The sequence below is a fragment of the Rhipicephalus sanguineus genome, chromosome 11 (assembly GCF_013339695.2).
Source record: "Rhipicephalus sanguineus isolate Rsan-2018 chromosome 11, BIME_Rsan_1.4, whole genome shotgun sequence".
In the NCBI taxonomy this organism is placed as follows: Eukaryota; Metazoa; Arthropoda; class Arachnida; order Ixodida; family Ixodidae; genus Rhipicephalus; species Rhipicephalus sanguineus.
In genome coordinates, this window is record NC_051186.1 from 82,447,768 (window position 1) to 82,519,856 (window position 72,089).

At 46.1% G+C, this 72,089-nt stretch overlaps 2 protein-coding genes, 1 long non-coding RNA gene and 3 pseudogenes across 3 annotated transcripts; 4 read left to right on the top strand and 2 right to left on the bottom strand.

Moving 5' to 3' along the window:
- Positions 1 to 12,506: 12,506 nt before the first annotated feature.
- On the top strand, positions 12,507 to 13,844 carry LOC119373407 (leukocyte elastase inhibitor A-like; annotated as a pseudogene).
- LOC125756283 (uncharacterized) lies at positions 12,672 to 31,305 on the bottom strand. The gene is made up of 3 exons (XR_007414324.1): positions 31,188 to 31,305; positions 21,737 to 21,938; positions 12,672 to 12,767 (listed from the first exon to the last, which is right to left on the bottom strand). It is a non-coding gene; the product is annotated as an uncharacterized LOC125756283 (long non-coding RNA).
- LOC119374474 (leukocyte elastase inhibitor B) lies at positions 19,387 to 24,010 on the top strand. Its single transcript, XM_037644582.2, has 2 exons — positions 19,387 to 19,588; positions 21,464 to 24,010. The coding sequence occupies exon 2, from the start codon at positions 21,474 to 21,476 to the stop codon at positions 22,620 to 22,622; it is 1,149 nt and encodes a 382-aa protein (XP_037500510.1). The 5' UTR covers positions 19,387 to 19,588; positions 21,464 to 21,473; the 3' UTR covers positions 22,623 to 24,010.
- LOC119374111 (leukocyte elastase inhibitor A-like) lies at positions 29,477 to 33,558 on the top strand. The gene is given in 4 exon segments (XM_049410752.1): positions 29,477 to 29,607; positions 30,711 to 30,844; positions 30,846 to 31,534; positions 31,536 to 33,558. Coding segments are annotated over 4 exon segments (1,170 nt in total). The 5' UTR covers positions 29,477 to 29,600; the 3' UTR covers positions 31,876 to 33,558.
- A 2,733-nt stretch (positions 33,559 to 36,291) lies between these two features.
- Positions 36,292 to 40,043, bottom strand: LOC119374109 (leukocyte elastase inhibitor A-like; annotated as a pseudogene).
- A 7,365-nt stretch (positions 40,044 to 47,408) lies between these two features.
- On the top strand, positions 47,409 to 50,655 carry LOC119374110 (leukocyte elastase inhibitor-like; annotated as a pseudogene).
- Positions 50,656 to 72,089: the final 21,434 nt, after the last annotated feature.

The following is a 72,089-nucleotide window of genomic DNA, read 5'->3' on the forward strand; positions in this document are numbered from 1 at the left end:
ATAAGCCGACGATGAAACGCTTGGCAATTTGGAATTTCCAAAAGTGTCGTGAAAAGCCTAAGCGCACCACTGCTGTCAGTCAAAAAAAATTTAGACTCGTACAAACTCCTCTCACTTACGAAGTAGAGCCATCTACGTGGCATCTTGCAACATAGAAGTGGTTTGGCAGTTATCTGGAGTAAAAAATTGCCAGCGATTAAGATACTCCCTAATGCGCGGCTCCCCTCGACAATGATGGCAATGAGCTGCGGCCTCGACAGACAGTGAAAATGCTATTGCACCTTGTCCCATGAGGCACTTGCTATCTGTGCCGTTTCACCATCCTCCCCGCGTTCAATTCTTGTATGTATTGTAGTCTCATGACCGACAGACTCGGAACACCGACATTCGACACAACAGCTTAGAGCTGTATTTTAAAACACTAAGGAGGCCTTTCTGGTTAGGAACAGCAGTATTTCTCTGTACTAGCTGCCGGCCAGGAAGAGGCACTCTTAAGACCAAACTCGTGCCCAACTAAGCTGATAAAATGAATGCATTTACCGAGACAGGAACAAGCAGTGCTAGACTCTAGACTGTGATAGAACTGCAGACTGTCAGCGCGCTGTGTCGTTCTATCACTGTCATTTGTCCAATACTGTTTGTACCCGTTTTAACGATTAAACAAACAGCCCATGTAGGTGCACTCATGCATTTGCTGACTACTTTTTGAATGTTTTCGAGGAGCTAGATTTTCTTAATGTGCTGCGTAAATCTAAACATACGGGCGTTTCTCTCGTAACAAACTATACGCACCTACCATTGCTGGCAATCATAAGTGTAGTGCCCTTGTTCAAGCTTACATCAGCACAACTCGTAGTCACTATGGTGGGTGCCATTAGGTATACCAGCACACTAACACACCGTAGTAATAACCCTCTCGGAGAACAATGGCTGCGATTAAATCAGCTAGAAGCACGATTGTTTAATCTACTCGTGGACATGAGAAAGTGCTTACTTGAGGCAGTGCCAGGAGGATACCCGCCAGGAAGATCTGCCGTTGTGGCACAGGGGATGCGTGAAGACTTGGCGTTCCTGGGATGAGGTTAAAACTTATTAATTCGTCGAGGCACAACGTATACAAGTGGACGCAACTTGTTCTTTGCCAGTTCATGGGACTAGTGGCCAAGAAGGAGCAAGATACAGTAACAGAGCTGAGCTAGTTGGTACGTATTCATGTTAAGAGACTGGGCATGCAAATGAAAACACAGTCAAGACACCACAAACACCAATTACAATACTCCCTAATGAAAAACTGAGTTTGTGGTGTCTTGACTTCTCATGTGTGAGTAATTGCACGCCCAGTCTTAACATGAGCAAGATATATCATGCATTGGGTCAATGGAACCTTCTGCATAATCGCTGTCTTCTCCGTTTCCTTATTTGCTGCTCATGACTGCAGCCAACCACTTCAGTGGAAGCACTACTTTGTTCGATGGCTTGGTCCGTGAGCCACGTTCGAAGGCTAATGACAAAAGTATAGGTTTTGTCTGCTCTAAATGAATACAACTCAATACAAAGCGCAGTTGCATTTTGAATTTAAGATTATGTTTATTTAAATAAGGAAAGATGAGTGACTGCCGAGTAGTTAAATTTAATTACAAACTAATTAGGATTAATTACCAACTCTCGAAAGCCTAAGATCGAAGTAAAAGTCAAATGGTGCAGCGAATTGTCTTCTTGCACTAAGTAAGGCTTACTACAAGCAATTACCATAGTGAATGCACATATGGCATATGTTCAGGTAACAATTTACAGTTTAGCAGAATAAGAGTTCAACTTGTCCATGGTCAAAATGTGAACAAAAAGGCATGGCAGTGCCAACAGAATGAGGCAAATGAACTATATTACTGTAATTTTATAAAACAATACAACATTTTATGGTGTCGCTGCATTCTTGGAGCCCTTTGAAGCAAGACTACCATATATTGCAACTCTAGCATGACTGCAGTCGGCATCAAAACCACAAGGTCCGGAAGCACTACTTTTCAGGAATTTGACTATTTCACTGCACTGCACAGTACACGTCGGCGCGTTTCAGAACAGGCCGGAAATTTCAAAGGCTCCTTGTCTAAGCAGTGGGAATATTCGGCTTTTTAGTTATGTGTCGTGGTCCTTACGCTTTTGACCCTCACTGTACATATGTTGAGGCATGAGCGTACCACGAGCAAGAAAACAAAATGTCAAGGCTTTTACGCAACATCTGTACATTTACACTAGCAGCAACTTTAAGGGCAACACGTATCTGAAGTGCCGTAACTTTAGAGGAAGAAATGACGTTTCAGACCCTGATTCCGACACATTACTGTTAGCATATGTGTGACCAGGCCGTAGACAAGGGGGGGGGGGGAGGAGGAGGCTAGTGGCCCCAGCCCGCCTCGAAGTCTTGATGGATGGGGGAGTTTTGCCGAAAATTGTCAAGGCCAATTAAAGTGCCCCGCCCCCTCCCTCACCGAAAAAAATTGCTGGCTACGGGCCTGTGTGTGACACGTAGCATGAAACTCGCTCTAACGTAATTGAGAAAACCCTGGTTTGTGTAAATGTTGCGTAATTAAGAGTCCTAATTGCAGCGTATTTTACTACAGTCACCAGTAGCGTTTGATAACTTGCCTCCTCGATGTGTGTGTGTGTGTTTAAACAGGTTGTAAATGTTTATAAAGGTCAGTTATATTGGAGGGGCGGTATAAGACTAGCACAAAGAAATAAAGTAGACAAACGAACAAACTTACAAACTATCGCGCGCGCAACGCGCCTTAATTGCAAACTCTACCGCGCCAAAATTGCAAACTACCTCGAGCAACTCCCCCAAATTTAAAGCTGACGCAAGCACATGCTGAAATGCTATCAACCAAATAAATGCGCCTGCCATGGCCGGCCACGGTAGCTTAACGCAGTAAGGCGCGCCAAGTCACTAAAGTTGCTGTCACCATTTAGGCACCCCTAAACGCTTCGACACGATCGTATTAACCCTTGCGAGAACGATGGCTGCGATTAACAAAGCTTGAAGAAGTAATTGGTGGCCCTTCGCGTTTAATGTACTGCTCAAATACGAGAGAGATGCTTACTCGATCCAATGCCGGGAGCACGTCCGCCATCAGGACTCCCGTCGGCGATATACAGTGCGCAAGATACGCCGGTGTGGCACGGGGCGTGTCAGTACGTCAGCGCTCCTGGAACGAAAGCAACACTTGTTAGACGATGAAAGCATGCGTAAAAAAAATAAACGCAGTCTCACGAATAACGCTTGAGCGCGAAGCCACGGCTGGTCCATGTGCACTCTGGTCTAGCAGCCAAGTTGAAGCTACAGAAGAAAAAAAAAAAAGAGTGCAAGGGTTAACACGGCAAACGAAACACAAATCGTAAAAAGATGCCAGCTAGAACGGGCAGTACCAACTAGCACGTGAACGCGTTAAAAAGGGTTAACCCACCTGCGCTCCTCCCGTAGCAGGTCCCCGACGCGACGCGTTGTGCAGACTTGAAGTTCAAACGTTGCCAGTTTCTTGAAGTGTGGGGACAAGCCGACGAGGCAATTACACCGGGACGCTGCTTTGCGGCCCGCGAAAACCCCCATTACGCACCAGAAGTCTGGCACGAAATGGCGGCCGCGGGAGCGCCACGAGCATCCCGGCGTCGAGTCCGCCCGTGAACACAACCCCTGACAAACTACCTACCTGCCTAACCGTAAGCTAAGCCTGAGCTGTAGTACGCGCGCCTGTGTCACGGGGAGTTGGACCCGAAGTGGCAGCAGTTTTCAAGGAACCCACTCGCTAAAGTTCCACGCAACCTTTAACTTCGGTTGAGCTAGGAAACTATAGCGAGTGACGTTCGGTGAACACGCCCCACACCTCGCCGGCCTGCCATATATTGGGGCTCACCAATTACGATGCCGACGACGAAGCTCGCAGTGGTCCTCGATGAATTCCAGGCGACGCAGTTCCTGGTACACAGCTCCACAAGTCCAAGTAAAGTCCACACACGCACACACAGAAAAAAAGTTAAAAAGCGACTCGTACGTACTGCAACTACACGCCCCGTGCCTGAACATCGTGGCAAGCCAATCCATGGCGCCAAAGAACTGCCCTCGGTCCGCAACAGGCGCAGCGCGACCGGCTGGCAAGAGCAAAATGGAGGTCGGCGGCCCGCGTGTAACCCTTTTCGTCGACGCTCCGATATTCGCGCATGCGTTGTTGCAGTCAGATCTAGTGGCACCATTACGTCACGGCATCGTTCGTCGCCGTGTTATCAGCGCGATCTGCGCGCGGCGCGCACTGCGCTGGAAAGAAATCGAAGAAAAGATGTACGAAAACAAAATCGAAGGATGGCCCATGCGGCGCATGATAGTAGCTCTCGGAGGTTCCGGAAGCCCCTAAACTGCAGAGCTGAAGCGGTCGGATCGCTTTCGTGATGTCGTCCTTCTCGCGTATACCTTGTGCTCTTGAATTGCGAACCAATTACCGGCATGACTTGCAATTAAGTGACGAACGTGAGCGCATATGGCGCGCACTGGCCCCACCCCTTAGTCACCTACGAGGGGGGGGGGGGGGGGAGGGCGCGAAGTCTGCCCCATACCTTGACTGAGGCCCGTAGCCAGGAATTTTTTTCGGGGGGGGGGGGCACTTGCTGAGGGTCTTTACTATTTGAGAAAAACACCTATTTTCATTATTTATGTTCGGGAAAAAAAGCATGTCTCACCACGATTCCGGGGGGGGGGGGGGGGGGGGCAGGCCCCTAGGGCGTTTTTCCTGGCTACGGGCCTGCCTTGACTTAATAGGAAGGGGGGGGGGGCGCTGCGACGAACCTTCGCCCCCCATGAAGGGTAACCCTGTGCACGCCTATGCGTGAGCAAATAATGAAGCTAATTATATTTCTAGTCGCTGCTTCAACTCTTGCCACGCCGTCAGTCCGTTTCAGTAAGAAACCACGCTCCGGCACCTTTATTTGTTACTTAAGCGTCCCAGAAAGATATTATAGGCAGAAAAAGAAATGGCAGCGGTTCACAGTTCACATGATATGTAATATGGCTCTTAACGGCTGCTTTGAAGGGGGTGTAATTCCTTTACATGACCACGGCCGCTGGATACAAAGCGGCCGTGACGATGCGGGCGAGGTGGTCTTCAGTCTTGCGCTGTATTAAAGAAGACTTCTGGAAGGTCTTAATTGGTACGGGTGGGCACAAGATATACGGATCTTAGTTTACAACGGCGCGATGTCCGAAGGGATGGTCTGATGAATTACGCTATCTTTCTAGAATACGGGAACGAATCCTTCCCAAAACGCCATCCCCCTGGAACAGAAGCTGTAATGAGCCATTTCTGCATTGCGAGAACGAGTGGCCAGTTACGTCGAGCCGTAGCTGTCGTGCCGCTAAGCCCATTAGCGATACCGATATTCGACAGGCGCTTTCACCAGTCGCTCTTCTATCACGTACACGAGGAGCATCCTTTATCAACCAGACTTAACGCTGCGCCACAGATTAGCAAGTTCAATTGCACCCTTCCTACCAGACAAAAAGAAAATTCTTAGGTTTTACGGCATAGCGGGGGACTCCAGGCTGATTTAGACCACCTATCAGCGATGCGCTGCGCCTATAGGGGCGCCACTGAAAGCCGCGTAGCGGCGGCCGTTGGAACCACTCGCGGGTCGCGTAGCAGACGCCTCATTTGCGCGCGTCCCAGATAATTACTTTTGCGGCAACAGTGTGCGCAAAGGAGCCGCACTTTATAATAGTGGACATGTGTCCGATGTCACAGCTGTGTGGGACGACAATGTCCCCATATGCGACAAGTGTTTGTCACAGACAATCGACAACAAGCTTCTCCTACGAAGTGGAGCTCATCGTAAGTACACCGCTTTCTTTATAACGTCCCGATCACTAACGCCTGCATGCGTTGACGCGTGAACCAATGTTTTTTCTCGACACAGTAGCTTCGTTTACGTGCCATGTGCTGATATAGTAGATTTTGAGGGAGCGCTGTCGCACCGGCGTATACATTTCACAGGGTCGGCCACGTGAAGGGTCAGCGTTGGTAAAACTTTGAAACCAGCACGATAAACTTGTGAAAAAATAAACGATAAGCTTGTCATCATCGGTGCAGAAGCGCACAGCGAACATTCTGCACTGATGATCGCATTCCAGTGCCATCAATAGGTAGAATGCAGCCGATTTCGTACAGCACACGTGTGATTCCACGGCGTTTTTTTAAAGGAGCCGTCACCTGCCCTACATTCTCTCGCATTGCGCTTCGCGCCATTCGTTTTTCAAGTGAGCCAAGGCATCGCGTCTTATCAGTAATAACAACCTCATGTGAATTGTAATGTCTACAATGCAGGCGAGGCGACCAAGTGTAAACGTAGTAGCGTTCGCTGAAAACGTAGCGACAAAAAAGAAGAAATAAAAACACGGTAATCGTCTAACAATGCCGTAAACAAAGCGCCATTGCTTAGCTTCTACGTCGTACAGCCGCAATCCACCGCCGCCGTCGCTTTCGCTCATGAAATAGCACCGGAAACCTGTAGATGTGCGTTCCTGGCGATTTTTTGTGTGTGTTTGAGCAGCCGACAACGCAGCAGGCATTTTTCGACATCGCTGAGGCCCGCCAGAATCGTTAAATCACGATTAAAAACACATCCATCCGTGCACTCGCGTATAGACGCTCGCGGGAACACTGCTCCCGGGCCCCGCGAGCGCTTCCGAGCCATGGCGGCAGATGGCGTCGTCGGCGCTTTGCGCATCGCCTTATAGGCGATGCGCAAAGCACCGACGACGCCATCATGTCAGTACTCCTACAAGGAGTACTGACATGAATTTTAAAATTTTTCGGGTTGTTGCTCTAAATGAAAGCACGGGTGTCGAGAACCCTAAAAAGAGTGTCGTGGTGCCTGGGGATGCATTGCATATATTTTTAATACCGCTTCTTTCAACCAGCAGTTTCGGTTTCGGTTTCGAGAGGGCGGCTTCATAGTGACGTGTCAAGTCTGCCCGTGACGTCACGGGCAGACTGCAACCCACGAAATATGCACCTGCTGTCCTTTGCTGTCAGTCGAACGTGGTTCATGATGAGTGAACTGTCGTCCAGTGCCTCCGACAGCGATTTCTGTGATTTAGGCTGCATGCAGAACCCAGATTTCGCAAACCAGGTGAGCTGACTTGAAACGTCATAGGGCTCTCCATGCGGTGAAGCTGCCTTGCAGATTCTGGGAGATGAAAACTTTAAAATCAAACTTAAATATTTATACGTGTTTCCCGGATGCGGTGTGGGGAGAGCGTTAACACTACATGCCAAGGAAACCAAAAACGTCCGTTTTGCTGCACTTCAAAATCGTGTCAGTACTCCTTTAACGCGCACCTAAATCTAAGTGCGCTAGTGTGCAAACAAAAATCGGAACGAAATCGTGTCCATCACGTAACTCCTTGTAAGCGGAAAAAGAACTCGAAAATGGCAAAAATGGTGACATTGGAACGCTAAAAAATTGGAAATATTGATGTCTGGTAGCTTAGTTGTAGGCAGTCATCAGAAAATACAAAACACCCCTGGCCACGGCACCACAGGAATTACATAGGAGACATGTGTATGCAGTGTTACGTATAACGACTTGAGCCCGCGACTTACCAAGTATGTTGGGGCTCGAACTATCAACCATGCAAGCACGCAGGGCATCGAACACTCTACCGCCGACGCGTGAGCCGCCGTGGTGGCGCAGTGGTTACGGGGCTCGGGCGCTCCGAAAGCCGCGGATTCGATCACGGGCGCCGCGGTCGCATTTCCATGGAGACTAGATAGTAGAGGCCGGTGTACTGTGCGATTTCAGCGGACCTTAAAGGGGTCATGAACCACTTTTCCAAGTAATGATCTAATGACCTCAGTATCGGAGTTTACTGCCTCCCGAATCGATTGCCGCAAAAATTTCTCGAATCCGTTAAGAATGAGCGGGGTTACGAGGGTTTGGCGCACGCTTTCAGCGCTTTCTCTCTTTTCTCGTGCCGACGAGCGCACTGGAAGCTACATAGGGAGGGATGGCACGGGGGAAAGAAGTTACGTCAGCGCGCGTCATGAAACGCGATCGCTGCCCCGCTGTGATTCGTGTGCGCGAGTGCGGCTACCGTCTACTGAGGAGTGCGGCGCCGGCAAGTGGCGGCACCCCGTGGCAAGAAGCGCATCTGATCCGAATGCTGCTCTCGATTTACGTCGGCTATCGGCCAATAAGCATGCTATGTCTCTTGCGACGTAAACAGGCAGATCCGCGACGTGGACGGGTAGACGCCCCGCCCACCGACGAGAGTGAGAATCGGCCTTTGTTTGAAAAGAGGGCGCCTGAGGAAACGGCAACTTCGCGCTCCGCTTGTGGCCTTTACGCGGCGCGCAGGACTGTAATATTTGGCAGAGCAGTTCATAGCCATATCAGCTTTCCACAGGATGTGTTTTTTCAACAAGCCCAAGGGGTGCTTCATGACCCCTTTAAAGAACCCCAGGTGGTCTAAATTATTCGAAGCGGTCCACTGCGGCGTCTTTCATAGCCTGAGTGCTTTGGGACGTTAAACCCGATAAACACGCCGGCCAAACCAGCGTCCGAAGTATTCAGGGGCCTGAATACCGAACATTCCATGCATGCACGGTATCCAAACCTAGATTTTTGAATTTGGCAACTTCATTTTTAGTCATTAAAAAAAATCGGAACCCTTGAACTACTGTGAAGATGGAAGCCAGTGAAGCCAGTAACTGCGACAGCGGCGCTTCACGGTGTTTTCGCGCTTCTGCGCGCGTTGGCGCTCCTTCAATTCTCACTCTTCTTCCTCGTAGCGAACGGCACGTGTCCGCCCGATAGCGAGTCCAAGAGGCACAGCGACTACTGGTGGGAAGCGCCGCCGCCGAGTATCGCGACACTTCTGAAAGAAGTATCGGCGGTGGCGACAGGGCGGGTCACCTGCTGCGGTGAGAGGGCGAGGGTCGCCGAAAATTGTATTACGCGTCATTTTGTCCGCGGACGCGATCCATCAGAACTAAGTCATCAGTGCCGTAACCAGGGTGTGGGGAGGGATGGCGGTTCAACTCCACCCACCCCCCGAAAATTTTCAATTATGCATGTGTATTATATTCACGCACTCATACAAGCGCACGCACAAACATTCATAAAGTATGGTTGAAATCCTCCCTCCCCTCCCCTAAAAATATGTCTGGCTACACCACTGCCAGCCATACAGAGCTTCGCTGAGTAAAAAAAAACGAAAATGTACCAAAGTCAACGAAGTGACGTCATTTCACGTCACGCTGACTGACCAGGGAGCAACACGTGCTCAGATAGCGGGCAGAAAGAACGCTTAGTCATCGTCAGACGTTTCTTAGAAATTATCTAGAAGTTTACGCTTCTAGAGAAATGGTGCAAAAGAATTTTTTAACATTACGTTTAGTTGTCTCTTTATCGTGTACACCAATGCACGCCAGTATAGTTATGTACCATTCAGTTCTAGTCGAATGTTAATGTTATAATATTTTTTTACCTTTCTTTATCTTAGGTATGGTGAACATCCGTCACGCGACCCGCGGTACTATTCGCATTGAGGGCTATATTGCTAAAGTCCAGCGTGCAATTTCGGTGCAGGACATATATAAAAAGAAACGTACAGACACAGGCCGGTACCAGGGCTTAAAGTCAGGGGGGCCGGGGGGGCCCGGCCCCCTCTCCATTTTTCAAGGAGGGGCCCGGCCCCCCCTCGGCCGTCCGACGGAGGCACTGCGGCACCCATTTGACAAATGTTGGAGTTGAATATTTTGGCAGTAGTGCTTTGTGCGGGGAGATTATACTCTGCAATTTTCCGAATAATGATTTAATCGCGAATGTTTCGTTGACGGGATGTCAGCAAAACAGAAGAAAACAGGTATCGTCGTACTGCTGAATGCAATTCACTAATACACTGAACACCATGGGCAACGCCTCTTGAAACCATTGGTCACCACCCTGTTCGACAGAGCGTCTTGGCACAGCATACTGTTTCATGAGGCACCTGAGTGTGAAGCTACCTGCTCGTGAATCATGTAATCGTGTAATGGTTCACCTTGGTCTGTTTACTTTGCCACTCAGTTTTCCTTCTTTTATTGTACATGACAAGTCTGCTGTAATTGCAAAGACGCATGTATTTTGCCTACTTTATTAGGCAAGTGGTAGTGAAAATAAAATGTAGCATTGACGTGCCTGTGGTTCTCAGCCTAATACGTTTTTGTTTTTATTCCCGGTCAACATACATTGGAAATAATGCATTTTCATAGGTTTACTACCATCGCATTTTTGCCCAAAATTTGATAATACTACCGCGAAAGTGCATCTTGACCGATATATCTAGAAATCCTGCGTTTCTTCTTCGGTACCAGCGATATTTTCTTCGAGAACACACACACACACACACACACACATATATATATATATATATATATATATATATATATATATATATATATATATATATATATATATATATATATATATATATATATATATATATATATATATATATATATATATATATATATATATATGTTACAAGCTGCCACCAACGTCGCCGGCGCGAAGTCGGCGACGGGAATGACAGCAGGTTAGTTCGTTCCGTACGTAAGCAGAGACAGTGAAGAGATCAAAGACCTGGGAAACAAAACAAAACAACTTTACTCTAGTGATATTGCAGCACAAGGAACGGTAGCAGAACACTTATTAGAACTAACAAAATACATCAACACTCAATACCTACGATTAACAAAATACATATGAAATCAATAAATCAGCTTACAAGAGAGAAGGATTACGAACTACTCAAGAACTAACAAACACTAAAACTATAAATGCGAAAGTTCGAAGATATAAGCAGGTGAGGGCATACGTGTGATGACCGGCAGCGTTGAGTCCACGACGATCGGAAGCGAGAAGTCGAAGAGAGTTCTGGCACGACTGCGATGTCGGTGGTGTTGCAACGCTGGTGTTTCCGGGAGGCTAGTGCTTGAAGGCGATCTCGAGCAGGTTGAGCTAACCCGAGAGGAAGCTCCGATGTCTACGATGCAGACGTTACTTTCTCGTCACAACTAGACGAGCGGCTAAGTTTAGGTGGCCAGCCGATACAGAGCCACACTAAAACTTCCAGAAGAGATACTTGTTGATCTGCTTCTACACCATGTTGGTAAGCGACTAGACTGCTTAGCAGGGCCAAATCCTGCGCTTAAATCATCCTCGTGTCCCCTCATCCTTTACCTGGGGGAACAAGGGACCTCTACCTGGGTCCAATCATGCGCGTTTCATCGTTCGAAACTCCGCCCTAAAATTACACTGACCACACCCCCTTTTAATTAGGAGAGGGTCCTCAACTGAGCGAGGGTGACAATCTGTTGGGGTGCTGCCATACGGCTTGTCCACCAGAAGTTTTTCCCGTGGGAACGGTCAGTCTTGAAGTCAAAAGCTTGTTCGGAGTACCTCGCGGCCTTTGCAAGATCCTGCCGCCGCCGCCGTAGGTACAAAGGATCAATCGTCCGCGGCGACGTTCGAAGAAGGACACCCCATTCAGCACTTCCCGGCTCTTTTCAAGAGTACGCGGCTCCCGCCGGTCAGCGGGGAAGAGTGGCGCCCGTCAATTAGCCGTGACGCCGGGTCGCAAAAATCGCAGTCCGTGACAATATATATATATATATATATATATATATATATACATATATATATATATATATATATATATATATATATATATATATATATATATATATATATATATATATATATATATTGCCGCTTTACGGCCCCCCCCCCCTCCAATGAAGGGAGACTTTAAGCCTTGCGCTCTGAAGTACAGCATTATGAACCAACTGGCCCAGCAAAAAATTTTCTTGAGGGCTACATTCTCCCGCGCGTCGTGCAAGAGATGTGAAATATCTTCAAAAATGTCCCTTATTTTCACTCTTTATTATCATTATTCTTCGGCAGCACCTTGAGACTTGCGTTACGCTGCATCTGCCCGCCCTGTTTGAGTACGCGTTAGCTGCAAGCCCTACGAGCTTCCAAAAAAAAAAATTACACCATCTCCCACTCAAGGGAACCGTGAGGGGATGCGAAGCAACATTGGGGGCGCACACCAAGTTTCTGTTACGTTCACTCGGCGTTTTCGTTAGGTTTGCAAGTGGTGGCGACGTTGACGTTACAACTCATCTGAACGGGGCGCTTATATACACATGAAATGGGGGATGGAGAGGAGAGAGCGGGTTACAGGCTGCATTTGGCATAGTTATAACATAATGCTGATTCTTTCTTTCTTTCTTTTTTAAATCGTGGTGCTCAGTAGCCGGGACACTGTATACACAAACACGCGCATATTACATGTGTGTGCGCGTGCCCACGTAAACCATTTTTATCCGAACTAACTTGTACCACTATGCGATTTTCACATATGGGCATTCCTAATCTAAGCATGCATGGTTTTCACTTTCCAGGACAGTTACCGTGGCCACATGAACATCAGCCATGCCGGCAGACCTGACCACTGCAATCAGCACCTTTACCATAGACCTGTACAGGCAGCTCCTTTCCGAGAGTTGTGGTGAGACAGATGACATTGTCATCTCTCCATTCAGCATTACAGCTGCTCTGTCAATTACCCTCGCTGGTGACAAAGGGAACACTGCTGCCGAAATCGCCAAAGTCTTGCACACAAGTGGTGTCCTGAATCATGGACAGTTCTCTGAATTCTTTGCCAGAGTCTCAACCTACGCACCGGATGTGATGTTGGACATTGCCAATTGCATGTACGCGGGAAAGACGTTCGTAGTCCTAGAAGACTGCCTTGCCACATTGAAGAAATATAGCAACAGCACAGTGGTACCCGTCAACTTCAAGACCGAAGCCGAAGCAGCCAGACTTGCCATCGATGCCTGGGTTGAAGAAACCACGACGTCAAAGATCAAAGACCTTCTTACCAACGGCGTTGTGGATTCCGACACTGCGCTCGTGTTGGTCAATGCCATTTACTTCAAGGGTTTGTGGAAAGATCAGGTCAACTCCAAGGCGATTTCCCTGCAGGAGTTTCACACGTCCAAAGAATCGTCTAAAGAGGTTGACATGATGTACAAGCAGTCGCGCTTTGGGATCAACACCGAGTGCACCGACTTGAACGCTAACGCGATCGAAATCCCGTGCAGAAGTGGCGAGACGTCCATGGTGATTCTGCTGCCCTACGACATCGACGGCCTCGCCGAGCTGGAGGCAGCATTCACACCGTCGAAGCTGTTGGACATCCTGAACAGTCTCCACTCGAGAATGGTCGCTCTCAGTCTCCCACGATTCAAAATTGACTACAGCGTGAACCTTAAGCAAACACTTTTCGCAGTGGGAGTAAAACACTTGTTCAGTAACAATGCAGGCCTGTCGGGATAGACGGGAAAAGAGACCTCACCGTTTCAGCCGCAGTTCACAAATCCTTCTTAGAGGTGAACGAGGAAGGCACAGAGACAGCTGCTGCTACGGCAATGGTGATAATGGTCATAGGCGTGGGCACGGGGGGGGGGGGGGAATCTGCCTTATACATTGACCCCCCTAGTCACCTAATAGGAGGGGGGCGCAATATCTGCCTTGTGCATTGACTTAATTACTAAGGGGGGGGGGGGTACTGCGATGAACCTTCGCCCCCCCCACCCCCCCGCTGTGGAACCCTACGCACGCCTATGATTATGGTGAAGTGTGCTGTGGTTCCCATTCCATTCAGTGTTCACCACCCGTTAATGTTCTTCATTCGAAGCCACGACCCAGACGTCATTCTATTCGCTGGGTCAGTACGTGATGTGTAGCAGTTTATGGCAGCTGGACAATGCAATTCGCTGGTGATTGCCAACAATTGCTTATCATAGGAGTTGGTACTACATGTAGGCTGTTTTTCCCCGCCATGGTGGTCTAGTTAATATGGCGCTCGACTGCGGGCCCGAAGGTCGCGGGATCGAATCCCGGCCGCGGCGGCTGCATTTTCGATGGAGGCGAAAATGTTTGAGGCCTGTGTGCCTAGATTTAGACGTTAAAGAACCCCGGGTGGTCAGAATTTCCGGAGCCCTCCACTACGGCGTCCCTTTTAATCATATCGTGGTTTCGGGACGTTAAACCCCAGTTATTATTATTATTATTATTATTATTATTATTATTGTTGTTGTTGTTGTTGTTGTTGTTGTTGTTGTTGTTGTTGTTGTTGTTGTTGTTGTTGTTGTTGTTGTTGTTGTTGTTGTTGTTGTTGTTGTTGTTATTATTATTATTATTATTATTATTATTATTATTATTATTATTATTATTATTATTATTATTATGTAGACTGTTTAATGTTTAGCAGTCATGGGCATTGTCGTAGGCGTGAAGGGTTCTGCAGTGGCTCAACAGCTGTAGCATTTTGCTGCTGAAATGCGGGGTTGTGGGTTCGATTCCTGTTCACAAAGGCCGCATACTGGTTTAATAATAATAATAATAATAATAATAATAATAATAATAATAATAATAATAATAATAATAATAATAATAATAATAATAATAATAATAATAATAATAATAATAATAACAATAATATCTGGGGTTTAACGTCCCAAAACGACGATATGATTATGAGAGACGCCGTAGTGGAGGACTCCGGAAATTTCGACCACCTACATACTGGTTTAGGCTGAATGCAAAAAAGAAAAAACCTATACTACAGTTGGCGACAATGCAAGGATTACAAATAGGCTCTTCTTGTAGTAAAAGACAATCGAAGAGTATGTACGTTCAACGTAATGGATAGCACTGTTCAATCCAAATAGAATTGGTCAGAAGACATGCCAACCTTTTATGACTGTTCACTTCCCTCCATGGCTTCACGTGCTTTGGTGTGTTTAATGGTTTATTCAATGGTTAATCCTACGTAAGATATCCTTATGTCCCTGACATTAGGAAGAAACTCGAACATCCTGGCAAATTTCGTGGCAGATTATGATACCACTTTTCAGCCGAGAGTATTTTAGCTAAAAGCATTGAGCGTTTATTTTGGAAACTTTGGGTGACAGAACTAGAGTTACCTTTGCTCTTTTGCAGTGGGTAGGCACACATGCCGTAATACCGTATGCCTGGCTTATACTGAATTCTGAGGTCGTCACAGTGCTGATTTCTGAGGTAGACTTTATGGGCAGGAAATGTCGCATTGACAGGAAAACATATTTGTGAGGCTGGTGCAAGAAAACACTGCCACAAGAGAAGAGATGATGCTAAGCTCATAGTTGCCACTTTGTAACAGATTCTTGTTCTAAGCAGGCAAAAACACGCATCACAATATTTGCTATGCACCCAGAAGCGACAATTCTTAATTCTTAATGTACTACTCTAAATCATGAAAAATCCTTGAACGTGGAGTATCACAGGAGCCAACATTTTCGACGAGTGGTCTTGTCTTCTTCATTGCAGCGACTGTAGATCAGCCGCGATTAACTTTAAAGGTATCGAGCAAAGAAAGAATGCAGAGTCCTATGCTATATCTGCTCTGTGCACTTCAGATGACAAAAGTATGCGCATTTGTTGCAATGTCAGCTCCATTACAGGTATGCCTATTATTATTGTAAGTATGGCTGGGGAACGCGGCAAGTCTTCGCGAAACTTGAGGCGCTGCCATCTCGGAGGCAACGTTTCACGAGACTGCGAACACGGCCGCGTTTACTCTTATATTTTCGCACTCCCATATAACGGGTAGAATTGAATACGTCGTCTATGACCTACTTCGCACGCTCCTAAGGGCGCGATTGCTTCCCGTCGTTATTATAATATCTTGGCGTAGACATGTACGCTAACCCACATTAGCCGGTAAACAGACGCTAGATATTTTCCGACATGTAACCTTATTCTACGAAATATACTAGCTTTTTAGAATTTACGAGGACAATCTTTACTTTCAAACCATTCACAGTTCTCGTCGTACCTTAAGCTCCACGATCATTTTATGAAGGACAGTAGAAGACTTTTAAGGGCTCGTTTTTCTTTGTTAGACACAACATTAATGAGATCAAAGGGACAATAATGCCAAGGAAAGTGTAGGGGACGTTATCTGTAGTAACTAGAATATAAATGTGAAGAAAGTAAAGTGGACGAAAAGATAACTTGCCGCCAGCAGGGACCGAACCTGCAACCTTCGAATAACGCGTCCGATGCTCTACCACTGAGCTACGGCGGCTGGGGAATGCGGCAGACCTACCACGCATTTTATGCAACATCACATTCGTGGTAGGTCTAATGCACCCAGCTTGGCTACATAGTCTCCACTAACAATAACAAAGAACGCGCGTGCTTGCTTTCCTGTCGCTAAGCTGTCTCCACAGTTTCTCAGAACGTTACGACTGAGGAATCTTACAATACACGCCTTTGGCGCCGCGTGTCTTCCTGTAAAGCTAGCTTTCCCGCACAAAAGCTATTGAAAGGAGGAGCCCGTTTTCAGGCGTTTCTTCGCATTGATGGCAAACAGTGCTGAAAATAAACGTCCAGTGCACACCTTAAAAGGTGTAACGCACGAGTTACGGTAAGGTGTGGTTTTCACTACGCGCTACCTACACCACTGGCGTAGCCAGAGAGGGGAGGTGGGGGGGGGGGTGTTGAACCGCCAACCCCTTCTCAAAAATTTTCAATTTTACAAGTGCATATATACACGTACACAGAGAAACGCGCACACGAGCATGCATAAAGTGTGGTTGAACCCCACCCCCCTCCCCCCGAAAAAAATTTCTGGCTACGCTACTGATCTGCACCTTAGTGGTCGTACTAAGGTGCATGTCCGCCCAGAGCGCTAGGAATACGATATTCCTGAGACCACAGAACACGTATTGTGCTCTGTCCAAGATCTGTTGTGCAAAGACAATCGTTTTACAGATCATCTGTCGAAGTTGATCCATCAACCATTGTCTGAAAATGTTCTATTGGAAATGGTTCTGTTGCTTCTCGCCACCAGAGAGATATCCTCAAGGCTCTTGCCAATTTTTTGCACGAGAGCTGCCCGGTTACGAAACCCTGTAAAATCTTCAGCTGCTCAGGTTTATTCGCCACCATTTTCATACTGATAATAACATTTACATATTTACATAATAAGTACTTACACACACGCCACGGTGGTCTAGTCGTTATGGTGCTCGAGTGCTGACCCGAAGGTGACGGGATCGAATCCCGGCCGCGGCGGCCGCATTTTCGATGGAGGCGAAAATGCTTGAGGCCCGTACACCTAGATTTAGGTGCATGTTGAAGAACCGCAGGTGGTCTAAATTGGTGATAAAATTGAGCCATTGTATTTTACCACGCATTGTCATTGTATGATAAGATAGATGGTAAATAAACTGAAACTGAAAGCTGCAGCATGTGATATGACAAAGGTTCTTTCATCCAGTGAAGACAAAAAAAAAAAAAAACGAATGTAGGAAAAAAAAATATATCGACGGCTCAACATTCGCGTCGATTGATCAGATCTCAGAAGGCAGTTTTAGAAAGGGGTATTCCACTGACAGGACATTTGCGATTTACCAATTTCTTACTGTGAAATAACGTCTAAACCTTCGATCTTGTTTAGAGGAGAAAAATACTTGAGAACTGGTTAAGAGAGCGCTTGAAATAATTGTACCAAGAATGGGACGCGGTAATTCCGACGTCATGATGCACTGACGTGCACTCAGGAAAAACCTATTCTCCCCATCTCCTCCTCCCAATCCCCACATTCCCGCTTTCCCCCTGGCCTTCCTCAAGCAGGTTTCGCCCTGTCATAATGCTAGCGAACATTTCGAACTCTCAGAGTCTGACATTCGTGAGCAAATAGTATGTGTACTAGTGTGTACTATTCGCTCACGAATGTCAAACTCTACGAACACAGCAGTGTTCCTAATGCTTCCAAAGTAGGTTTCAGCTGTAATTCTTGATAATAGTACACTGAGTTTTCAAGTTATTTTCCAAAGCAAAATATTTGATAGTTGCAATTAGCCGATCAGCTATATAGGTGCGAAAGTACCAAACTGTTTTATTTTTCCAACATGAATTGCGAACCGCGGAAACTTGCGTTATAATTAAGTTTTCTTTTAAAGTAGCAGTATACATATCCGCAGACAAACATTTGTACGGGATTTATTTATTACAATGGTATTTTTTTTATTGAAATGAAAAATAAATGAAGGAGTTGTTGTCACCATGCATTGCTTGGTGACGGCTACCCTTTTCACTTAGCTGTTAGGATATAAATTTAAGAAACAAAAATATTATATATATTATATATTATTGCTTTTGCTTATTGTATATATATAATCCTACATTTGGTAAGTTCAAAAACACTCGTTTGAACAGAGCACACACACAGTCGCGGTGCACACTTTCAGTATAGTCCGTTCAATATTCATCACAAATATTTGTGTCATAAAAAAAAACAAAAAAAAAAACAAAAAAAAAAAACGCTGGAGCACTTTCATTGCTTTGTGGTTTATCCTAGACGGCCATGGGCCTAGTATTTTCGCCAACGAAAACGTTCGCTCCGAGACCAGCGTATGGAGTTCCTGTTCGAGTGGCTGTCAATGTGTCGTGCTTGGGACAGTCAAGATGATGCACATCCTCATAGCCGTGGCCTCACGAACATGTTGGTTCCGAGTCGTATGCCATGAATACCATGAATGAGTGTGTCGATACGTCTTGGGATTTGGGGGTCTAATTGGCACTCAGTTAGGATCAACAGCGTAATACAGTATGTCGCGCCCATACCATTAATAGGCTACGATCAGAAAATTGGTTTCAAGCGCAAACGTACGCCGCAGTTTGACTACGACGACTGGATGACTCCGCGCTGTGCACCTATATAAATCAGAGAAAGCGAAAACGTTCTCGCATTGCACACCAATCAAGGTACGTCCGCCGTCGACGAAATTGAGCCCGTGATCTCGAACTCGTCAGATTAGGCTACGGCGGCAGAATTATATATGATCGGACGTATCTCGTAGCCGCGGTTCTCTTCATCTAATTCCAGATATCTTTGTTCGTCGGCGTAGCTTGTTTCGCTGTCCAAGCAGCGTTGTACTAAGCATATTATAGGCACTACGGACATACAGTCTCATTCAGTATGACATGCAACACAGGAGCGCGTGGCCTCACGAGCTCAGATCAACCATGGCTTCCAAAGGCCCTTATTTCCACAGCTAATGGGCATGCTCCCAGACAAGAATGAGGCGCGCAAATTAGGGTTATTTGAAGCCACGCGCAATCTTCGTGCTCGTGGGGCCACGCGCTCTGTGACGTAAGTAACATTCACCGCGACAGTACGTCCAGTACGTTGGAAACGAAGGAGAATCAGCGGGCGCCAGCGCGTCTACTTTGAGCGCATTCAGACCCGTGATTTCCCTAGTGTCCCTAGCGCGGGGCGTGGCCACAAACTTAATCGAAACAACGTCGCGACGCCAGTCGCGCCCGATTCGCGGCCCGGCAACGCCTTTTATTTTACACTTGCTTCGCACTGCTTTGTGCACCTTCGTTTTATTCCGGGACCTGTCATCTAGAACGAGCAGCACCAGCTCATTCACAAGTAAGCGCAGCACGAAATATACGCTAGTTTTGTTGATGTTGATCGACATGATGTCGCGCGTGCGCACTGCGAATAGTATGCGATCGAGTGACGTAAACTGTCCCACTTCGGGCACCATATACGCGCTCGCTTTCAATACGAACGCGATAACAAAATAATAGAGCCTTTAGCAGAGTACTGTGGTGGTCGCCAGACGACCATCTGCCGCGGTCGACCAGGCGCGCGCGATTCTCGATCGACAAGTATGGCAATACGCAAGCATGCAATAAATATTAAACGAATTGAACAATATATATTTATTTATATAACTTAAACACCAAATGAAATGATCACTTAATCGTTGGACGAACATACTATACCTGTGGAGGTAATAATAAATTAATAATAATATCTGGGGTTCAACATCTCAAAACCACGATATGGTTATGAGGGACGCCGTAGTGGAGGGCTCCGGAAATTTCGACCACCTGGGGTTCTTTAACGTGCACCTAAATCTAAGTACACGGGCCTCAAACATTTTCGCCTCCATCGAAAATGCAGCCGCCGCGGCCGGGATTCGATCCCGCGACCTTCGGGTCAGCAGCCGAGCGCCATAACCACTAGACCACCGTGGCAGGGCTATACCCATGGAGGTCGTGCAGTCCATATGTGTTGACATATACACCGCAATTAATTGACTAATGCGTGAACTATAAGTACGTATATATGTAATGCCTCCTATCAAATGTGCGTTCGAGCACACACACACCACACACACCACACACACACACACACACACACACACACACACACCACACACACACACACACACACACACACACACACACACAGAGTTTTTCACTATTAGGTGAGTAATTTTTGTTGATTACAAAATTTATTATTATTATAATCTGCTAAACAAATTTCATTAGTGAAAAATTACCAGCAGCTTCTCTGTTGAGGGAACAAATGTGCACTAAGTTTATTTATTTATTTATTTATTTATTTATTCAATACTGCCAGCAACCTTTTGGTCGCCAAGGCAGGAGTGATTACAGTGCAGAAGGTTACACTTGTTACCAGTAAATGTCGTGTACAACGACAAAATAACACTGAAATACATAAACACCAAGAGTAATACAATGAACAATCAATCTTTAGTGACTAATGACAAGTAGCAAAAGGCCACCTTCCGCAAAGCAAAGCACACAAGAACGATACAATGAACAATCAATAACAAGTAAATCGTAAATCGCTTTCAAGTATCAAAGTACCCAGTAATCACAAGTAGGAAACAATAGCCGATAAAAAAAAATCAGTCGTTCACATATTCACCCCACCTCCTTTGGCAGCCCGTTCCACTCAACTATGGTCCTCGGAAAAAAGGAACCCTTGTACGCATTAGTTCTGCATTGAGGTATCAAGATTGTTTTGTTGTGTTTCGTCCGGGTAGGTCGTGACGTGTTAAATTGCATGTATGCCTGGAAGTCTAGCTTATTCTGACTGTTAATGATGTTGAACATCACCTTGAGACGGTGCAATTTCCACCGAGATTCAAGTGTGCAAAGACCAGACTGCATATAAAGTCCTGATACTGACACGTGCCTACTATATTTATTGTAAATAAAACGAAGCGCTTTTCTCTGAATACGTTCTATGCGATTAATCTCTGATTAAGTTTACATCACATAACGCCACTTCTTTCTTTTTTTGAAAATTGTGGTGCTCAAAGGCTGGGACACTCTGTATACACAAACACACGCACATATATATATGTGTGTGTGTATGCCCACTTAAACCGTCTTTATGTGAACTAACCTGTAATGCATACCACTATGGCATTTTCACATATGTGTATTCTTAATCTAAGCATGCACGGTTTTCACTTATTTCTAGGATAGTCACCATGGCCACATCAACACCAGCCATGTCAACGGACCTGACATCTGCAATTAGCACATTTACCATAGACCTGTACAGGCAGCTCCTTTCTGACAGCTGTGGTGAGACAGCGAACATCGTCGTCTCTCCATTCAGCATCGCAGCTGCTCTGTCAATGACCCTCGCTGGTGCCAAAGGGAATACTGCTACCGAAATCACCAAAGTCTTGCACACAAGTGGTGACCTGATCCACGGACAGTTCTCCGAATTCTTTGCCAGAGTATCGACCTACGCACCAGACGTGATGTTGGACGTTGCGAATCGCTTGTACTCGGAAAAGACGTTTGTAGTCCTAGAAGACTACCTCGCCACATTGAAAAAATTTTACGATAGCACCGTGGTACCAGTCAACTTCAAGACCGAAGCTGAAGCAGCCAGAGTTGCCATCAATGCATGGGTTGAAGAAGCCACAAAATCAAAGATCAAAGACCTTCTTCCAAATGGTGTTGTGGACTCCGACACTGCGCTCGTGTTGGTCAATGCCATTTACTTCAAGGGTCTGTGGAAAGATCAATTCAACCCCAAGGTGACTTGCCTGCAGGAGTTTCACACATCCAAAGAATCATCTAAAGAGGTTGATATGATGTACAAGCAGTCGCGCTTTGGGATCAACACCACTTGCACCGACTTGAATGCTAACGCCATCGAAATCCCATACAGAGGTGGCAAGACGTCCATGGTGATTGTGCTGCCCCACGAAGTTGATGGCCTGGCCAAGCTGGAGGTAGCACTCACGCCCTCAAAGCTGTCAGACATCCTGAATGGTTTTCATTACAAAACGGTCGCTCTCAGTCTCCCACGATTCAGAATCGAGTACAGTGTAAACCTTAAGCAAACACTTCGCTCGATGGGAGTGAAAGACTTGTTCTCTAACAATGCCAACCTGTCGGGGATAAACGGGAAAAGAGACCTCACAGTTTCAGCTGCAGTTCACAAAGCCTTCGTAGAGGTGAACGAGGAAGGCACAGAGGCAGCGGCTGCTACGGCAATGGTGATTATGAAGAAGTGTGCTGTGATGGCCATTCCATTCTGTGTTGACCACCCGTTCATGTTCTTCATTCGAAGCCACGACCCAGACGTCATTCTTTTTGCTGGGTCAGTACGTGATGTGTAGCAGTTTATGGCAGCTGGACAATGTAATTCACTCGTGATTGCCAATTGCTTATCATAGGAGTCACTGTAGATTGTTTAACAGATAGCAGTCATGGGCATTGTTGTAGTCGTGAAGGGTTCTACAGTGGCTCAACAGCTGTAGCATTTTGCTGCTGAAATGTAGGGCTGTGGGTTCGATTACTGTTCACGAAGTTTACATACTGGTGTAGGCTGAATGCAAGTGAGCATATAATACAGTTGGTGACAATGCAAGGATTACAAATAGGCTCTTCTTATAGTCGGAGACGAATGAAGACTATGTACGTACAACGTAATGGATACCACTGTTCAACTGAAACAGAATTGTTCAAAAGACATGCCCACCTATTATGATTGTTCACTTCCACGGCTGCATTTGCTTTGGTGTGGTTAATGGTTAATTCAATAGTTAATCAAGATAATCTTGGTGTCACTGGGTTTAAGGGAGAAACCCGAACATCCTGGCAAAGTTTCTGAGAGATTATGATCCCACCTTTCGGCCGAGAGTATTTTAGTTAAAACCATTGAACTTTTATTTTGGAAATAAGCCTAACGCTTGTTTAGCAGAGCAGAGAACACAAACTCTGAGTGACAGAACTCGAACGTTGCCTTTGCTCTTTTGCAGAGGGTAGGCACACATACCGTGACATTGTATGCGGAGCTTGTGCCGAATTCTGAGGTCATCACAGTGCTGAATTCCGAAGTAGACTTTATGGGCAGGAAATGTCGCAGTGTAAGGAAAACATATTTGTGAGGCTGGTGCAGGAAAACACTGCCACAAGAGAAGAGATGATGCTAAGCTTATAGTTGCCACTTTGTAACACATTATTATTCTGAGCAGGCAAAAACAAGTATCATAATATTTGTTATGCAGCCAGAAGAGACAATTGTTAATTCTTAATGTACTAAGCTAGATAATCAAAAATCCTTGAACACGGGGTGTCGCTGGAGCCAACATTTCAACAAGAGGTCTTGTCTTCTTCAAGGCAGCTATTGTAGATCAGCCATGATGAATCTTAAAGGTATCAAGTAAAGAAAGAATGCGAACGTACGCTATATCTGCTTTGTGCACTTCAGATGACCAGAGTATGCACATTGTTGCAATGTCAGCTCCATTATAGGTATATGCCTACTGTGTCATGTTTTTCATCTGTGAGAGAAGAGGAGTTTAATGGATGCTGCACATGTCAGCCCTGCTGTTTGCAGCTGTTGCTGCTTAAGATTACATCCTTAAAGGACTACGTAGAAGATGAGAAAAAGAAAACTCATGCTAGAGCAAAATTAGGGATACAATTGAACAAATCAGGCACAGGTTAAGAATCATCAAATAATCTCTATTTGTTCTGAGTGGAATAAAAAGTGGGGTCCTTATGACTTAAACATATTGAACAGTGCAAAAAAAAAAAGAGAACAAAACAGACACAGAAGAGGGTAAGAACACTTCGCTTCAACTTGATAATTCGAGAAAAATACTCACCAACTCGTCCTGTTGTCAATGTGTGTTAACGGGTCTTCTTGAACTGTATTATGTCCCCATCTGTCGTTGGGTCATAGGAGTCAATATTAGGCGAGGTCTGTTATACCGAGTGAAGTCTGTGCTGTTAACATTTTCTACATTTCCAAGACCTCTAGTGACTCTTTGCTGTTATAGTCATAGCCAAGTCAGAAGCGGCTGTTTGTCTAGCTGCGTGGTGTCTGGGTTTTTTCTGTGCTACTTTGAGCAGTTCTGAAATTAAGTAATTTCTTTTGTGCAAACTGTCATAGACTCATAGATGAAAATAAGCAGGTGGCTCATTCTGTTACTTAAAGCAGGTTCAGTAATGGCAATATGCATGGTGAGGATGTTCCAAGCATTTGATAGCATCAGACATATGATGCATATTTCACGTGTACAAGTTGTGTGCAATATTTTCAAACCTCATAAAAGTAAGAAATTCACAAGAAAATGTGGACCAGTAACATTTTGAATGTGGGTGTGCACTTGTCACTTTAGAGTACTTTTACGTGTCTTTTGTCAAATGTGAACTGCAATATATGCCAGCATCGTGTTTTGAAAGTGCATGTAAGGCTGGATATTTGTTGTATGGTTACCACATATATGTTGGTTATGGCAAACTGTTGTTGTTATTGTTGTTGGTGTACCTTCTTGTTAGTGAATTACTGACATAATCTGAGACAATTTATGTTATTTTTGTACTGTTGGGCTATGCTTAAAGAGCTTTTATAGTTGACTGCATTGCAGCTCATATTGTTAATGATTTCAAAATAAAAGCTTATGTTGGCTGATTGCATTGTGGCACTGACTTGAACCGTACTAACGAAGAAATAAGTTATGTGAAATCGTTATGCCGGTAGTGTTCAGTCTCCAGAAATGCTTTTTCTTCGCAGTCCATATCCGTTTGCATTTAAAAGTTTCAAAAAGAAATGCCAGGCCTGTGCGGAACACGCAGCACAGTCACAGCGAAAGCTGGAACTCAGAATAACAGAGAGCTGAGCTAGTTGGTAGGTATTCATGTTAAAGAGACAGGGCATGCAAACACGAACACAAGAGAGAAGTCAAGACGCCACGAACATCACAAAAGCTGGAAGAGTGGCCTTTCTAGAGCCCATTATAACCTCTCTTGGGGCAACGAGAAGTACACTTGAAAGGTACCCAATGCATCATAAATCATAAATCTTGCAAAGTAGGGAAGCACCCACTATGCCATTATTCGTCATTCTGTGGAGAAGCATTGTACCTGCTACACATCTGTAAGGCATTATGTGCACTTTGTTAATGCTGTGGCTGACGACGATGAAGAATTATGGCTGAGCTCATTGTAATGGTTTGGAAGATTTAAACGACCCTCTCGTTGCACAATTTGCATTGTGTGATGCCTGGTTGTTATTTTACTTTATACCACGCTATATTACATCTGTTAATGCAATTCCTTGCCCGACATGGCGCCTGTATAGGTTCTTTTTGCAAATGAGGTTCAAGCACCGGCATAAAGGGAAAAAGCGTGCTCCTCTGCTAGCAGATGCGCATGCTCCTTGCGTTTTCTCCTCGGACGCTGAGGAAGGGCATTCGGAGAGGCAGACAAACAAGCCGACAAACACTTTCGCTGTAGGCTCATGCACAACTGCAACGCCACAACTAAATTTCACATGGCTTGTCATGGGGTATTCGTTCTTCGCTTCAAGCTAGGCCACACAGAGATACACAGCGAAACCCACTCGACTTAAAGCTTTTGCTTTAAAGATGTTTGATGCACTTCTGTACATAGGCACGTGCAGGGTTATCCAGTAGGGGAGGGCGAAGTTTGACTGCAGTGCCCCTTTGTACCGCTCGCTCTTCCCGACCCCCTCCCGCCGAGGGGCCTTGTGATCAGAACACATTGAGGTACTAGGGGGGTGGTCGCCCCCCCCCCCCTTGCCATGCACACCTATTCCTCTGTATTTTTGATGGTTGCCTTCAAGAGAAAGGATGGCGACCCCAAGTCTGCACTCAAACACCTTTTGGTTAAAAAAATTATCGATACATTTTATCCTTTTAACCTAGGGCGTCGCAGTGTAGTGTTAAAGATGTTTGGAGAAAAAGGAAGAGCAGTCTAGATCTTCAAGAAGAGAGCAAAATGGGGGTGATGAACTCTGCACATGCCTTCACTGAGTCATACCCCTCTGAGGTAGTTGTCAGCGATAACACATGAAGAATAGATACAAGACTGCTGATATCGGTCTGTTGAAAGGGAATGCTTCAAAAGGCAGTGTTATCAGCTGTACATTAGATGCCAAGATGTGAATATGAAGAGGAGCTTGAGGAGTGTGTATTTTGTTTCATTCCATTGTACTCGTTATCTTTCGAAACCATTGTATTTTGCTCGATTCATGGCTGATCCCCCAGTGTGGGCGTGCTGGATCACCAAGAAACCATCGAGCCAACTGCATCGAGCTCGCTATTGAAGATCGGGTGGAGGAACAGGCACGCCAGCCAATTGGCTGGCGTGCCTGTTTTAATTTTCTGGAGGAACGTACTGTACGTCCCTGAGATGGAGCCTGGATCATTTCAACAATGCTTTCATTTTTATATGTTCTGTAGTTGAAAACTTCTTGAGAGCTAGCTGTCTAAGCCTTGTATCTAACTTGGCCCGGCAGTGCTACCCTCTGCCTAGTGGCGATCTATGCAGAGCTCAAGCCTATAGAGGCATCTGAAAACTAACACTTATCCTAACCCACTGCTATATACCATTGAATACACTCTGAGATCTATCACACCAGCATCTGTATCTGCCAGGCAGACGCACGTATGCTTATGTATATGTTCTAGGGAATGCGAGGCTAAAGCCATTGATCCCGATGTTCTCTCGGCGAGGTGGGAAGCCGCTCTGCTCCGCTCCAAGCTTGCTGACCCACTCTGAGCAGTCCGGCAGGCCCATGAAGTGGTGAACAGGCAAGGGCTTGACCTCCCGACTTGACCTTGGCCCGGGTCGTTGGTCTGCAGAACGATCAATAAAGTTTTTCCGTCCATCGTGGTGGGGCAGATACAAAATCGGGCGGACGTGAATTATGAAATGAAGAATTATGACTTGACAATGCGAACCCAATACATGAATATATAGACGTCAGACTCTGGAGTTTCCAAGATGTGTGGCGCCACCTGTCGGAGAAGTATTGAGTAGTGCATAGACCGACTCTCTCGCACAGTTTGCTATGGGACCAGGTGCAACTAGCGAGTGCGAAACAACGATTGAGCTTAATATCGCGCGTGTTTGCGCATTTAGCACTCAGAACGAGAGCTGTGAATTGATCTCCGCTAGTCGGACGCGCCACCGAACCGTCGTGAAGTGCTTGCTGGATCACTCGCCTGAACGACGGCGAAAACAGCAGCAGACGAGAGCCCTCCGCACGCTACGAAGAAACTCCGCAAAAGACGCACTGTTGCGTTGTGAATTGCCACGGACGTAAAAGACTGAATAACAAAGTTCAGTTTTACCGATTTCCATAGTTGTCGTACAAAGAAGAAAGGCGAGAGCGCTGGATACGGGCCGTTGCGAGCGTGTTGGGTAAGCGAAGTGCCCGCGTTCTCCACAGCCGGTGGCATGAATGTGTGGCTCTGCTGTTGTTTTGCGTAGCCCTGATGCAAAACCGTGGTAACCTTGACTATGAAGCTCAGCAGAGGTGCTTGTCGTGTAACACGAAGTGAGCAGCTAGAGGCAGACTGGAGACGCGTGATACGCACACCGCGACGAGTTGGTCGTCACAACACAGCATTGTGGACATATGTACGTTTTGAAGGCTCAGAGTTCTGGTTCTAACTAGCTAACACCACGTGCGTCATACAAGTAAATCGCAGAATGTTGGTCGTGACCCCCTTCAGGTTTGTTTCGCCCGTGTCCTCCGCGGTTGCCGTAGCTATCTCGGAGGCCACGGTTTTGCCTTTTGTTGTACCCCGCGAAAGTGGACACGCACGTATCCCCATTTGCAGTACATACAAACGGAAGACGACCATCAAGAGACCATTTGAGGATGCATAATAAAACACTCCAATGCACAGGAAGCGAGAGATTAAGGGAGAATGCAACTGAAAAAGCGAAAATCGCCGGAGCCATTCGCCCCTGATGAACCGCGTTTTGTAGCACTGATCGTAAGATGCATAGCTAAGTAAATTGATCGTGTATGTAGGTACTTTATCACTGTGGCATACGTATATACCCGATTTTAACGCATTTAGGCTCTAGAGAACGGATGTCGGAGGGCTTGCCTCGAACTCGGTGTCGTGTGATGCTCGCTTGTACTTGCGAGTTGCAGCGCGCGGGAATAACTAAAACTTATTTTGCATTGTACCCGCAGTTCGCTTTGATCAGCTTCCTTTGTTTCTGAAGCGTGGATTGGCGGAAGAAGCTTTCCAGGTCCTTGATTTTCAGGAAACCGCGCCTCGACACCAACGAAAGAGCAGAGTTATATTGCGGCCTATGCACATTCGCTTCCGGGCGGCTCTCCTTGCACTACCCAGTTAGTGCCAGGGCTACGATGAGGGCGCTGGTGGCGGTGTTTTTCGCAGCGCCGCCTGGGCAGAGTCTGACGTCTATACCACAAGAAGCTGAAAACGTTTGGCCATTCCAATCATATAGCTGACAGGACCAAAAAAGGCATGCAGGCGCACTATGTGTCTCTCTCTCTAGCTGTCTCTCACTTTATGTATATATATAAAGAGAGAGAAAGAGAGAGGGAAATGCAGAAAAAGTGTGGGCTGGCCAGTACAATAACCAAAATGAGGGCCAGGATTAAGATGAAAGAATGGACGAACTGCAGAATATGGGTCTCCGAAAATGCTGCTGCGACTTGTGATACATCCTTACGAAAAAACAAATTCTTGGTGAGAGTGTTCTTGAAAAAATGTAGAATTCATGGAGGTCCTACACACACAGTAATCACATACTAAAAATTATTAATTTTTAAATTGGCGGTAACCGAAACCGAAAGTGGAGTGTTTTTTTGCAATTATCCCTTCGTCGCATTCATCGCACGTATGCAGAGGAGGCACTGGCATGCATCATGCGAATTTAAGAATAATAATAATTCGTTAAGATAAAACGAATATGAAGTACTCGTTGTGGCATACAGTTTATCGCTTATATAAAAAAAAAAAATGTTATCACTGTAGCGATGGACAAATGAATCTGAGAAAATTCAAATTTAACAGTTTCACCAAAGTCTACGAATGCTACAACTGCTAATACAGTTTACTGTGCCAAACGCGCTGACTGTAACTCGAGGCGCACAATTTTTCACAGTTTCCCCCAATGTCCCTAGTTCCCTAGCACAGCTAGCACAGCATAAGTATTCTGTGGCACAGCGCCGACGTAAACAACGCGTTGGCGCCAGCCGGTCACGCCGGCAACGCCTACTATTGCATTTTCGTTTATTTACCTTGCGCATTCCCGTTTCAGTTTGGGAGAGGACTACCTGAAAGCGTAAGTGTATGAAAAGTATGTGCCTCTTTATTGACACCGACGATCGAGATCGCTTTTTAGTTGACTCACATCCCACGTAAGGTATTCTGCACAGTGCTCCGCTGACAAAACGAGTAACAATTAACACCGCCCAACATCGGTTATGCTGTGGATTTACTGCTCGTGACGTCAAGACAACGGCACTGATAAAAATTAATCACCTCGTGGAGACTGAACGTCGCTCTTTTTGCGTGGTGAGATATGAAACTGATCATGATAGCGTGCTCTTAGATTCTCTTGACGCGTCGCATCGCCGGATGTCTAGCACAACCTTATCACGTTACTGGATACAAGAAGTATGTAACAACTTCTTACCTCTTGGAAGAAGAACCAGTCGAGTGAACAAAACTTGCAGCAATGTTTCGAGGTTATTCACATCGTGTTTGCTCTTGTATGAGCACGATGTGCGTACTGTGCTACGTGCGCGGTACCGAGAGTGAGATAAATAACTGAAGGAATGAGCATACGCACTCTGCCCGTACATCTAGTTGCGGCTGATAGTAATTTCCTACCTCCAGCGCGGTGCACCGTTGCGAGCTCACGATTTCTCATGGCCGGCTACAGCGTGAACGAGTTTGACATGTTAATTGCGCCGGTCGATCGAGATCGAGTGCAGCAAGCGTATATGCCAGTAACAACACGTGCTGCCAAATCAAACACTAGAAATCTGACAGTCTGTGTGTGTATGTGTATATGTATTGCTAAGCCAGCAGTTCGAAACTCAGCACATAAATAACTACATGGGATTCCCTCTGATATAGCGTCTCATTTCTATTCTCCTTCATTTCCCCAGCGAAGGGAGCCATCTGGTCTAAGGACTGGCTAACCTCACTGTCTTTCTACCTGTTTATTCCTTCCTTCCATAAGTACACTCATCTCTGCAGATATACAGCTGCAAATAGTGCTCACATGAAGTCAAGTGCAAACCTCATTACAGCCTTTGAGCTACTGTCATAAATACTTTACTTATATGAGTGGTATAATGTACTGTAAAGTTAGCCATGATTACTTGCTACATTGCTATGCGTTGCTTTCGCTTGTGACTAATCCGAGCTAAATTCATTTTTTTATTATTCAAGGACACCTCTCCGCGGGCACGCCAACTGCAGCCATGTCGGCCGACCTGACCACAGCAATCGTCGCCTTTACCTTAGACCTGTACAAGCAACTTCTTTCCGAGAGTCCCAGTGAGACGAAGAACATTGTCGTCTCTCCCGTTCAGCATCGCAGCTGCTCTGTCAATGACTCTCGCTGGTGCCAAAGGGAACACAGCCGCTGAAATCACCACTGTCCTCCATACGAAAGGTGACATGATCCATGCCCACTTCGCGGACTTCTTTGCAAAAGTCGCAACCTATGCACCGGACGTGACGTTGGACATTGCTAATCGCATGTACACTGAACAAACATTCGAAGTTCTGGAAAGCTATCTCTCTGCACTGAAGAAATTTTACAACAGTACTGTCGTGCCTGTCGATTTCAAGAACAACGCTGAAGCGGCCAGAGTTGCAATCAACGCATGGGTAGAAGAAACGACTAAGACCAAGATAAAAGACCTTCTTCCCAACGGCGTTGTGGATTCCGACACTGCGCTCGTGTTGGTCAATGCCATTTACTTCAAGGGCCTGTGGAACAAGCAGTTCAATCCCGAGGTGACCAGCCTGCAGGAGTTTCGCACGTCCAAGGAATCGTCTAAACAGGTCCACATGATGTACAAGCAGTCGCACTTTAAGATCAACACCGAATGCTCCGACCTGAACGCCAACGCCATCGAAATCCCATACAAAGGCGGCAAGACGTCCATGGTGATTCTTCTGCCCCACGAAATTGACGGACTTTCGAAGCTGGAGGCAGCACTCACACCGTCCAAACTGTCGGATGTCTTGAAGGGGCTCGACAGCGACGATCGTCGACCTCAGTCTCCCGCGTTTCAGGATCGAGTACAGCATGGATCTAAAGAAAACGCTTCGCACTATGGGCGTGAAAGATTTGTTCGCTGACAATGCAGCTGATCTCTCGGGAATAGACGGGAAAAGGGACCTCGTGATTTCGGCAGCAGTTCACAAAGCCTTCGTAGAAGTCAATGAAGAAGGAACGGAGGCGGCAGCAGCTACGGGAATGGTGGCAATGGCAAGGTGTGCCATTATCGGCATTCCTTTCTCAGTCGACCACCCGTTCATGTACTTCATTCGAAGTCATGACCCGGACGTTATTCTTTTTGCGGGGTCAGTACGCGATGTGTAAGCAGCTGCTGACATGATTCACTTAGCGCTTGTTTAGACGAGTGGTCAGAGTGCAATATTTCTCCGGTGAGTGGCTCATTTTCTCTGTGATGTTGTAACGCTGAGCAAAAATTCGAGGGTTCACTTGCTGCTGGTGGAGGCCGCTTTCCGAAGAGAGATGTGAGCATAGCTTTGGGCGCCTTTTCGAGAAGGGCTCTCTACAAAACAAACATAAGTGTACACAAAAACACTTTTGATGGACTTGCGAGAGAATTTAAGGTGATACCTTTCTAATTTTGTGTTTTTGCACTTTGCTTCAGTATCATAATGCAGTAATTCGCTATCATCAAGCGTTACCACAGTACTACTTCCTAAGCCAAACTGCAGGATAATCTCTTTAATTTAAACCTGAAGAGATTCGGAAAGTATGTTCCATTTAGCAGGAGTTGCATTTACTGAGAAATATGTACAGAGGTGTAGCTCCCAAATAGAAAAACAAATTGGACGCAGTTCTTTTTAAGCAGCAATTTATTTTAACTGATTTTCATTTTCTAGAATCCTACTGTATTTCGATGAAGTGTGCATAAATGCTATATTGTGTAGGATCCTTGTGTGATGGTTACTGTAAACCCGTCCACTTGCGTCAGTCAACTCAAGAATCGCGTTTCACTGCCTGATGGTTGTTACTGCTTTATATAATACATCTGTGGCCTTCGTTGTTATATTGCTTGTGTATTTGGGTGATATTGAGCAGCTGTGAACCAGCACAATTCTTGGTGGTGGTTGATATTTGCTGTGCTTTCGTGGGCAATTTGCCCATGCCCACCTTCATTTCTTAGAGTGTCGATTTTAAATAAACTCTGAATGGATGTGGACAGTTTTTTTATATTCTACTTATAGATAACAAAAAAAGGAGTACGCATTCTAATGTCAACAACGCATAGGCAGCTATTATATGTTGGGTCTATTGACAACACTCATTGCGAAGACTTTTCTTTTTTTGAAGCCCTTCTTTACTACAGTCGAAGTTAGAAGCTGTTGTCTTTGTGTGCTGTTGCACTGCTTCGAGAAGCTTAATACTACTGTCTTTGCGTAATATGTGTGCCAGAAAACTGGGATGCTTAACAGAATGGCTGTTTCTCTCCTCACCTTGATGCAGGTTTTGAGTGCTGAACTGTGGTGATAATTACGTTCCTAAACCAGATGTTGTACCAGACATAGTGTAGATTATCGGGCATGGTAGGTGTGAGCAATCTTTATGGCTTTTGTTGAAATTGGTGATGGTGCTCAAATGCCTTTCGGAAGTGGGCTTGTATGTGCTTCTAGCACCGTAGTATAGTGTGCTCAGCAACTTTATATGTATGAGTGCTGCGTCACCCCACAATATATACTGCCATGTCTTGAAGGTGCTGGTGCGAGTTTCTTTTGTTTACCTGTCATCTGTATGGATTGGGTTATTGTTCATGTTCTCCTAACTTGACAGTGTTTATGTGCTTTGTCACATGTTTCTGGCACTCTCGATTCACGTAAAAATGTCTTTTTGCTTTGGATTTGACAGATTGTGGCTCATGTTTGATGTTGTGACTCAAAAACGTGTATGCTTTTGCTGTTTTTAATCGACACTGGCACCTGTTGTATGAACAAAAAAAAAAGTGCTGCAAAGTAAAAATAAATGCACATTTCTTCGGCTTCTCTCTTCACTGAATCGATGTATTTGTAGTCTTTCTCGTTTTCTTGGGGAGTCCCCCAGAAAGTATGGGCAGACAATCAGCTTGCTTTTTTCAGGACATCAGTTCTGGGAAGCAATTGTGCGCTAAGATTACTAGCTGTTTATGAATGGTACTTGGTGATTAGAAAGTTTGCTAGTATTAGTTCTGTTGCACTAATATATAACCCTTTGCAACTAGCATTATGATCAACTGTCTATAAATGCGTGAAATTGACATAATTTGATGCCAAGGATCTCAATACCAAATTTAAAGCAGGTGGAAATGTAAGAATAAATTATGGTGAATTTGACAGCAATTAATTGTAATTATATCAAATAATTATCCAAGTATTGTACAGTCAGTTATGATATATTTTTTTATAAATGAAATCTAATGACCCGCTCAAACTACATGTGATAGCTGCTGGCAGCAAGCATTCCTAAAAAGGTAAGAAAATATATTGAGATTCATGCTGAAATGCTCCACATGCAATGTCTCGTTAAAGGGGCCCTCTAACACTCTTCAACCCCCCATTTTTTACTCGTGGATTGCGTAGACTGAAGTACGGACGAACTAGTGAAGCAAGAACGGCAGCGATAGCGGCACGCAGTACGAAGTTATTCAATTTAGAAAATTCAAAATACAAGAAAAAAAATGCCTGCCCTCAACTCGATTTTCGCGGGGTCACGTGACCACATTTCACTCTCTGCTGTGACGTCGGATGGCGCTCCAATGAAATGGGCTGAAAGCTCTTACGTAGGGGAAGCTCGCACACCATTGTTGCTTCTCCTTTCCAACGTATTGTTGACGTCGTTGCCATAGTAACAAACGTGGTTCCTCCTGACTTGTCAGAACTTGAGCGGGCTACTGCTTCGTAGCGAGGCTGGGGAGGCTTTGTCTGCTGTTCCTTACAACGACATTCCATGTCATTCCCTCTTCTCATTCTGAGAAGGGAATTTGTGGAGCGGCATGGGCGGTCAAACACGGTCGCCCCTACGCGGGTTGTTCGGTGAGCAGCCCGACGAGTTACAAGTGTGCAGCGACAACAATTCAACGAAGAGGATTACTTGCACCGTTTCAACAACAATCATGAGCCTACCGCACATGCGGAAAGAGGCAGCTCGCAAACGTACAGACGCAAATAGAAGGAAGAGGACATCCGACCGGCGCAGGCAAAAAAAAAAAAAAAAGAAAGCCAGAGCAACCAGAGGCGAAATGGCAACCGGCGCCTCTGTCGTACTTTGTGGTTGTAGTGATATTTTTTGTTGCGACGGCGGCTATTTGGAGTTCATTGAAAAAGCACAGAAAAGAAAAACGAAACACAATAGTAATCTCAACTTTGATGCAACGCCGTTATTACTTCTAGCGTTACATTTATCCAATCATAGGCCAGCGCCCATCTTCGTCATTTCCGCCCGCAATAGTTCTGGCAAGCGCCACTACGTGCTGATGCGGTCAGCAGCGATGTAGCGACTTCAACGCGTGATTAAAATACTAAATAATTTGATATCGGTGCTTAAACTTATGCTAAAATTATCCCCAGCCATCAGTCTACGCAACCCGCAAGTGAAAAATGGGGGGTTGAATAGTGTTGGAGGGCCCCTTTAATCACGGTACTACTGACTTCACCAAAGTGATCGTGTGTAGCAAAATATTTCAACAAGAAGTGATATAAAGAAACTTTAGGCAACAAGAATGTTTAAATTACCATTAGCTCAGTGTTTGTGGTCTTCCTTGCCAATAGTGCACAGAAACGGCAAAAGTAAATCATGCCTCCAAATGGGGACGCCGTGTTGCCGAGGGTTAAAACTGAATGAAGTAGAAAACTATGTGCAGTCCAATTACTCACTTCGTCTAGTCTCTGTTCACTGGTTTGCTCATTGTCAATCTCTTGAGAAGTCGTAAAGGTGAACAAATACTGTTCATGACTTGTGTTATCAACACTGATGTCGGTCACTCGTCGACTAGGCCGTGCACTCAAACACCACGCATGTGCTGGCACATGCGTGGTCATGACCACAACAAGACCTTTGACTTATAAGAGTTGATTACCAACAGTTTAATAGAACAGCCAGTAGAAGTATGCATATTTTTATAATCGCCGAAGGCAGTAGTGAAAACCTGAACAGTTGGTGTAATCTAAATTTTTGGGACACGCAGTGCAAATTTAGGACAACGAATCTGCCGAAAACCAACTTCAAGGTACAACTCTCAAAATCAGGATATGCCCAATGCCATTTCTGTATTCGACACATGAAAGATTTGTTGTTGGGGGGGTTTCATTAGCTGCACGCTTGCTGTCATCACGATAATGCATGAATGTGTGAGTTTTGTGGCATGCATACTTCACTACTGCGCATAAGTTTTTCTACAAGGTTCACAGCTTTCCATCCAATTCATCTTTCTATTTCTCCATCACATCTTTGTACTTTTTGTTTAGTAACTGTGTTTTAGTAACTGGCCTCAACGATTTACTTCTAAAGGGTCACAGATTCTCTCATTAAGGCCCTTCCAAATGTTGCAACTGATTCTATGTGTTGACTTTGAAGAAACAAAGCAACATTTTCGATTACATTGGAAAACTATGTATTTTAACATTTCGTAGGCGTATTCTTGCACGTCCACTTGATACAAAACTTTAGCCTGTAACACATGCACCCACCATGACAGCTATGTTCGTTAAAAGTGAGAGACATCCGCATTGCAGGACAGCCATTTCTCTGGTTTAATTACATTTAATTAGTAAGTACTCTATTACATGGAGCAGCACAGCTCTGACAACATTACTCTAGAGCACACTGGACTGGGCGAGCGAAAGAGAGATAGAAAGAGGCGGGATCAGGGATGATAGGAGGACTCAAAGAAGACACCAAAACACATAACAGGCAAGTCTGCATGAAGCATAAGGTACAGAGCCATACCTAAAAATAAAAAAAGTAAAGTACAGCCTCAATGGCGTGAACATCAAATTGTAGTAGTCAAGCCAATGGGATATTACTAGGCTTGTGCGAATATTCGAACGAATATTACAGTATTCGAATTCGCTTCAAAACAAGTTTAAGTTTTCTAAATTTCGAAGTATTCGAAATGAATGAATAGACATGAATATATAAACCACATGTAACCTCCTGTAAAGGTGGCTTCACTGCAGTGAAGGGGTGCTGTGCCGTGAAGACGCCTTTCCAAAAAAACCCGCACTGCCTCGAAGCCCACTTTAAGGTTAAATGAACATAGTACCCTCACATGGATTCATCTTTTTAAGTTTAAAAGCTTGTTATACCAGCTTATATGCTCTAAGCAAAGTATTTTAAAACGCAACGTATTTTACAGGTTACGAGTGGCATTCTACCGAAAGTCAAATCCTGCTATTATTCAAAGTTGCTTCCACTTCCCTTTGAACCAAAAAGAATAACATTTGCACATGCCTTGTTTCAACTTTAAAAAAATATTGTGCAGGTTAGTTGAGTCATGACAAATATGCTCATTTTTCTTTATAATATGTCATATATACTATTCGAACTCAATACGAAAGTATTCGACCTAATCACTATTCGCTTCGAGCCTAAAATTTACTATTCGCACAAGCCTAGATATTACTGTAGTGCCACGGTTCCGCTCTTTGCTCCCTGTTTATACTTGCAGCACAATTTTCACTCGCACTGGCTTGACCATCTGAATAAGGTTAAAACTACTGCAGGCTCACAATAATTTGTTCCCAGAACAGTAAAGGACTGGAATCATTAGCCTACATTCATAACATACAGACATAGTTAATCCCAGTGCTTTAAGAATGCTGTATCTAACCTGCTCTAAGAATACTACCCTATTATTAGTTGTCTGCACTCTACTTGGAATGCATAATCACTGTATTTTACTTGAATGTATAACTTTTCCATATATGCTCCTTTTCTTTTTGTTCTCTTCTGCAATGTATGCCCCTCCCCTCTACAATGTGTTTTTATACCCCGAGGGTACAAAAAACAAGTCATGCAATATCTGGCTTTGTGGTAAGTAGGTTGCAGTTGTCGATTGTTTAGGACCTCTTTATTGAATCAAGAAAGTGGTACGTTTAGCTGGCTGTACTTGTAAAAACTATACAAATACAGCAAAGGTATTGAAGGACACTGGCCATGTACAGACAAAGTTCAGTATTCTCCTGATACATTGACGTCAATTGTTACACTTTCTGAAATACTCCACATTTTACAAAAACCTGTAATGAAGAGTGTTTGGTTACAATGTCAGACACAGAATTGCCAAAATTGTTAACCGAGGTCAGAGTGCTGAAAAAAAGCTAAAAACCACTTTTAGAAAGACGCGTAATCTCAACACATAATTAAAGGGCCCAGAAATGGTTTTGACTGTTTCTTAGAAGGGCATTGAGCCAGTAGCACATAGAAAATTCGGATCCTAACAGAGCACTTTAAGCGCTCTGCAGTGAATGCGTAAATATGAGGTTTTGAAGAAACACAGATTGTAGCCTCTGCGATTGACATAGCTTTGGCAGAAAATTGCGGAATGTAAATGTTATCAGCTCATTCAGCTGTATAAAAAGAATTAATTGCTGCAGGGAGGCCGAAGATTCCAAGTAAGGTCACTGACAAGAGTTTGTCATACAAGGAAGCACTATCTGTACTAAGGCGTTTAATGTACACATCAAGGAGTTAGGCTGCCAAGCAGCTTTAACAGCAAACCACTACATTATTCAGTAGAGCTCGCATATCTTACTAATGCTTTTATACTATGTATGAGATGATAAAGATACTTTGTTGTTGCCTTTACTTTCTATATGGCAAAAAATATTAAGTACATTCTTAATTTATGTGAGAATCACTATAAAGCTGGAGATATATGTTTCACAATCTGCCTGCTCTGGGCACATCTCGCACTGAGCCAGCAAAAAGAATAACATCTGAGTTGCAGCTTTTAATGATGAACATGAAGGGGCGGTCAACAACAAAAGGAATTGCACCACTATTACTAATGCATTTCTTCTTTTTCTTTTTGACTATTGCCGTTACAGCTGCTGCTTCCGTACCTTCCTCTTTCACTTCTACAAAAGCCTTGTGGAAAGCAGCCGAGACCACAAGGTCTTTCCCCCGCTCATTCCAGACAAGTCAGCCTTGTGCGAGAACAAGTCCTGAACACCCATTGACTGAAGCACAGTCTTTATGTTCACACTCAGTTCAACCTTAAACCGTGGAAGAATAAGTTCAACGTCAGCTGTCTCGAGTCCCGTAAAAATGTTTGATAACTTTGCTGCCGCCAGTGTTGCCTCAAGATGAGGAAGGCCGTCCACTTCATGGGGGAGGAGTATCACCATGGACGTCCAGCCACCTTTGTACGGGATTTCGACGGCAGCGGCTTTCAAGTCTCCACATTCTAGGTTGACCTTGAACTCTGCCTGCATGTACATCACTGTGAACTTTCCTTGCCGCTTCTTTCGACACATGGAACTCCTTCACAGTTGTTGCTTCAGGGCTGAACTGCTTGTCCCACAGACCTTTGAAGTAAATGGCATTAACTAAAATGAGCACACAGTCGGAATCCACTTCACCGAACGGAAGAAGTTCGCTAATCTTCGACTTGGTAACTTCTTCTACCCAAGCGTTGATGAAAAGCCTGACCGCCTCAGCCTCGTTCTTGAAGTCGACAGGCACTACGACTTGTATTATAAAACTTTTGCAGCGTGGCGAGGTACTCATTGAGGATGTCGTAAGATTTTTCTGCATACAAGCGATTAGCGACATCCAGTGCCACATCTGGCGCATAAGTTGAGATGTTAGCGAGGAATTCAGAGAACAGCGAGTGGATGGTGTTGCCTTGGACGTGCAGGACATTTGCAATCTCATCAGCTGTGCGGTGCTTGGCTCCCGTGAGTGTCATTGACAGTGCTGCTGCAATGCTGAATGGGGAGAAGACTATGTTCTTCATACCATCACTGTCCAAAAGTATATGCTTGTACAGGTCAACGGTGAAAGCTGAGATAGACGCGCTCAATTCCAAAGACATCGTTGATGCCGTAGTATCCGGATGAGCCCCTGTAATGTAAACACGGAAACACATAAGCAATTGTGAGGTAGAATAATGACTGCATTGCAGATGACCATTCAGACTTAAGACACGTACTTTGTAAATGTGTTAAGCTTGCATTCTTGTGTAGTCAGTTGCTCAAAATATGGTGGAACTGTTCATCATTTGAACAACAGTTCACTGTTAGACATTTTTGGAATGAGTGACGAGCAGTGGTAAAACAAGGAATGTCTCTGGAGCCAATGTTTCAAGAAAGGGATGTGCCTTGCATTTCTCTCCTGTATGTTTTTACATCATGTAGAAGCGTGCGGTATCTGTGTGGATTGCTGGTGGAGAAATGTCGCAGATTCACTTGTAAGGCGAAGGACTGATACTGACATAGCAACGTATGTTACTTAACAAAACAAAGTAGCATTCATTGTTTTATTGACCTTTTATATTGCAGTAAGCATTTTAAATTGCTAAGTATGGTGTCATGCTCACACAGGGAAACACGGAACAGCACTTACTGTGAAGGCGCTTGCCGTCACAATGCTGGCAGGATAGAGCGTAGTACTTGAGGAATGTGGCAACAGTACAAAGAACCAGGGACGTAGCCAGAAATTTTTTTCTAGGGGGGTACAACCACCCTTTATGTATGTTTGTGCATGTATCCACACACAAGCAAAATGGAAAAACTGGAAAGGGGGGGAGGTCTTGGAACCCCCTCTCTGGCTATGGCAGTGCAAGGAACAGGACAAAGAGACAATTCTTCCAAGCATGCAACAAGCTGCCCAAGTTAACATTACAGAGCTCTGGCAGAGGAGATGAATTGTTTGTTCTGAGCTCTTGCGTTCATATTCCGCTAGAACAAGAATATGATTTCCAGCATTAAGTGTGTGGGATACTAAAAGTGCACATGATGTAAACAGTGCAAAATTTGGCATACGATAAGAAAAGGCACGGCTCAGACAAGCATTGCTAGTCTGACCAGTTGGAAAACCAGCTAGCTTGTTTCAACATCGTAATGCACAAGCTAACAGCGGTCTTGTCCGGCGCCTTTGTGGCAAATGTAGATTATTAGCGCGAGAGGGCCGTGTGCACCTAGTCACACAACAAAGAGCGTTAAATGAAAAGTCGGAGAGGTGGAAAGGATTTACTGGACGGTGGCTATGGAGAAAAAACTGGCTCTGAGTAACTACCAAAAGGGCAAAAATTAAATGAGGAGGGAGGCATTTTATGAGAATTCAAGGGGAAGTGCTCTACTGTTTGAAGCGAGGTCGGGTTGCCTTAGCACAGTTATAAAGCGAGATTCAGTAAAGAAGAAGAACAGTGCACATGCTGTGGGGAAGATAAGGAAACGATCGAGCATGTTCTGATTAATGGGGAGATATCCACCCAGCTGTACGTTTGAGCAAGAGCCTACATGAAGCCTTGAGTCTTCGGGACAATGGAAAGCTGAGCAAGCCCGCAGTAGAAATAAGATATGGCTAGAGTATTGGTGGCAAAAAACTAGAGAGAAAGGAAAAGAAAACTAGTGGGAAAAGTAAGGACTGCCGTAAGGGGCAGAGAACTGGGCTGAATCTAGTTTTGTATTTCTCTGTAGTAAGATTGATTTGATCGTAGTAGACAGGGCACTACGCCAACAAAAAAAAAGTGGGGGGGGGGGGGGGGGAGAAAAAAATTCTTTCTCCTTTTTTGTCGAGCCTGGTGGCACACATATGTCACTGCCCCGTTATAAAGGGGACGCTCATAGCATCCGTCTATCCATCCACACACATGAAGAAATATGGCCAACCTCGACAAGCGAATGATCTCGTCAGCTGGCGCTAAATATGTTATTCAAGTCGGAACACCAACACGCTTGCATACGGCAATGCCATTCCCTTCTCTTTTCCCGTGCAACACGTGGCCACTGAGATACGATGTACTGGATGACCACGATTGGTTGATCTATGAGAGATGCGATGCGGAAGGCAGCCAATGGCGGTCGAGAAATTCACTCCTGATCAGGGCCAACGCCACCTAGAAAAATAACAGGCCTGCTCACTACTCCGGGCATAGCCCGACATCACTCATTTATGACCCTCATCTCCTGCTGAGTAGACGTGCGCATGCATGCTCACGCCGTTCGAAAGAGCAGGATTGCTAAGCCTGATGAAGCCTGTCATGGTGTGCTGGTGTCTCTTTTGGAGACTGCATCACTGCATGAAAAATACCGTGTTCTTCTACGTCTGTGAAGTGCTGCATGGTGATGTGATGTGCTTCGTTCTCTGAATGTTGGCGTAGTGTACACCTGCAAGCTCTCCCAATGGGGCAGTGCTGCGGGCCCAACTGTCGGCAACATTGACAATGTACCGAAGGTCTGAGTGTTTTAATTCTCAAAGGACGACCAAAAAGCGGAGTGAGAGCGTGCTGTTCATCGGGATGACATTGATATGCATTCTCTCCATGATTCGAAGGTATGTGTATGTCTGTACTACTTGCTTTTGAGTTGTTTTAAAAGCAGTACCTCTAACACGTTTGGTTCTTGCTATAAAATAATGATGTCATGTGCGCATCTGACTTGTTAGCGTAAGCCTTGACATTATACACCTTTAGCTGAGCATTGCCGACGCTCACCCCTGCGATGATGTAGCGTCCCGAGACAGTGCTGGGAACTGCTTAGATTTCGCGTTTTTGACGAGCGTGTCTTGCCGAGACGCTGTTAGCGTAAGCCTTGACATTAGACACCTTTAGCTGAGCGTCGCCGACGCTCACCCCTGCGATGATGTAGCGTCCCGAGACAGTGCTGGGAACTGCATAGATTTCGCGTTTTTGACGAGTGTGTCTTGCCGAGATGCGGTCAGCTTGGTTGCAAACGACGGCGAAACGAAGTAGACGCACCTTCATTCCACTCAACTGACTTCACAAGCGGAGCGAGAGATGCGTTTTACGTTCCGCTGCTCGTACCCGGAACACATCTAGATGAAGCAATAAACACGCGTGGCAGTATATTCTCAGAACAGGTGTATTTCCTTGAGGGGCGGTAAACATTACACTATTAGCGCATGGAACCGCGGGCTGCTTTTAACACCTCCGATTACTTGGTTGAGAAAAGTTATGGAGTGCCGGTGCGTGCCGTTGTGCATTTGTTTAGTACATAGTATCTCTTACCACTGCTCCGACCACCTTTTTGCGGTATTATAATTATGCGCCAGTCTCGCCAGCACCTTCGCCTAATTTGTTTCCTTGAAATGTGTAGTGCTGCAAGTCAGCTGAATTGGGATGCCTGTAGACACGTTGTAGATTTTCTTGTTTTGTAACTGAGCAAAAAGGGGCATGTGGAGCAGAAAGCTTGCGATAAACCGCTTTTTTAAGTTGTTTTCAGGTGGTGTGAGCTCCATTTCAAGCCGGAATATTTAAGGACGACTACCAAGTACACCGATCCATGAACCGGCAGGACTGTAGAAGCCCCGTGGAGGCTCCTTGGCTTACACTGGACGCAGTGCCGACAAGTTTTCCCAATTTAGCAAAGGGAGTGTCTAGCGTTACGTCTAGACGTAACGGTACGAGCCGTTGCAGTTACGTCTGGATGTAAGAATAACGAGTCTTAAAAGTTACGTCCAGCGTGGCAAAGCCAATACGGGAGTGTCTAGCGTTACGTCTAGACGTAACGGTACGAGCAGTTGCAGTTACGTCTGGACGTAAGAATAACGAGTCTTAAAAGTTACGTCCAGCGTGGCAATACAAATACAGCCCGTTAGACCTACCGAACCGATTGGCCTCAGTGGCGTAGCGGCTAGCGTGTCGTGCTCGGAACTGCGAGGATGTTGGTTCGAACCTCGCTGCTGCTGCGCTTTTTTTTTTTTTTTGTCTCAGGTGTTGCTGAAGTCTGTTGCCAGAGAAGCGCGACGTGGCTCTTGGGTTACGTACGCCTCCGCCTGCCCCGGGCTAAACAGCGCGTGGCCGCGACAGCGGCCAGTAGCGCGTGACCGTTCCTGCTGCAGGAACAGTTCCTGCTGATCATCTGGACAATGCGTGTGTGTGTAAATAAAGCATAAAATATGAATAAAATTTACCTTACTTATTTCGTCACTTTGTTCGGCCATCAACGTTTGCTCTTATAAATCGGTCACACATTCGATAGCGTACAATCTTTTGTTATTTTTAAGTGGAATAACAAATCGCTTACAGGTCACTCACCAAAGACTATAAAGCGCAATACATTCCTTAAACCAGCGCCAATCTCGACGCAACAGGCAAAATAAAGCTGTTACGCATGTAAAACTCACCGCGAACGCTTTATCTTTTCATGAGACCACGGTGTGGGAGACGATGGTGCCAATGGCTTCAATCTCCCGCGCGTTCGCTCGCTCGGTCAAGACGCATGACGTCACAGTGGCAGTGAGCAGGCCTCAATTTTTTTTTCTAGGTGGCATTGTCAGAGCTCGATCGCGATCGAACTAAGTGTATTAAGTCATTCACGCCTTCGGACCTTCAAATGTCGCAATGTACTAGCACACTTTCGTTGCAAAGCCACCAGTTCCAGTCGCTTCTGTTTGAAAAGCCACTATTTGAACTGATCCAATCGATTGCTTCGACCAGTCGCGACTTACGAGTTGCTGGTGTGAATGAGCACTCGATATTGTTGACACTATTATGTGTCTAAACTTATTGTGAGAAAAAAAGAAAAGGAAATAAAGACTTGCCTGCAGCCGCCGAGGCGGCGTACGTTAATATGAACTTGTTTCACCATCTGCCGGCCGCCGCAGATTAAGCCGTTCCGAAGCAGTTTTTGCCCGTTTTGTAGGCGCGGCGACTCACAGCAGCAGGCCCCCTCACAAACAACTTTGTTACACTCATCGACACAGCACGGAATTTTGCGTGAAGCCAGACTCGCTTTCGCTTGGAAAGAAAAACACGCGCGTGAACCTAGCTAGGTCTCTTCCCCGTGTGGCCACCTGGCCACTAGCTAGTCCCTAACCATCTCTAACAATGAGGCGCGCTTGCCCCTATTTAAATTCCCTAGATAGATGCCTTAGTTACAATCTATCCCTAGACTACTTGTTATGGAAGCGGCATTTCAGTCAACCTAACCATTCCTAACCATTTGAAGCGTAAGTACATTTCCCTGTCATACAATGCAGTCCATGTAGTCATACACTGTGCCACCTCGCAAACAAATCATTCGGAGCAACGTGAGTTTTCATTTGCCGTTTTTGCTGCGCGCCAGACCGCTCACTGCTTTGTAAGTTGTATCCGTGTATTCTAGCTGCGGCGGGGCACGGCGAAGGAGGCATCGTGTAACATCGGACACTCGAAATCAACCCCTCATTATGCATGTTCATGCGCGCGTTTGTATGTGTTCTTGTATATATATTAACATGCAAAATTCAAAAATTACGGGCAGGGGGGGCGGGGGAGGGGCGGGGGTTGTAGGGGGTGCTTCAAGCCCCCATCCAACCTTCCCATCCCCTGGCTTCCAATGATTTCAGACATGATCATTAAGCATAGCCACCCACCGACCGGAAACAATGTAATGCACTTTGGCGATAAGAACATAATGCAAAATATATTTTTTTTATATTTTCAGAGGTGTGCTATCAGCTTTGTCGTGCTTTGTATCGCTGCTGTTGACCAGCACACACATGTGTAGCATGTATTGTAGTTGATTTAATGATGTAGGCATCCTGTATCGGAGGAAAATGTCAAGAATTCATATACATTTCGTTTTCCATATATCTCTTGTGAAACAGAAGAGATGTGGTGCAGGCACTTGTATAATAAGGCTGCAGTGGGGTGGGTGGTACGACTTCATCTTGCAATGCACTGCCAGAAATTGACAAACACTGAGGAAACAAAAGACACACACAGGGTGATGCGCAAACAAACAGAAGACCTTTTTTTGTCGCTTTCCTCCTTTCTTTTTGAAAATTGTACATACAGTCTTTCCAGGCTCAGAATAAGATCAGTTGATGGTTTGCGCATCACCCTGTGTGTGTCTTTCGTTTTCTCGGTCTTTTTCAATTTCTGGCAGCGCGTTAAAAGATGAAGTGCATGTACTTGTTAGTGTTACGCTATGACTTCTTGCTAATATTGCATTGCACCTCCACTCACAAAAGAAATGAGAAAAAGCAAGTTTTCTTTGTCACCTTACAAAGCTTGACAGTGCCAGGCTCATAATCGCAATATTATACGTGTCCAAGGCTAAGCAAAACTCATTTATCTAGTGAATTTTCAGCAAGGCAAATTAAAGGGACACTAAAGAGAAACAATGAATTGGTTTAGATTAATAAAGTGTGCTCGGAGAACTCTTGTGTAGTTTATTTCACCACCATAGGTTTGTTATTAGAGGAGAAAACCAAGTTCAAAGTTTCATTTTTAAATTTCGCGTCGAACTTTGTAATTCGTGATGTAAAAGGTTTGAAAGAGCATTTAACGTATTTTGGCGCCACTGGCTCGACTAAATTTCCACAAACTCGTTATGTCAAGTCTCTGGCACCCTCAGAGGACAATGTAGTTCGATTTAACCGATTAGGAACTATGTAGGCCCAAGCAGGTGCTGTCAAAAATATGTGACGTCACAGCAAATGGTATGGAAATTCCAAGGTGGCGTTGCCACTTGTATTTTCTTTTTGCACGTTTTCTCGCTTATTAAGCGTCTTCTCGCAGCAAGCGTGATGTTTTTGGTATTGTGGAAGACTACTTTACTAATGCGAGAAAAATCGTTTTGCTCTTTAGTGTCCCTTTAAGGCTTGAAGTGGAAAAAGTACTGAAATATCGCTGATATAATTTTAGAAACAATCTTTGCTCAATGAGAAGTTGTTGTTGGGCGAGTTGGTGAGTACTTAACATCGTGGTTTAGCGCTAAAAAAGACAGACACATGTGAGAGACAGGACAGGCGCTTCCTGTCTCACACATGTGTCTGTCTTTTTTAGCGCTAAACCACGATGTTAAATCTTTGCTCAGACACTGTTTATTACCCGAAGCCTGTTTCTTTCGTTTTTTGCAGGGTAGTGTACCACTGTGATAAGTTTATTGAGCAGATACTGGTATAATGTGCGTTTCGTTTTTGCTTACGACACAACGTCTCACAGGGATAGCCAGGCTAATGATTTTTTCTCAGGCGTTGAACTTTGTAACACTCTGCATAGACCACTTCCATAAACTGCTTAATAGTCTTCTCACAACACCTCATGCCCAAAACTTGGTTATCAAGCATCTGTCAAGTGGTCAATATGCGGGCAAGACAATGCAGTTTTTATTCACACACGGAGTATGTGTACGTGTATGTGTGAAGTGTTCAAACCGGGCAGAAATGACTGCCTTGACAAAGACAAGTTTCCTTGTTGATACGTTGGCTTCAGTGGCATGCCTTGATCTGCCATAGTTCATAAGTTAATGTAAGACACGTGCAGTGGTTGCGGATTGAAGCATGATAATTCAGCTAAGTAATGCATGTATTTTCGCTTTCACCATCTTCAGTTTGTGTCATATCGACACAATTTTGACTAGGAACTCATATATGGGAGCCATAATTACCTTTCGTGGCAAGATTCGTTGCGACATGATGCAGAGACCTTGAGCAATCATGTATACCATTCGTTATCCTCGAAGCTTTGATGCCACGTTTCAATCTGTGAGATCTGTACATAGTTTATTTAGCAGTATTGTTGCAGCGATAAAGAGTTCTACCATATTCTGGTAAAGCAGCTGTGCCAGATTGCCAGCTTGACATTTCTATAAAGAGCCTATTGTTGTATAATTCTGAATGATCATCTGCATTTTAACAACTATTTCAACATATAACTGCATATGTATTTCTGTCTGTGCATTGCAGGTGCCATTCCTGCAGGTGCCAGATGTCAGCTATGTCATCAGAGTTGAGTGCAGCACTTTCTGCTTTCACCGTTGACCTCTACAAGCAGGTACTTACAGAGAGTGGTGGAACAAAAAGCATTGTCCTCTCCCCGTTCAGCATAACAGCCGCACTTTCAATGACACTTGCTGGAGCCAGGCAACACACAGCCGACGAGATTGCAGATGTCCTGCACGTAAAAGGCGACACCATCCACTCGCTGTTCTCTGAATTCCTCGCCAACGTCTTGACTTATGCACCAGATGTGGCACTAAATGTCGCTAATCGATTGTATCTAGAAAAATCTTACGACATTCTCGATGAGTTTCGTTGCTACACTGCAGAAGTATTACAATACGACTGTGGTGCCTGTCGATTTCAAGAGTGATGCTGAGGCAGCCAGACTCGCCATCAACGCTTGGGTTGAAGAAGTTACGAAATCGAAGATCCGTGACCTTCTTCCGTTCGGGGGAGTGAATTCGGACAGTGTGCTTGTCTTGATTAATGCCATTTACTTCAAAGGTCTATGGGACAAGCAGTTCAACCCCGAAGCAACAACTCTGGAGGAGTTTCATGTGTCAAAAGAAGCAGCGAAGAAAGTTCACATGATGTACAAGCAGGCAGATTTCAAGGTCAACGTAGAATGTGGAGACTTGAATTCCGCTGCCATCGAAGTCCCATACAAAGGCAGCAAGACTTCCATGGTGATACTCCTTCCTCATGAAGTGGACGGCCTTCCACATCTTGAGGCAAAACTGACGGCATCGAAGTTATCGGACGTTTTTATGGGACTAAGAACGGCTGTCGTTCAACTTAGTCTTCCACGGTTTAAGGTAGAACTGAGCGTGAACATAAAGAATGTGCTTCAGTCAATGGGCATTCAGGACTTGTTTTCGCGCAAGGCAGACCTCTCAGGAATAAGTGGGGAAAAAGACCTTGTAGTCTCGGCTGCCATCCACAAGGCTTTTGTGGAAGTCAATGAGGAAGGTACAGAGGCGGCAGCTGCAACAAAAATGTTGATAAGGAAAAAGAAGTGCGCTATCAGGGCAATTCCTTTTGTTGTTGACCACCCTTTCATGTTTCTCATTAAAAGTCATGATCCAGACATCATTCTCTTTGCTGGCTCAGTTCGTGATGTGTCTATCGCCAGTTAAGGTTGTCATGCATTTATATCCAGACTCAATATTTATTAAACCGAAATTCACACTGTTCTGAATATTCACTATGCAGAAAGAAAGGTGAAGGCAAAGTACTTCATGTTTTAACATAGGTGGAGAGGCAGATTGTGTTTAAGGCACATGCTAAGTTGAGAAGGTGTGATAATTTTCAGTACATACCAGAAACAAGTGCAGATTTGTATAATGTATTTTATTTTGAACTTGTAGATGGCTTTGGAAAATGCAGTCTTGGAATAGTGCCGTGTTTATTTATAGGTTGAATGTCCTGAATGATGACAGCAGTTGCACTATGCCTAAACTTTCTTGTGGCTTTTTCCTTGTCCACTTAGTGTACAATTAGTGACTAATCATTATAGAGTTCCTACAGCATTATTTATACATACATGATCTTTTGATGTGCACTGTAATGAATATGCTAACATGACTTGCTGATATAGCTGCTGTGATAACTTAGTGCCTTGCTGTGCTGTAACTTTCTAGTACTAGTACTTATTAGCTTGATAAACCATGGTCAGTGATCTTGCTTGGAGGTTCGAACTTCCTGCAAAAGCTATCTTTTTTATTTATTTTACTTGCAGCATGTGATGATGTTTATGCAGTTTGTTATCTTTTACTGCAGCTTCAGGAAACTTTTTTGTCAGCTACTGTGTTTTAGTGTGAAGTCAGTGGGGATGATCAGGGCTGTAGGTGAATTGAAGGTTTACGTTTCAGTACAGTTACACTATTGCGGAAAATGTCACTGCTTTAGCCCACAATAACTGCATCCACTGGGTATGAAATGTCAGGGGACGCACCAGAATGGTTGCAGTGATCATTTCTACAGAGTGATAAGATGTAATTTTGACATGTTTTGCAAAAATCGATCTAGATTGTACTTGTTAATCTCTGAAAGATACTTTTCATGCATAAATTTCCAGAGGGTGCAGATGTGTGCAGTGCGTTTAGGACAACATGACTTTTTAAGCAGTTTTTCAGTATTGAAACACATTGAACTATTTGGAAACGTTGCATCTATGATGCAACAAACACTGCTGATGGTGTGATGTCTCACAAAATGTGGTGCTGAAGATATGGTGTTGCCTAGCTGTTTTATTTGGTCTTGAACTACTCATATTTAATTGTTGTTAATTACAAATTGGCAAGAAAGCTTTGTGAAGTGGTGTATCTTAATATGGATGACAGAAAGTGGGGCTACTCACAGTACTTTTTATTTGTTGCATATAACAAAATAGACATTGTGCTAGCTTGCAGATCAACTCTATATTATACACAATACGTTTGTCTGTTGTATCTTTTGCACATAATTGAAGTTGAAGCCTGCTTGTAGCTTTTGATACTACTGATTAAAACAATATCTTCTGTATGATGCTGGGCCCTTATGGCTCCATCAAATTCATCATTAGTAATTACATCAATGCAAAGCGTGCTTTCTTTTCATAATAGTGGAAGGTTACTATTCTTATGCAACTTCCAAAATAACTGTTTGATAACTTCCAAAATAACTGCTGTTTGATGCAAAAAGCAGTGTCAAGTTGCAATACATACTATAAATAAGTGCAGACTTGTCGAATGTTTTGTTTTGAACTCATATGCTATGCAAAATGCAGTTTTTGAATAGTGCCATTTTTATTTAGAGGTTGAAGGTGCTGAATAGTAATCATGGCACTAGCACTATGACGTCATTACTTTTTTCTTGGCTTTTCGTCCATTCAATTAGTGTACCAGTTTGCACCATGACCAATCAATCCAAACTTCTTACTGTTTTATTTATAACGAAATATTCTGAAATTGTTGAGGCTTTTATTGTTGTAAACTTTCCAGCTAGTAAGCATAAAGCTAACGCGAGCCAGCAAATTAAAGTACGATGCTCAATACACGGGCGTTGCTACAAAGATAGGGGGCATTCTAGTGGTCACATTTACATACAACTGTTGATGCAGGGCTAGTCTTTGAAGTGTGTGAACATTTGCTTTGGGCTTATTGCCTAATGCTGTCACTCGCCTTGCCATGTACAAGCTCCAAGCTCTGATATAAAGTTGTTACAACTTAATGTACATGTATGTTCTTGCCAAGGAGGTTAAAAGAAAATTTGCTGGAGTGGAGGAGGCGCCACTCAGCTGAAGCCGCGCGCCGCCATCTTGCCATGCGCCTTAATTCCGCAACGCACGCTGCAGCGTCGCATAGATGTTCCAGCTGTTCTCTGGCGTGGTGGCGTCCGGACGTTGTTGGGTACATCGTGCGTTGCGTACGGCTATATAAATTGAGCGAAAAGGTACTCTGGGATGAAGTTTCAGTAAGCAGAACATTTCGATCTTGACGAAAACTTCTCTGTATGCCGGAGCACATGCTGACAGCTCGCAGTCTGTCTCTAATTTCACGTCTGACGGTCATTCTATTTTCCTAATCGGTTTCTTAAGGACCCAAACGTTCGAAGCACGTCGGGGCAGGCTGTTTGACGGGAGGTGTGGAAGACAAAAGACGGCGATCACATATGTAGAGGCACGTCTCGCCGAATTGATTTGACCGGACTAGGCTGCGACCCGGGAGTTGCCCGACTGGGCTTGACGCATTTGTAAAACACTTGCAAAACCCAGTGATATACATTCTTGTGCTTGTCGATACCACTGGTGCAGAGCGCGGAATGGAAAAGGACGCACCATTTGCTATTCGTTGAAGTTACATAAATAGACGACTTCATAGATTTTGTCATCGGTTGCCCTGTTGCGTTATAAAAGGGTAGCTCGCAACTACGAGGTTAAGTAACGTCATTTGGGCAGTACACAAGGACCTGTTTTTTTCTTACATTCGTGCCTTTTCTTTTGTTATCTATATTTGCTTTACGCAGTGCAGCGAGTAAAACCAGTAGGTCTCAACTGCGCAACGATCGTTCCAGCTGCAAATAAAGCGACCTAACCGAGGCCCCAGGGTACTCCGGCCGTTATATGTGTTCAAACTGAAAAAAAGTTGTAGAAGATGTGAGAGTTGTTTCACTTACACGGCAGCATTACGAAGAAATGCTTCATGTTTCCCAAGGGAAGATAAAATAGCTCAAGATGAAAATTCTGCAACAGAAAAATTGCAGACTGACCAAAAAGAGCGAGGCTCGATCCTCAAGCGATAATAAAGGAGGTCAAGGATCAAAAGCTCATGTCTGAGTAGGGCAGGAGGATGTTCACTGCAGCATTCCCCCATACATACAGCAACCCCTCCACAGGGCACGAAAGACCAGAAAGGCACGTATCCATCCGAGCTGCGGGCGTTTGCGTTAACGCTGCACTTCTATTCTCTATCAGCTTATGAGTATGTACGCTCGAAGTTTAATCTCTCAGCAGAGCGCAGTATACGAGAACGGTATACAGAATTCCATCAAAGGAAATGCTGGCTTCACAGACGAGTCACTGTCTCGAAAAAGCTAGCCCAATGCCGCACAAAAACTTTGTACTGTACTTCGATTGTTGATGACAAATGAGGAAACATGTTGAGATTATGGGCGACTAAGTTGTTAGATATGTGTACTTTGGGACTGGAATGCGTGATGACAGACTGAATGCATGTGTATATGTTCGTTGGCTTAAACTCGAGACCTAGGATGCCACTTGGGCGTTTTTAATTGATTCATTGACAGGATAAGAGAGAGCCGAGCCAACGAAATAGCATCGGAAAGATATATATATATATATATATATATATATATATATATATATTGAAATAGTGTCGACTGCAAGCTGAGTGCCCATATTTGAAGCACGTCCATACAAAGCCAAAGCTATTGGTTTTGGAGGTTTTGAGCTTGTCTTGCGAAAAGAAATGGCTTTCAAGCATTGATGAGCATATCCTTAGTGTGGTGCTTTGGACACCAACATTTATATTCTGCTCAAATAAAGTGGCCGAACTCCACATATGAATAAGACTCCGTCACACGACGAATTAAATAAACAGGAAAATGAGTGCCGAGAAATGAGGTGTGCTCTTACGAGGATGATTATTTTTAAAAACCAGTAATACAGACTAACCAGTAATACAACTGACTGCATTCTTATCTGCCATATGGCTTCTTATTCTTGACAACTTCTCCCTTAATCCTCGCCAAACCACGGCGGAGAGGCGCGGCGGGCGCGCTTTGGCTCCCGTTTCTTGCCTATGGCAAGATGGCCGCAAGATGGCCGCAAGATGGCAAGATGGCTTCACTGCGGCCCATTGGTAAGTATAGGCGGCCTCCACCCCAGCAAGTTTTATTTAAACATCCTTGGTTCTTGCTGTCATATTTGTAGGCGATATGGTACATCTCACACTTTGATGGCGCACTAGCCAGTCTGCATGAGCAGAATCTCTGCACTGGCAAAATACCTTGCATATGACAAAAGTTTGTGCGTGTTTTCACAAAATAATGTATGTAAGGTGAAGTGTCGGCACACTGATGCCTTACATAAACAGTTATGTATAAAGCTTATACGCAGGCACCACTGCTCCCAAGACTTTCAAGGAAGGAAGGTGATGGCCTTGCGGCTTGTCTACCTTGTCATGCGCAGTTTATTGACTAACACGTACTGCGGCTCTTCATAGGGCTACAGCAGGAGTGGCGGAATACAAAAGAACATGGAACACTCAATGGCAATAGTAAACTTTCCTTTTGTCAAATGAAGGTTTTACCGGACAGAGTGTTCCAGGATTCAATAGTCCTGGATAAAAATTGTACTTGAAAGTGTTAGTGCATCTGAAAAAGACCGATAAGTGTAGCTCATTGCTGCGCCTTGTGACTAAGGGCTTTGCATGCGAGAGATATATATTAGAGGCCCTCGTCTTTTTTATGTGTACTGTGTCTAAATTTTTGGGCTGAGCAGATTAACATTGGAGCTGTTTAAGCCAGGCGTAAGGTGTGATCCGTGGCTGGAAAAACCTCGCCTAGCGATGGCGTCACTTAGCGTCGCCATGGCAACCCAGAGCTACTCGTGTCGCCGCGCCAGAAGCGCGGGAAACGCATGGCTATGCTCGCTTGAGCTCGGGTAAACGCTTAATACTGATCGATATATATAGTCTATAACCAATCAATACTGATCGATAACCAATCAATACACGATAATTTATGGAAATGCCACCAAACGCATGACTGCTCGCTTGAGCTGGGATACACGTTCAAAACCGATCGATGGCCAATCGATACGCAATCACTATACTGATCGATAACTAATAAATACCTAATAATTCATAGAAAATGATGCAGGGATATATGCGCGCTTGGGCTTGGATGCACGTGTAATACCGATCGATTGGCTGTGATAGTACTGACAGCCGATCAGTACTCGTCAACATATACTGTTCGATAACCATCCATACCCAATATAGTTCATAGAAAATGCCGCGGCTTGCATGGCTCCTCTCGTTTGAGCTTGGATGCACGTGTAATACCGATCGATAGCCAATCGATAACCAGTCACTACTTATCGATAACTAACCGATACTGATTACGACCTCGACGAAACCAGATGAGCATTACTTGGCCGATTTGGACTTCATCGGCCCAACTCATACCGATCGATAACCGATCAATACCGCTCGCAAAACTAATGGAACACGATATCAACGACATAGAGCAGGATATTAACTCTATGACCAACGAAGCGATACCAACGAAGGGCTGGGAAAGGGAAGTGAGGTTGGGAAGGAGGGAAAGGAGGAGGAGGACGCCACCAGCTCCGCTGTTATTGGCGGCGAGATCGAGCAGAGTCGGTACCTAGCGGCGAGCGAACTAAACCCCGCGGTTTGGATGTCTCCTTGCGTCGTCTGCTAGCCACACCGTGTTCGCATGTGTGCGTACGTCATGCGCGTCCTCAGATTACAGCTTATTCCGTTGTGCTAGCACAGTATCAAATGCTTGTACGTATGCCTACACGATATACATAAGCATTTCGCCTTACGAGACTTGTATGCACTCTTATAAGTCAGTACACGCCCGTGTCGGTACGGCGCTAGGTCTAACCATCGTACCGTCCATTCGCCAAAATCATTTCAATGTGGGTACCGCTTTCTCGTTCAAGCACGTCACTCGGCGTCGTCCTAAACGAAAAACAAGTACTAAATGTCGAGGTGTGAATGCAGAATTTTAGTGACACCATCTCGTGATGTGTTGGCGATTTGGAAATCCTTGTGATACCGCAAAGCATGAACTAGCGTCTGCAGAGGATGGTAGGTAAAAAAGGCCTGAAGCCACGCATTTCTACAGCAATACGCGTATTCATGCAAACGGAAAAGCAGAGTGCACAAAGTTCTACTTCATCTAATTACGCAGAAATACAGGTTCTCTTTCTTTGTAGCCGCTAGAGCAAAAAGTAAATACTTCAATGGCTCAGTCGTGCAACACAGTTTATATTGTGGTATAGGCAAAACACAATTTAAACACGTGCAAATAAAGCAAGAAAAAACATCGAGCACAGGGCAAAACACGAATGTGACTGAAGGCCAGTACCCCATTGATTGGCAGATTGCACCTCTCTCACAATTAATATGTACGTTAGGGCGGTTGCGTGCATTGATGTGGCAATGGAGGGCACATACATCACCATTAGGCTGCAGTCAACGCGCTTTACTCGCCAACAATCGACTCAAACCGCATACGGCGAAGTGCCGCTGCGTACATTTGTATACGCACCGCCGACCGCCTATCCACACAAACGCGGCGACGGTGCTGCCACCTATAGCCTGATCTCGCGGCGAATAGTCGAAGCATACGTATATATGTGAATCAAAAAAAGGTTTAAAATAGACGAACAACAATCGTAAATGTGACAAAACAATATAAAACACCTACAAGCACCAACCCTTTATACTAGTCGGCGACTTCAACTTACACATTATGGGCCTTAGGACTAAGCTTTGTCATGGACGTTTTATGTCACTTTATGTCACTCAATTTACATTATATGGGGCAACGCTCGGGTAACATATGTGGGACACACACAAAAAAAGGTTGAACAGTAGACTAATATCAATCATAATTGTGAGAGAACAATATAAAACTCGTACAAGCACAAACCCTTTATACTAGTCGGCGACTACAACGTAGACATATGGACCTTAGGACCTTGCTTCGCCCGCTCGTCATCATTCACTTCGTGGAGGTGCCTTCCATACCACACATTCTCTTTCTGCCACAAAATAAAAAGGTCAAAACACCATAAAAATACCGACATTAAGCGCTCATCAATTAAGCGTATCTCTTTTTGTGTCTATTTATTCCTACCTTTTTCTCTCTCTGTCTATTTCTTTCTCTGTCTTTCTTCCCTTTCTTTCTGTCCATTCTGTCTCGTTCTCTTTCTTTCTTACTTCCGTTCTATGTGCCGCGGCGGCTGCATATTCGATGGAGGCGGAAATGTTTGAGGCCCGTGTACTTAGATTTAGGTGCACGTTAAAGATCCCCAGGTGGTCGAAATTTCCGGAGCCTCTCATAATCATACCGTTGTTTTGGGAGGTTAAACCCCAGATATTATTATTATATTGCTTTCTATGTTTCTTTCTTTCTCTCTCTGCACTCGCTTTCTCGTTTATAAGAGATACTGCATCCTACGCCGGGCAAATCGGCGCACGTCTTCTGGGAGTGAGGCAGATGATGAAGGAGAGGACCAATAGGAAGAAGAGGACGTAGATTTTAGGTCCGTTTCTCCGTTTCATTGTTTATATGATTTTCTATTTCTATTCTTTTTTTTATTTTACTTCCTTCCTCTTAAATAGAAAAAATATGCGCTTTACTTTAACCATTATATTTTAAAAACTATCCGGTTCTTGGCCAATCCCCCAGCGTGGGTGTGTGCCAAAGTTATAGGATCTACTCTACTCTACTCTACTTTGTATACCTCCTTCTATCGCTGTCTTTATATCTTTTTCTGTCTTTCTTGATTTCTTTCTCTCTATTTCTCTCTATCTCGTTCTCTGTCCCTCTCTCCCTCGTTTTCTCCCCATCAGAATTATTGTATCCCACGCTGGACAAATCGGAACACGTGCTCTTGAAGCGAAGCAGTAGATGACCAAGAGGAAGAAGATGACGAAGAGAACGCGTACCAGTTCATGATTATGATCGTTTTTGTTCGCTACTAACATACTGTCTCCGAACATAAACAGCTCCGCACCTAAAATGCGAAGCTCTAGATGTTTGTGTTGTTTGATTTACTTGCATACGTGGTCACTTCTGACCGATTATCAGCGGTGACCGTTGCCTTTAAGATATTTTAATTTGGATTTAAAGTAAGCTTGAATGGTCATTCGAGTTGGCAGCACCTCGCGACATCGCCATTTATACGACGCGGATAGGGGTCCCATTGGTACGTTGAGCGAGTAAAGAGAGAATACAACTTTCACAGAATTGTTGTTAATTAATTGTTGGGGCTTTATCGCCCAAAACCACGATATAATTATGAGAGACGCCTTAGCGGAGGGCTCCAGAAATTTCGACCACCTAGGGTTCTTTAATGCACACCTAAATCTAAGTACACGGGCCTCAAGTATTTCCGCTTCCATCGAAAATGCGGCCGCCGCGGCTGGGATTCGATCCCGTGACCTGCGGGTCAGCAATCGAGCACCATAACCACTAGACCACCGTGGCGGGTGGACCTTTCCACAGAGCCTCCCTGGGCGTGACCCCCTAAAAACGCACTGCCTTTGTACTTCCGCTCCACAGACTCGAAAGAAGGTGTTTCTTTTCTCCTGTGAAAGGTCTGTAGACATTTTCGGCGGAGAATGGCAGCACCTCCTTTCTGGGCTCTGGCACGGGAGTAAAAAGGCGGACGCACGCTGACGTACCCGCCTCGGAAGTGCATTTTTCGGGGAGAGGGGGAGGGGGGTCGCCATAAGGGGATTTTTATTTCTATATTTGAATTACTTGCGTCTTACCTGTAGTAGACGCAGTTCTCTTACAGTTTAGAGGGGTAATGAACCACTCTTCCAAGTACTCATCGAATGTCCTCTGTGTCGGAGTTTATATTGCCTCATGAATCGATTGCCGCAAATACTTATCGAATCCGTCAAGAATGAGAGGAGTTACAGAGGTTTCTCGCGCGCTTGAACGCTTTCTACCTTCTCTCGTCACGACGAGTGCGCTGGAAGCTACACAGGGAGGGAGGACACGATGGAAAGAAGTTACTTCAGCACGCGTCATAACGTTGAGCGAGCGTGATGAAACGTGATCGTTCTCTCCCGTTGAGATTCCTGCGGCCGAGCGTTGTGATTCCTGCGGCCGATGCCTGAAGACCGAGCAAAGCCAGGCGGTCGTCGTCCGGCGTCTGCGAAGAACATGCCAGAAGGCACAGGCGAGGACAGAGGAGTAAAATATGGCCTGCACTGAGGTCACACTGAAACCGCCGCGCTAAAGTACGAACATGGTGGTGCGCGAAGTTTGCGATGTCACGTTAATGCTATCAGTACATCGCATGCGTGTTCTTTCGTTATTCATGCACGGCGGCCAAAAACTTTCCAGTCTCGTCGTTAGCACAGTCAAGCAGGTTGATCGCTCCCTTTTAGGGGCGATGCTCCTTAAGGCGGCACCCGTTCGTCCCTCGTAGTTGTCGTAGTCGTAGTGCGTAACCAGTCGTAACGCTAGTACCAGATCTTGACCTCCAAGGTGGTGCCGGTGGGATATTTTTCCTGTACATTGTTGAACAATAAAAAATTCGCAGCGTGCGCGTTAACTAAAAGCCGAATTCTTCTGTCTCTCATTCCCCATCAGCAGCCATTGGCATGTCTCAGTAGGAAACGTTAGTAGAAGTAGAAGTGTAAGTGTTAGCTAAAAGCCGACTTCTTCTGTCTCTCATTCCCATTAGCAGCCATTGTTTACCTCCAAGGTAGTGCCTGGTGAGATTTCTCCTGTGCGTGATTAAACAATAAAAACATTGTTCAAAACGCCGTTGATTGATGAAATAAACCAACGAAAGACGCCAGATGTTTTCTAAAACCAAACGAAGAACGCCAGATGTTTCTAAAGCAAAACGAAAAGACGCCAGCTGGCTTACGAAGACGCCAGATTTTTTCTAAAGCAATGTTTTCTAAACAATGAAAATTCACAGCGTACATGAAAATTAAAGTGAGCTGCAAGTCGTCATAACTCATCGAACCTTTAGTATAAACGCGCACGATCTCACGTCGGTGATGATGTACTGGGCAGAATTCACGGAAGATTCACGGTTTACCGATGAACCTCCGCAGCTTCGCCCACTCACATCATTCACTCCGTGGATATGCTGTGATTTTTATGCTGCCTTGAGGTCATCAAAGCCGCTATGTCGGAGTACCAATACGTCAAGAAGCTGCGGTCATGACGTCGCGTGCAAGCTATCACAGTGGGGCGAGAGGGGCCCTCGACCACATAATCTGGGGGGAGAGGGGAGAAAGAAAGGAGGGATGTTAACCAGTCAAGAAGGACCGGTATGCTACCCTACATTGGTAGAGTGCGATAGCTTCCCAGGGGCTAAAGCAAATATAAGTTATAGAGAGGTCTGGGAAGCCCTGCTACGGAGCGAGGACCTTGATTCACAGCATAATAATAATAATAATATCTGGGGTTTAACGTCCCAAAACCACGATATGATTATGAGAGACGCCGCAGTGGAGGGCTCCGGAAATTTCGACCACCTGGGTTTCTTTACCGTTCACTTAAATCTAAGTACACGGGCCTCAAACATTTTCGCTTCCATAGAAAATGCAGCCGCCGCGGCCGGGATTCGATCCCGCGATCTTCGGGTCAGCAGTCGAGCGCCATAACCACTAGACCACCGTGGCGGGGCTATGCTCTACTCGTGACTCTGTCATATACATTCTTATCTAAAGATGTCATTGCCGTGTGAGTCAAGCCATCCACCTGGCGAAAGAAGCCGCGAAGAGCCAAAACCTCTTTGCTTTTAATCACGGAGGTCGAATACAAGCTTGCACCAATCGGCGCTCACTTCAGACTGACGTCATGAGCCGGACGGCCGGTGACCCTGCCTTCGGAGAACATTGCCGCGTGCATGAGCGGGACTATTTCTTTAGTCGCGGAAGCGGTCGGCTCGCACGCTTCGGTCGTCTGGCGGGGGGGGGGGGGGGGGGATGCTCTTAGTAGGTTGTATCCGACTGTAGGCCTGTGTGCCGGGGACGGGGAGTACGGGGCCTCCTTATCTGGCAGAACACTGAAGTTGTTATCATCATCATCACCATCATAACCATCATCATCAGAATAATAATCATCAAGTGAAGACCGATGGTCTTTTATGTCCTTCCGACTACGACATCAGTCTCACAGCTTCCCGCTATGTGTAGATCACTAATGTTGAAACCAAACCAAGACTAGGTGACACTGGAGTTTTAAAATAAACCCGCGCAATCTCCAGTTGTTGGCATGTGGCGATGCCTCAGATTACCATCATCATCGTATTTATCTCACGTGGAGAGTTCGTTTTCTCCTTCTTTTCGGCAACTCTCGCGCATCTCAGAACAGGGTCGGATGATTTCGGCTCAAACTGTAGTTGGTATCGCTTTAAACCTAGCCGTAGTTTATGTGCTACCGTCATCAAGCTCCAGGTAATATGTCCGACATCACAGGAAGGAAAACGCGCGGCAAAAAGGTCCACAGCCTGCGGCAGCCCCTCCGGAGGCATGGAAAGGCTGTCGAGTCGAAAGAAACCACCGCAACCGCAACACTGGAAGCAAGTGGCCTGTCTCCTAGGGATCCTGTCAGTAACGCCTCGCAAGCCGATGTCACGTTATTGAAAGGGGACGCCCAAGACTCGGAAGCAGGAGCAGCGCTGACAGTGGGGACAGTCGGGCCCGGAGAGCAGCGGACACGACCGCCCGAGCTTGACAAACAGCCGTCCACGGAAACAGATCTACAACCCGTCGGGCCGACGTCTTCGGAGTCTTCCTTGTCGACAGTCGCGGATCGAGCATCAGTTTCATCTAGTGGTACAGAAGCGAGTGTCACCGGAGACGTGCAGAACGTCCGGGACGACAGAGGCGAGCTTGCACTTCCGGTAAGCTTCCGGCCACGTGAGGGACCGTTCTTGCACGAAACGGCCGCGACTTCCGGTGCTCCAAATACGGTAAGGACCTTATCGAATTTGTTACCGAATTTGTGTGTTGCACTTGGGTGCTTAGGCTAGGGCGCGCTCTCCTAAAGGGTCTCTAAGCCACCCAGAGGTCGAAATTTAGTTGTGGTGTTGCAGGTGTTCACGAGTCTACAACGAACACGTAGCCGCGGAAATTTTTCGAAGCGGTGCCGTAATAGCGCAGGTACACGCGTGGGATGGTACAAAAGACGCCATTGCCTATTTCGATCTTTCCTTCGCTATGCTATTTTCGTCGGCTCGTCTCTCCTCCTGGCCGAGTGTTCCTTCCCACCTTGCGAGGAGGAAGAGCGGCAAGCTAGCGTACCTGCAAGCGGACAAACAGGTGTTGTAGACCACGAGCACACGACATGTTGACGTCACGGCGAATGTTGAGGGTATGAATGCCGAAAGGCACGGAGGGGAGAAAAGATTGCATCTTGTGATTTGTGAGGCGCCCGCGGCTCGTGGCGCTGCCGCGTTTCGCATTGTTGATCTTGATGGCATTTTGAAATCGATGCGTGCGTTTATTTGAAATGTTAAAAAAAAACATCGCAGGTGGTTTAGGGGCCCTTTCACTAACGCGATAACTCAAATGGCAGCCCGAACGCCCATGCAGAACACAGAGCAGCAAAACCGCGAGAACACGTTGTTTCCGCTGTCTTTCTTCTCTGTGTTTCTTGTTCTGCTGTGTCGTTTGAACATGCCTTTCAGCCAACTAGTTCAAGTATTAGTGTTACTACCGAGCTAAGCGAGTTTTTTTTTGTCTGTGCTAAGATATTACCTTTTATTTATTAAGTTATGACTTACGTCCCTGGAATGTTGCGGTGAGTTCTGACAAGTACCGTTGTTGAGAGCTTAAAAATTTTTTTTGACCACTTGCGATAACATTTTGAGCGCCAAAAATAAAATACAAAACAATTTGCGCATTCCATCGTGCGTGGTTCATGGTAGCGCAGGCCGAGATGTGAACTCGTAACTTATGCTCGTTTTAAGAAACCGACTCGAATGTGCCATTTTTTCGTGGACAGTTGTTAACAACAACAACAAAAAAGGTCTGAGGTTTAACTCTTCTTAACCTAGTTATCACGAGCGAAAGGTATGCTTGGCTTGGTTTTGCAATGGCTATGCACACAGTGTTTCATTAATGCTAGGCTGCTTCTCTTTGTTGTTGTTCTTGATGCTGAACGACAACGGCGGCTGCAGAGGCTTCGATATTGGCACGCTTCCGCGCTTGGTAAGCTTGTATATAGGGTGTAAAATAATCAGGCACAAATGACAGCCGACGCGGACTTAGAAGCTCAAACAGAGGTTTATTCGCGTCCGCATGAGCCCAGAACGTAAAGATGGCTTCTTCGTTCCTGGTAGAACGAACGCACGCGCTCGCTGGCACAAAACTCGTCGTTTTCTTCTTGCGGGCTGAACGCGGAAATTCAACACATTCCCGGCCGCGCACTGGTGTCGCGCCTGGACGGTCAGGCGCTTTCGATGTTGTATTCTCCAAAAGGCCTCCGTGCACGTTGATGCTTCCGTTTCCTCTATGCGGCCTTGAGGTACATTCGTCAGCCTTATACATATCAATCTCATCCTTCAGTTGCCGAAGATTCTCTCGCCACTTGGCGTGGACACTGAGGTCTCCCTTTCCTGCCAGCTCGCAGATGTAGCCGATCAGGTCAACCGACCTCTCAGCACGCGCTGCTTTGACTGTTTCAGTGGCAGACTTCTCTAGCAAAAACGGTCCAGCAATATCCTCACGTTCCGGCTTTCTGTCCTGGGAAGGCAGTTCGGCAGCATTGGCAGCGATTCTCCTACTACTTGATGAGGTTGCGTCTTCTTGGTTGAGCAGCAAGGGGCGCTCTCGAATACACTGGGTGGCAGAACGGTCTTGCATTCGTAACCGCTCGTGTGTTCCTGCTGCCTGGGAGAACCTCGGTGTAAGGCAATCCCGGCTAGCCATCTGCGCCTCTCTTCCTATCGTCCCCTTGTGCAGACAATCCGCGGTATGTCCTTGCCGCTTCTTTCTTTTATCCAATTCATCGTGTTGTTAATCGACGACCAACTGCTGCATCTTCAGCAGCAGGGGGGAAATCACTCTCAGCTTCTCCTCCGACAAAAGCAGCTGCTTGCGCACCTCATCCAACTCCTGAGTCAGCTTCTCCACTTTGGACTCACACTCCTTCGCCACGTGTGCCTGAGCAGCTTCTCTCATGACTTTCTCAAGCTTATCTTCAAAGTTCTCGTGAAAAGTTCGTTCCTCAAAAAGCAAGCGTTGAAGCTCCTTCAGCATGATTGCATGGTCCGTGTGCTTCCGCTCACGAGCAGTCTGCACCTCGCGCAACTTCAATCGCCGCTTGCCCATACTGATTTCCATCGAAGCGGGATCCTCAGTCAAGCTTCTGTGAACATGAACTTCACTCAGTGTATCATTGCTCTCCTGGATGCTTCGCATGTGGTTAGCATGAAAAGGAGCCTCCAGGCTCTGACTTATGTGTGTTGGAACACACTCTCCGAGTCGGGTCTCATATCGCCGGAGTCTTCCTTTTTCCTTGCCGATGATTTCGCGGAATTCTTCTGCAATGTCAGGTCGGGTGGTCATGTCCATGATTCGGGAGTGAAATGTCTTTGATGATGAGGGTTCAGTGCTCCCTTGTGAGGTTCACCTACGCTTTTCCATGGTAGTCAGCATTTTTTCGTTTCCTGGTCTGGAACCTTCACCGGTCATTTTGGCGTCTTCCCGCTACTTTCGCCTTAGCTTATCTGGGTCGCACATACTGGACGCATGACGACCGTTGCAGCCGAAGCACGCAATTCTTCGCCTGCAATCTCCCGCTCGGTGACCTTTACTGGTGCACCGAAAGCACCGCATGTCGACAGAAAGGAGTTTCTTCTTCTCTGGCAGTGGAAGGTCTGTACTGCATGACTCCGTCAAGTGCTGCGTCGATTTGCAGAAATTGCAGCTCGAATTCGTAGGAGTAGCAGAAACTTGAGAATGAAGCGCTGATGTCGTTGGGATCGCGCTCTGACAGTGAGGACTCTCGTTGCCTTCAGGATGAGCTGAGCTGCCTCATCGAATCCTTTCTGTTCCCCCATGTCACTCCTTTCAAGGCTGTCCACTTCAATAGAGACGAAGTGATGAAGGCGATCAAGTTCCGGGACGTGCTGAACGTTTCAGTTGGTGGAACTTGCCGGTTGTGTTGCGCAAGATCTGTGGTACGCTACGACGATGTCATATCAGGAGGTCAAGACCTCGTCAGGCTATTTAGCCTTCAGTCTTTGCCTCCCGCAGGGAAATTTTGTATTTTTTTCCCTGCAAATAAACAATGTTCAATGTTCAATGTGGCAATGCCCTCAGCAGAACGTCGCATAGCATCGATGAGAAGAACGACTTGCTGATGCCAAGCGCCTCCAGTCCTCGCGTGTTAATCAGCACATGGTCATATAACTTGCGGAGTTTGGCCATCTTGTAAGAAGAACGCACAGGAGTAGGCCTTCGAAGCCTTGAGAAATACTCCTGCTCCAAGCGCTTTTTGTCGCCGAAACGTCTTTTCAGCGTGACCAACGCGTCTTCGTAACATGCTTCGGTGGTAGGAAGCCCCGCTATAGCTGCCGCCGCATCTCCTTTCAAGAACAGCCCCAGGTAGTTAAATTTGTCGCTAGTTGTAAGATTGCCGTTCTGGTTGATGACCTGATCGAATTTCTCCCAGAACTCGCTCTACTTGCACAAATCACCAGCGAAAGAATTAATCGTTAGCTTCGGTAACTTGGCTCCTGGCCTATCAGCAGGTCCAATAGCCGCTGGCACGTCGCGAACTTCGATGGGCAGTGACACTGCAGATGTTTCGTTATGCTGGCGTCGTTTGCTCTGGAGCTCGGCTAAGATGCGGGTCGCGTTGTCCTCATATTCAATTACGGCAGCGTACTCTGCCTCGAATGCCTCGTCACTTATGTGGCTCTCCATCTCATCATTAATATTCTTCAGCTGCTCGTTATTGCTCTTGAACCTCTCATAAATCGAGTCGATCTGTCGCACTGTCGCGTTACCATTCTCAGGTAGCGCACTTGCCTCTTGTATTAGCTTGGTGTACTGGGCCCTTCGCGTGGTCCTCTTCATCTTGAGCCTGTCCATGGCGGTCAGCTGATCGGTAGGCCTCCGTAGTTCGCGGCTGCTGTTCCAGTCGGTAGCCACCAGTGATGTCCCTTGACGGTAGCTCCCGGCTGTCGCCTCCCGGGTTTAACGGCACCAAATGTAAAATATGTGGCACAAATAACAGCCGACGCGGACTTAGAAGCTCAAACAGACGTTTATTCGCGTCCGCATGAGCCCAGAACGTAAAAATGGCTTCTTCGTTCCTGGTAGAACGAACGCACGCACTCGCTGGCACAAAACTCGTCGTTTTCTTCTTGCGGGCTGAACGCAGGAAATTCAACATAGGGTACTAACCTTGCCTCCTTTGCTGCAGTGTTTCAGCTGAGGACTTTGCCTTTGCTCGAGATTTCGCAGCCTGCCGTCTAGCTATATCTTCTAGATGAGTGGACTCGGCTTGTTGCTTGCGCTGAAGCACATGCACAGACGGCCCAGCCGGTGCGCCATTCACGGCGAGGCTGAAGTACCAAGCACTGCTGAAGCAGCCGTTAAACCTTCGGCTAGTCACGTGGTACCGCAGCGGCGAGGCTCGAGCGAGCACATCCGCGACGCCCCTCCCCAGCGGATCACGTGACGTGACGTCACACCTGCCACACTTGCACTCCACCGGATCGCGCTTCTGCGGCCCAGTCATTGCGACGCAATGAATGACCTTGGGAGACACGGCGTAGTAGAACTTTCGCTCTAAAAGGCTTTATAGCGTATTTTAGATCACATTGTAGTTCTAATTTCATCACCCTCTTCTTCTGTCGCGCACCGTCATCGTTGAATTGGCCGGTATCTGACTTTCATAACCTCCGTATGCCATGTGGAATCAGCCACCTCCACCTCCCTTCAGCACCAAACAATTTCCGAAATACTTCAAAACCGAATCCCTGACAAATGCCTGTCGAACTTGTGTCAACGTTCTGCTGTTGAGAATAAGTGACGGATTCGATATCCTACGCCCACAACTTTATATTGCTACGTACCTGTGGCATCGCGGTCAACAAGATGAAGAAAAGGACGACAAGATAGACTGGCGCGAGCTGTTCTTATCGGCAGCGCTGCTCGCTTAACCCCTTGTAAATACATATGTTCCTATTCCTTCGAGTCTGTGTATTTCCCGTAACAATATGAACGAAAGACTAAAACAGGCGGCGTGTGGCAAGATAAGGGCAGATTGCCAACGTTATTCTGGAGTGGAGCCTTCTACAACGGTTTCTCCCTTAACACGGTAATTAATAATATATGGGGTTTAACGTCCCAAAACCACGATATGCTTATGAGGGACGCCTTAGTGGAGGGCTCCGGAAATTTCGACCACCTGGGGCTCTTTAACGTGCACCTAGATCTAAGTACACGGGCCTGGAGCATTTTAGTCTCCATCGAAAATGCAGTCCCCGCGGGCGGGATTCGATCCCGCAGCCTTCGGGTCAGCCGTCGAGTGCCATAACCACTAGACTACCGTGGCGATCTCACCGTGGCCCTTAACCCGGTGAGATCCTTTGGCACGATAAGTGCGTAGTTCATCAATAAACGATCAACCAATGAATTGTTCAATCAATCAATCAATCAATCAATCAATCAATCAATCAATCAATCAATCAATCAATCAATCAATCAATCAATCAATCAATCAATCAATCAATCAATCAATCAATCAATCAATCAATCAATCGAGCATTCGGAGTACTGCTGGAGGTTCGGCAAATAACATTGTAGGCAGATCAAGATTGGTATGAATATGACGACTTGCATACTACGAACACTGCTAACTTCGGTATGATTCTTCGCTTTAGGAGATAAAAAAAGTCCCTGATGCTTTCGTCTTCATGTCGCTCTGTAACTCCATTCCCGCACAAACATTTACAGGCTTTGCCACCGGCAGGCGGGTTTGACAAGGGTAGCGCCACGACCGGATCAGAAGAGGTGGCTCAATCGAGTCTGAATGCCGCGCCTTGTGGCACCCGAACCAAGGTCATCGCTGACGGCACGTACGCTACTTCGGAGTTGTTCGGCAGTGCGGACGCTGGGGTAGCGGACGCGGAGGCGGATAGACTTCACGAGGCGTCCACTGGTCAAGTTCTACCACCGTGCGTCGCCACAGGTCAACAAGCTGCGGCGCAAGCGGTGGACAACCGTGACAGAGACACGCCGACCGATAGATCGAGGCCCGTCAGTCGAAAAGCTTCAGTGGCTGCAGCGGCTGCCAGAAGCGCGACATCACCTATCGGGCTAGAAGATGCCGATAAGGAAAATATCACGGTGCAACCGAGCGTTCAGTCTACGATGTCCTCGGTGTCTAGGAGGTCTTCAACTTCTCGACCCGGGGGAACCAAGGCCCCAAGGCTGGATGAGTCGTTCTACGAGAGAATCGCTGTCATTGTAAGAGTCCAGAGTCGTTTATTCGCCCTGATTTTGCGTTGCTGTTGATGCTTGTTTTAGATGCGAAGCATCTCTTGCTCGAGGGTATGTCCCGTAGTCCGCACTCACACTACACTCCTGGTAGTCCGCACTCACACTACGCATGCGCAACTCTTCTCCTTCCCGCTCTCCAACAGCTGCGCGTTACTCTCTCCACTTCTCTACCAGCACCTGCTTACGCTTCTCCTGCGTTCTCGCTTCTGCTCTCGCGGCGCATGCGCTACTCTCCTCCTCTTGTCTTCTCTCCTTCAAGTGGTAGAGTGCTGCGCGCGTTCAGTCCAGCGCTTGCTTCGGTTGACCCATCTGAAATGCGGGCTCGACATGCCGAAATTCTCTCCTGCGCAGCGCCGCGATGAGCGCCAGCGCATGCGCGTCCCCTCTCCCTCTCTCTCCTCTCCTACGCTGCCTCCATCTCGCGCGCCTGTCGACCGCGTTCGAAATTCTCTCCTGCGCAGCGCCACGATGAGCGCCAGCGCATGCGCGTCCCCTCCCCCTCTCTCTCCTCTCCTACGCTGCCTCCCTCTCGCGCGCCTGTCGACCGCGTTCCCCGCTCACCCTGTCAGAATTAACGGCCAGGCTAGAGGGAACGACACGCGTAGTGTTCCTCTTCGCGTTCCACGAAGCAAGGTTGGTAGCATGCCCGAGGTCGGTAGCATGCCCAACGAACGCCAACGGAACGCGATCGTGCAAGTGCTCCGGCTTTGCATCGCCTCATGGTCCCCTTTAGCGGGAGATGTAATTTTTTCATGTAGCCTACGTTATAGGTGTGCACAGTGTTCCCCGGTAGGTGTACCCGCAAAATGAAGCGAGGACGTGCTTCCCCAGAATGGCCTCCTTTTGGTCCCTAGCTTTCCGGGGATAAAGATGGGAAGTGACCACTTCTTGGAATGCAACATCAGGGGCCTTCGGAAACCGTTATCGTAAAGAACCTGCGTGGTAATAAGCCTGCTCTTTAAACAATGACTGGACAGGTCCGACTTAGTAAAAGTATGGGGCAGAGTTGAAGCCATATGGCAAACAATGCCGCGTGGTTCCATGTGGCAAACAATGCCACGTGGTTACAGCAACGTAGCTGTTGCGTTGTAGCGTGGTTGTAGACGAGGCGACGTAGGGCTTCTTCCCATTAAGCGCCTACAACCACGCGCATTGCAACTCCGTTTTCATTCCTAGACAAAGGTATTGAACCGGTTAATTCAAGACAATGTCTGCCAGAGTTTACCAAAAAAAGTGGTGGCTCTTTAAAAATCGCACTATTGAGATTCAATAACAAGTTGCGACTAAATTGCAAGTGCTCACATTTTTTGTTGGCGAGTGCTAATCTCAGAGGCCACGCTCCATCAGCATCCCTCGACATGGTTAATCGCAGCGCTAAAAATGTTGCGTTGACTCAAGAGGTAGTACAAAGTAATGCTCCGGGGCACCAACTGCTGGCTAGCGGCTAGATTCCGCACTAAACGCTGGAAATCATTTCCGAACGTTTGCATGCTAACTCGCGGTATTTGGCAGCCAGCAAATGCGATGTGGCAAAGTGACAGTTCAAAACATTATTCGATTGCCGTACAGGTGTTTAGGTAGCCTGTATTGTTTACCAATAAACCGCTCGGAATGGGCAGCATCTACGAAGCTGCCAGTTCGGTTTGTTGTGAAGGAACCTTTTCTGTCGTCACTAGTAAGCATAGGTCGGCAAAACAATTGAAGCTCACTCAGACTCCCTCAACAAATATATTTAGCTCTGAGCGCTTACTTGGACTCAGACTCACCAAAATTTTCCTCAGCCGGACTCACTCGCACTCAGACTCACTAAACTTTGTCTCAACCGTACTCACTCGGACTCAAACTCACCAGCACATTACTCAGCTGGACTCACTCTGACTCAGACTCACGGCTTGACCTGAGTCTGAGTGAGCCTGAGTGAATCGACTAATGAGTCCGTTAGCGTAAAATTGGAGTTTTCGATCTTGGTGTCAATGTTCTTTAACTCCAATATTTCACATAAACGGTGCTCTACGATACGCCATTTGATCTTGTACTGTCCAATACGAGTTATCAGTGGTTTCAATACAGTAAAGACATTTTTTTTATGAAATACGCGACTCACACAAGACATTTCTATTATGAACTTCCCGTAGAAGTGCTTGCGGGAAAAATTAAGCCCCCTCCCCCCCTCCACCAATTCCCGCCTTTGATCAATAAATATTGAGATGGCGCATGAACACTTTATATAATGCGTTGAGACATATGTGAATAGGCTTGAGTAGAAACTGAAGCCTATATAAGGCTGATAGTAATGCTGAACACGAGTAGATAGGACCATAAGTCGGCAATAACAGGTGGAGCTCACTCAGACTCACTCAAGAGATATATTTTGCGCTTAGGGCTCACTCGGACTCAGAACTGGACTCACTTGGACTCCGACTCACTAAAAGTTTCCTCAGCCGGACTCACTTGAACTCAACCTCACCAAAATATTACCACCCGTAATCACTCAGACTAAGACTCACGGCCCGATCTGAGTGAGTGAGTCCGACTGAGTCGACTCATGAGTGAGTTTGCCAACCTATGCTAGTAATACGCATTAGTTGGTAGATGCTGCCAGTTTGGTTTGTTGTGATGGAACCTTTTCTGTCTTCACTAGTAATACGAAGTAGTTGGACAAACATTTCAGTTCCTTACAGAAACTTATGCCAAAGTTGTTTTAAGCCTCATCTAATAAAAAAAGCATTTTTGCTTATGAGTACATGTCACACGCGCAATGGCCGAACTTCCAGTGTCTGGAAAACGTTTAAATATGACCGCGGTGTTGCTTCGCTGCCCTGCATCTGAAAAGACAGATATAATTGCACGCCCGCTTACTTCTACCATAAGGAACTGAAAAGCTTTCATGGAAATGTCCTTAGCTCTGTCCAATCTTATGCACTCTGAAATCATAGCTTCCTGGAATTCCTATATACTCATGGTAAGCGTTCAGTTAAAGGGTTATTGTTTGATCGTTGCGCCCATGAGTGATGACGGTAAAAGGTGTCAGTTGACGAGCGACCGGGGTGCGAATAACTGAAAGTATGTTATTTTTCTAGTACTTAAGTCAGTTCCTTTTCTATTCGCAGGGGAGAAGTCCAAGAATAGCGATGCTCCCATCTAACACGATTGAAATCCGGGTAATACTGTTGCTTGCCACCATCATCGGCGCCATTCTCTCCATCGTTCTACTCATCGCCATTATTATGGCAGTCCTCAAGGAGGACAACGAGGTGAAGACTTGCAATACGTTTGACTGCCTCGTGCACGCGAGCCTGCTCAAGGCCAGCCTCAACTTGAGCGTCGACCCATGCGATGACTTCTCGGCTTACGTATGCTCCAGCTGGGTCCCGAAGAAGGCGGCGTTTCGCGAGAAACTCTACTCGGTCATGGACAGCATGCTTTACACCTGGTACGACCACTTCGGCGACACCTTGCGCCGGGGTTCGACGAAGCTACCTGTGGGCAAGAAAGCGCTCGCAATGTACGAGATGTGCATGAAAGCCTCGTCGTCGGACGATGGAACCGGCTTGCACATTCCTCTGATCTTGTCACTCTTTGGGCACCTTCCGGCCGGATGGCACAACATTTCGAACCAAGCCGTTTCGGTCATAAGTTTGGCCGCACTGCTTGCGTACAAGTATCAGTCACCCTTCTGGCTTTCCATCAACGTCCTCGATAGATATTCGAGCGCGAGCCGACGCGTGGTGGTCAAGCCTGGCGCGTACCTTCCCTTGTTCCTGAGACAACACAAAGTAGCGGCCAGCTCCTACGGTCAGTACATGAAGGCGTTCTACAACGCGTACTTGAATCAAAGCGGCGAACTTTCCGTTCTCTTGACCGATGATCGCATCAGATCTGTTCGGGACATGGAGGCGGACGTGCTGGGCCAGTTAAACTACGTTTACTCACAGATGGCGGAGCCTGCAGTGTTTCCCTTCGGGAAATTGGCCGCTATGGTCGCCAACGGATCTGCCGGAAATCACAGCCTGTTTCAAAACTTTCGCGATGCCCTGCCGCTGCAGCCGCGGCTGACTCCACGAGACATGGTTCTCGCCAGCCACGCCACACTCTTCGAAGTTCTAGTCGGACTCGTCGCCAAGTACGGAGATGCGGAGCTGAAGTATCTCCTGATTTGGGAGTTCGTGCAGGTGTACCTTCCGCTCGGCGACCTACGTCTCCTCGTGACTCTGTACGGAAGCAAGTCCAAGGCGAACTCACACCGTCACATTTACTGCGCGTACCACGTCGAGGCCTCGTTCAAAGTGCTCGTCCTCTCGGTCGCCGTCGTTGCCGGCTTCGCTGCTGAATCCCGCGATCGCATCGACGCCCACTTCGACGTTCTCGTCGCCACTGCAATCAAGAAAGTGAGGAGCGCCGCCTGGTTGGACGAAGAGAGCAAGATACGGGTGGTCAACAAGCTGGCACGGGTCAAGAAACAGATGTGGCCACGCCAGTCGCTTCAGGTGGATGATGTGCTGGAGAAGATATACAGAGATATCTCAGAAAACGAAACGTCAGTGGCTGAGTTCTGGATCAAGACGCACACCACCATGGCGGAGGTGAGCGTGTCCGCAGACTACATGGAGGCGTTGCGCTTGCCGGCCAACTATTTGACTCCGTATATCGACTACGACTACATATTCAACAGCGTCGAAGTAGCCGCTAGCATCGCTGCAGCTCCAGCGTTCTATAGGGACGGGACTGCAGCCATGTTCTACGGTGGCCTAGGTCTCCTCATGGCGATGCAGCTGGTGAGGTTCATCGACAAGAAAGGGCTCAAGTGGGCGTCCGCGGAAGTGATGGTCGACTCCATCTTGTCCAGTTCCTCTCGCCAAGCCTACGATGACAGGTTCCACTGTCTCAGCGAAT

Excerpts from the sequence above, each read along its gene's own strand:
- LOC119374474 (XM_037644582.2), top strand. The coding sequence starts at position 21,474 with ATGGCCACATCAACACCAGCCATGTCAACGGACCTGACATCTGCAATT.